The following is a 72,089-nucleotide window of genomic DNA, read 5'->3' as shown; positions in this document are numbered from 1 at the left end:
AAATTAATATTACCTCTGCATTGATTTCAACTGTATTACTACTACAATGTAACTGATTTTATGCTATATTAATTTTATAATTGGGTCTGAATCCACTTGGTTTGAGTTTAGCTCAGGAATCCAGTTGAGTCTTCATCTACCTGGCTTAAATTGAGCTCAGGAATCTAGCTGCGCTAGCTCAAAGGTAGGTTCGTTTAAAAGAAAGATTGTTATCTCTTGTGCAGATATCCTCTAGGATACTTCATGGACATCTGTTTGTTTCAGGGATGGTGAACCTGTGGTCCCAAGGCCACATGTGGCCCTCTAAGTTCTCTGTGGCCTTTTGATTAAGTCCAAACCTCACAGAACAAATCCCCTTAATGAAAGGATTTCTTCCATAAAACTTGGACTCAGTCAAAAGGTGGCACTCAAGGACCTAGAAGGCCATATGTGGCCTAGAGGCTGCAGGTTCCCCACACTTGGGTCCCCACAAAATTACCATCCCCAAAAGGTATGGCCTGTTCTTTCCTGTTTTTGTGTAGTTAAGGGAATTTTATCTGGAAGAGTAAGGAGACAGCAAGTCTACTATTTGGGATCCCTTAGCAAAGACTACAGGATACAGATGGGCCCCCATAAAATAATTAGCAATCCTTAATTGTCAGTGAGGGTCATGATTAGCCTTACCTGAATGGATGCCAGCACATCTGTCTCAGTATAGCCTATCCTAATGTTACTGCCCCAAGCCTACAACCTATCACTTTTTCTCTATGCCTACCAAGATCCCTTTTTTGATGTATGTTGTTAAAGAGGGCCTCCTTCTTCTCTGGAGGTCGCTGGCTTTGTTGAAATTGTCAGTGACCCACTTTGTTAACAGTTATATTGTTAATAAGCTGATTTTGCCCAGAGAATATACTTTAGATTACCTTTATTGCATTTTACCTGCTACATTTGTATATTCTGATTATTCTTTTTATTTCTTCTTATTTTGCTGTTTTTTTAACCTTGCTCATTTGTTATTTTATCGATTTGATTTTCTTCTCTCTTTTTAAAAATCAGATTAGCTAAGGGTTTATAAATTTTGTTAGTCCTTTGAAAAAAACAGTTTTTAGTTTTATTTACCATTTCTGTTTTTTGTTTCCAATTTATATATTTCTCCTCTTAATTTTTTAATATCTCCTCTTTCATGTTTATTTTAGTTTTTTATTTGTTGATTCTCTAATTTTTAATGTATATTCAATTCACTAATGTTCTCTTTCTATTTTGTTAATGATTATAAGGATATGATTTTTCATCTGAGGACTGTGATGTAGAAAAAGTTCAAGAGACATAGTTTCTGGATAACTAATCATTTTATTAATAGCTAGCATATAATTAATAAAAAGGTCAGTGACACTCAAATGCCAAAGATCCTTCATGCTTATAAGCCCTTGCAATAGTGGGTATTCCTGAGGGCGTCAATTGACTCCGATTGGTTAACAAGTAATGAAAGAATGAATATTATAATGAGAGGTAGGCTTATTCTCATGAGGGTCTGGGGAAGTGACTGATCTTTCAGTCTTGGATTAAGAGACTTATCTCTTATCAGATTACCCCTGCTTATGGCAATCTATGTAAAAGGGGGGGTCACCTCTGCTCAGACCCAGCTGAATGTAACATAGTGGACTGGAATTCACCTTAGATTGAATTCTTTGTACGGTTCTCTAGTGGAATGGGGTTTCCCACTCAGGATTGAAAGGCGTATACGCCAAAACTCATGTACCTGGGGATTTGGGTAATCTCATGCATCAGCAAGTCTCCTTCAGAAACTAGATGACCTATAGGTTTCTGAAAAAAATCTTGGTCCTGATTCAATAAATGATTATTAATATGAAAGAAATAGTAACTTTTCTCACCTGCTTTAGCTGCATTTAAGAAATTTGGAATATTTTGAAATGAAATATTATACATATTATTATATGTTTGTATATCGTTTCATGGTTATAATTTTTTAACATAGCTATTGTTTCTATGATTTGTTTTTTAGCCAACTTGTTACTTAAGATTTTGTTGTTAAGTCTCCATTTGGGTCTGTATCCTTTGTTGTGGTCCCTGAACCAATTTCTATTATTATTGCATACTGTAAAGGGTGTATTGATTATTTCTGCATTTTTGCATTTGTTTGTAATATCTTTTTTTTAATAATATGTATTTTATTTTCTTTTTTCTTTTTTTTTCTTTTTTTATTTATTTAACATATTTAGTTTTCAGCATTGATTTTCACAAGACTTTGAATTACAAATTTTCTCCCCATTTCTACCCTCCCCCCACTCCAAGATGGCATATATTCTGGTTGCCCTGTTCCCCAGTCAGCCCTCCCCTTTGTCGCCCCACTCCCCTCCCATCCCCTTTTCCCTTCCTTTCTTGTAGGGCAAGATAAAATTCTATGCCCCATTGCCTGTGTATCTTATTTTCTAGTTGCATGTAAAAACATTTTTTTTTGTTTTTGAACATCTGTTTTTAAAACTTTGAGTTCCAAATTCTCTCCCCTCTTCCCTTCCCACCCACCCTCCCTAAGAAGTCAAGCAATTCAACATAGGCCACATGTGTATCGTTATGTATAACCCTTCCACAATACTCATGTTGTGAAAGGCTAACTACATTTTGCTCCTTCCCAACCCATCCCTCTTTATTGAATTTTCTCCCTTGACCCTGTCCCCTTTCAAAAGTGTTTGTTTTTGACTACCTCCACCCCCATCAGCCCTCTCCTCCATCATCCCTCCCCCATTTTTTTTAATCTTCTTCCCTCTTCTTTCCTGTGGGGTAAGATTCCCAATTGGGTGTGTATGGTATTCCCTCCTTAGTCCAAATCTGATGAGAGCAATGTTCACTCATTCCCCCCTCACCTGCCCTCTCCCCTCCTCCCACAGAACTGCTTCCTCTTCCCACCTTTATTCGAGATAATCCACCCCATTCTATCTCTCCTTATCTGCCTCTCTAAGTATGTTCCTCTCTCATCCCTTAATTTTATTTTATTTCTTTTAGATATCTTCCCTTCATCTTCAACTCACCCTGTGTCCGCTCTCTCTCTCCATATATATATATATATATATGTATATATATATATATATATATGTATATATATGCACACACACACACACACACACACATATATATATATATACACATAGATATATACATGCATACACATTCACCCATATATATACATAAACATATATGTATGCACATTCCCTTCAGCTACCCTAATACTGAGGTCTCATGAATCATACTTGTCATCTTTCCATGTAGGAGTGTCAACAAAACAGTTCACCTTTAGTAAGTCCCTTGCAATTTCTTTTTCTTGTTCTTTTTCTTGATTACCTTTTCATGCTTCTCTTGATTCTTGTGTTTGAAAGTCAAATTTTCTATTCAGTTCTGGTCTTTTCACTGAGAAAGCTTGAAAGTCATCTATTTTATTGAAAATCCATATTTTGCCTTGGAGCATGATACTCAGTTTTGCTGGGTAGGTGATTCTAGGTTTTAATCCTAGCTCCATTGACCTCTGGAATATCGTATTCCAAGCCCTTCGATCTCTTAATGTAGAGGCTGCCAGATCTTGGGTTATTCTGATTGGGTTTCCACAATACTCAAATTGTTTCTTTCTGGCTGCTTGCAGTATTTTCTCCTTGATCTGGGAGCTCTGGAATTTGGCGACAATATTCCTGGGAGATTTCTTTTTGGGATCTATTTGAGGAGGTGATCGATGGATTCTTTCAATTTCTATTTTGCCCTGTGGCTCTAGAATATCAGGGCAGTTCTCCTTGATAATTTCTTGAAAGATGATATCTAGGCTCTTTTTTTGATCATGGCTTTCAGGTAGTCCAATAATTTTTAAATTATCTCTCCTGGATCTATTTTCCAGGTCAGTGGTTTTTCCAATGATATATTTCACATTGCCTTCCATTTTTTCATTCCTTTGGTTCTGCTTTAGAATATCTTGATTTCTCATAAAGTCACTAGCTTCCACTTGCTCCAATCTAATTTTTAAAGTAGTATTTTCTTCAGTGGTCTTTTGGACCTCCTTTTCCATTTGGCTAATTCTGCCTTTCAAGGCATTCTTCTGCTCATTTGCTCTTTGGAGCTCTTTTGCCATTTGAGTTAGTCTATTTTTTTAAGGTGTTGTTTTCTTCAGTGTATTTTTCAATATTTTTTTGGGTCTCCTTTAGCAAGTCATTGATTTGTTTTTCATGGTTTTCTCTCATCCTTCTCATTTCTCTTCCCAATTTTTCCTCTACCTCTCTAACTTGCTTTTCCAAATCCTTTTTGAGTTCTTCCATGGCCTGCGACCAGTTCATGTTTTTCTTGGAGGCTTTTGGTGTAGGCTCTTGCACTTTATTGACATCTTTAGGCTGTATGTTTTGGTCTTCTTTGTCACCAAAGAAAGAATCCAAAGTCTGAGACTGAATCTCGGTGCGTTTTCGCTGCCTGGCCATATTCCCAACCAACTAACTTGACCCTTGAGTTTTTCAGTGGGGTATGACTGCTTGTAGACTAGAGAGTTCTATGTTCCACGTTTGAGGGGGAGGTGCCGGCTCTGCCACACCAGCACTGCTCCTTCCCCAACCCCCAACCCGAACTGGGCTTAGATCTTCAGCAGGCTGTACTCCTGCTCTGATCCGCCACTTAATTCCTCCCACCAGGTGGGCCTGGGACCGGAAGCAACAACAGCCTTGGCTGCCCCACCTCCGCTGCCCCCGGGGCTAGAAGCCGAACCGCGAACTCCTTCCACTCCCGCAGCTTTTCCTACTAACCTTCTCAGCAGTCTTTGGTGTTTGTGGGTTGAGGAGTCTGGTAACTGCCGCAGCTCACTGATTCAGGGCGCTAGAGCCCCCTCCGCCGGGCTTCTGGTCTGGATGGTCCACGCTGCTCAGGCTGGGTTCTGCTCCACTCCGTTCCCAGCTCCCAGCTCCCAGCTCCCAGCTCTGTGTGGAATAGACCTCACCCAGAGACCATCCAGGCTGTCCTGGGCTGGAGCCCTGCTTCCCTCTGCTGTTCTGTGGGTTCTGCCATTCTAGAATTGGCTCAGAGCCATTTTTTATAGGTTTTTGGAGGGACTCGGTACGGAGCTCACACTAGTCCCTGCTTACCAGCCGCCATCTTGGCTCCGCCCCCTTGTTTGTAATATCTTTGGGACTTAGTATTTTGTCAGTTTTTGTAACAGTTTCATGTAGTATAGAGGAAAATGTATATTCTTTTGCTGTACCATTTAGAAGATGCCATAAGCCTTTTAATTTGAGTTTCTCCAAAGATTTGTTCACTTCCATATTTTCCCTTCAGTGTATCTTTCTGCTAGACATCTACTTCCTGTCACTATTGTGTTACTGTCTGTGTCTTCTTGAACTTCAGATAATGTGAATTTGGAAGCTAAGGCATTTGGAGCATATAAGTTTATTACAGATGTTTGTTGTCTATGGTTCCTTTTAGCATTATATAATTTCTTTGTTTATCCCTTTTTATTTTTTAAATGTTTACCTTTGCTTTGTCTGATAGCATCAAGGCAATTCCTGCTTTTTGGGATTTATTTAATGTGTAGTAAATTATTTTCCATCTCCTCAGTTTTATTTTGTGTTTGTCTCTATTTTTTATAAATATGTTTCTTATAAGCAACGGATTGTAATATTTTGTTTTCTTAACTAATCTATCCTCGTTTTCATTTTATTGAATTGTTTAATCCATTCATATTTAAACTTATGAGTTAGGTTTATATTTCCTCCATCTGTCTCTAAAAGTGAGTTTTTTTAGTTACACTTCCTGCCCTTCTTCTGTTAATACAGTATTATTCTCCTTCAATTACTGTAATCTTTTATTTAAGGTGGCTCTGTTCCCCTCACCACTGGCTCTTTTCCCCTCACCCCAATTCCCTCTTCTCATTTGTCATTCCTTTCCCTTTAAGACTTTGCTTGTTAGTTCTGCTCCCCTGCTCTTTTCTTCTTATCTATTCCCACCCCTTCTTTTTTTTCCTCCCAGTCAGGTAGATTCCCCCTTCCTCACCTCCCCTTCAGCTTGTACTGTTCATTAGTTTTTAAAGTTTCTTTTTTTTTGTTTCCCTTTTGAGATAAGATTTTTTTCATTCTCTTCTCTATCCATTTTTTCTTTTTGTCTACCCCATTCTCTGATTCATGGCCCCCATAATCTTGTTCTCTTTCTTTTCTCTGTATTCTTTATGCCATCAAAGATTCCAATGCTCTGCCTTCTAGGTGCTTTCTGCCACTGTCTCATAGGGCTTACTCCCTTTGCTATGATGTCTCATTCTTAGAACGATGTCAATTATTGCAGATGTCAGAGATGACACTGTCCAATGGTAAGTCACCTTACCTAAGTCCTCCCTCACTTCCTTCCCTCATTGATCTATTCTCTTTCTTATTGACTTTTTTTTCTACATTTGCCTGTAAATTTCTTCCCTAAGTTCATATTCTCCTACTCTTCCAGGTGCCAGTTACCCTCATGGGTTCCAACTCCCCTTCCCCCCAGGACAAGTAAACTTTTCAGGCACCAAAACCCCTAAGCCTTGTCCAGTGTAAAGTCCTCAACTCCCTTCACCATAGGAACGTTTATCAGTGGAAACCCCTTTCACTTCAAAAGTAAGGACTTTTTCCTTTCCTTTCCTTTTCAATCTTTCCCCGCTCCTCCTCACCTAATCTCCTGTAGATTCTTTTCTTTCTTACACCACAGAGATGAGCTTTCACTCATTGCTTCCCCTTGATTTGATCCAATGCATCATTCACTCCTTTCTATCTCCCTACTCCCCCCTCCTTTCATGTACTCTGCTTATTGGAATGTAGTCCCAGAAAAGAAGCATTTACCTGTAGATAGCACGTCACCAGGTTCTTTCCACGATGCCACCTGTCTGCCTCTTTACTGATGTCTCTCTGATCTCAGCCTTCACCCTTGTCTGCTTGTGTAAATTTAGAAAAAAGTCTTTTACTGGGCTTTCTGTTCTCACTCTATTCCTGTTGCTGTCTGCATTTATTTATTCTTCCTGTATTTCTGTCATTTGGGATATTCAAGATGAGATAATCTCTTCAATTCTGGCTTTCTTTCTAAAAATATTTTAAATTCTTCTTTATTACTAAGTATCTATCTTCTCTCCTTTATGGTTAGGCTTAGATTTGAAGGATAGGTAACCCTGGGCTGCATTCTGAGCTCTAGTGCCCTTTGGAACACATTATTCCATTCCCTTCTTTTTCTAGTGCAAAATAGTCTTACATTGTTGGAAAGTTCTTTTTTTTTTTTTTTTTGTATTTGAAGGTCCTTCACCTGATAGCTTGCAGAACTTGTTTCAGAATTCATTGTTAAATTTAAACACTATTAGAGTTTGCAGCCTTGGGGTTGTTTTCTAAAGGTGATCTATGAATTTGTTTAATTGGAATTTAATTTTCTGTGTTTAGAAGTTCTGGGCAGTTCTCTTCAATCATTTCTTTGTTATGGTGTTAAGATTTTAGGTTTGTTTTTTTTTTTTTTGTCCTGGCGTGGTCTTCTGAAGACCTATTATCTTAGATTGTCTCTATGCATCTTCTCTTCAAGAGGCAAAAACCTCATTCTTAGAAGCCTCCTCATCTAACTTTGTTTCATTTTCCTCCCACGTGTCTTCCTCCCAGGTGTCTGGGTCCCAAATAGGCCCCTCCTGTGCAAGAGTTGCATGCACCTTCCTCTTGTTAACTTTTCTCTTCTTTTTCTGAGCTAAACTCACAGTTGCCTTCTCTTCTAAAGGTAGTTCACACGCGGTAGCACAGAAAGCTTCTCATGCAAATCAACTAACTCCTTTTTCATCTGAACCTTTTCCTCCAGGAATTTGTCTCTGCTTTTACATATAATATGATAACTTGTTAACAAGGCCCATCCTCTTCTACAAACCCCTGTCATTTCTTTCTATTGGTATTCTTTGCACACGTCTTTCTAAATCTCTGGGTTCTCCCTTCTGTAGGCTCGGTTCCCAGTTTTCACAAAATCCTGTGCTCTTGGCCCATTCTCCTGCTAGTGAGGAATAAACAAATCCTCATCCCAGGATACCCATTTCCCCCCTAGAGCTTTCCTGTCTCCAAGTAGAGGTTTTATATTTTGTGATCCTGTTCGTGATGCCAAATATATGGCCAATGCGATACCCACACAGCTGCTATGAATATACTGGTGTATTTCCAGGTTTGAATCACAAAATATAACAGACTCTCTTGCTCAAAGATGAAACCAAGATATTTATTCAGACACTTGAAAGCCAAATCTATCATAGTAACAAAGAAATTTGTACACATTACCAGTGCAGGGAGCACTGCCATCCCCAAGCCTTCCCTCCATCAGGCCTTCCCACAAACAAGCTCCCTTAGGCAAGATGCCCTCTCTCACTTAGACTAGCTGCGCTCTCTCTCTCCCTCTCTCTCTCTCTCTCTCTCTCTCTCAGCTCTGCTTCACTCTTTCTTACTGCTCCACCCATGTGGCAAGCTCCTCCTACCACAGGCTCCATGTGACTCACTCAGGCATATGTGACTCAGGATTCCATGTGACTCAGGCTCAAAGCAGGTCACATAGGCCTATTAATGGATAGGAAAGAGCTTCCTATTCCATTACCAGTACACCTATTGATCTATTTCTTTATGTTCAAGATCTTTGAAATTTCTTCTTTCAGTCTTTTTTTCCTCATTTTCCCCTTATTGTTCACTTCTAACATCCTTTCTTCTGGTTGTGGTTTCCTTGGGGCCTAGATCTAAAAGTGTCTCAGCTTCCTCCAATCCTAAGCAATTCAGAGTTCACCAGCCTAGGTCTCTGCCCCAGATGACTTTGGATGATCAGAACTGGTCCCATTTGGATGCTGTGCTCCTCAGGCTTGGTGGAATGCTGCACAGCACACAGTTTTCTATTCAGGCAATATGTTTTATTTCCTCTGTTTCTTAGTTCTTTGGCTGAGCTCTGGCAGTTCCAAGCTCTGCAGTATTTGTGCTTCCAAGTTGAAGCCCCCAGTAAACCTTTGCTCCTAAAGGGCTGAGGCCAAGCTTCTGTTGAGGCCTTAGAAAACTTCCACAACCTGGAGCCAAGGTCTCTATTGCACTGGAAAGAGGGAGTGTAGGGTATAGGGGTATGTTTTGATGTAAGTCTGTGTTATATCTTTGGGTCTGCTAGTGTAGCTTCTCTGCCAGTATCCTCAAAGGTTGAAGAGGGATGCTGAGTGAGCTTGGGGTCAGTGAGCAAATTTCCTCATTTTCTGGGTTTGGCTTTTTTTTTTACCTTGTTTTGGATTCTTAGTGTTTTGGAACATAGAAATACATGAAGTTGCTTTATTTTTGGCACATAATTTCTGTTTTGGGGAGTTTTGAGAGGTTGTGGGGATTGGAGAAAATGTCTAGTCTCTCATCTTTGGGCTAATGTAACCTGGAACTCTAAAGCTTAGATCTTACTTGATTCATTTAAGGCTCAATGTACAAAATGAATCAGGTACAGGACAAGTATTTCTTTCCTTCACATACCAAAAAAAAAAAAATGCCAATGGACACAAAAGACTCATACTGCACATTTATAGAACAATGTAACACAGGATTTGGAAACTTAACTTAAAACTACTCACCTCTGAGGAGGCTGATATTGAAACTTCGTTGGAACATAAAGCAATTTCCAGATTGCTAATTAGACATTCTATATTTCACCTCAGATCTGCAGTGTTAAAATGACTCCTCCCTCATTCATGTCTCCTTGCAAAATGAGCCAGGTTTCGGCCAATCCACTTTTTGATGGTCCTCTTCTTCATGACCCCTGAAGTTGTTGTTGGGATCTTCTTCCCTTGCCACAAGTTAGCTCCACTTACTGAACCTAACGCTTCTTGAAAGCTCAAACTCATAAAACCACCTCCCTAGTCTGGACATGCTCCCTATGAGAACAATGTTCAGTTGCCTACTCTGGAGAGGAAAAATAAAGCAAAAAAGGAAGACAGGGGCCAGGGACAAGCTTGCCTAGTTCAGTCCACATTCCACCTGGGGATCTTTAGAGTGGGAGAAACAATATAAGCCATCTCTAAACCTCCTTCAATAAAAGTCTGGAGGCAGAATATACTACTTGCAACATGGGAGACTGAAAGCAAAGAGACTGAGTAGGAAGCTATCTTTGCTTTTAACTGACACAGCACCCTGTCATTGCTGCTGCTATCATGGGGCAGAGTGAGATCTAAGGACCATGCAGGATTTGTTATGTCAGACTTTTTGAGTCTTTTCAGACCCAGGTCACCAAATAGCTGGAAGCAGCCAAGGAGTTTGTCATCTCACCCAAATGCTAAGTCATACTTGTGGCCAGCTGGATGCAGGTAGTGACTATCCGTGTGTACTCTATACAACCCATATTACATACACATACACCCCACACCCACACATCCACACACCTACACCCTGCCCCCCCCCACTTTTTTGGGGGGGAGGGGAGGAAGAGTAAATGTTCCAGTTTTATATTTTCTTTCTAAGATTAACCTTTAAGATAAAGCCTTCCTGTATCATTAAGAGTGTCATTTTTTTAATATGATACATACTCTAAGGGAGTGTTCACTTCTTACACCCAATGGCACAAAAATGTTTATTTGCTGCTGCTAACTTTTGTTGTGCTAAAGATTATTTATAACCTTGATGAACAGATTACTACGAGCTCAGTTTCTTTGATTAGTGTAGCATATGCTCTGGGCTTATTCTATCAAATTTTCCCAGATCAAGGATTTTTCTCCCCTCAAAGTTCTAAGAGTAATCTTTACAGGCTATGGGGTGTGTGTGTGTGTGTGTGTGTGTGTGTGTGTGTGTGTGTGTTTAAATATTTTAGCTCCAAACAAGTTCACAAGCCCCCATCAGTGTGCTTCTTCCGCTGGTTATGTACTTGGTTATGTACAGCTCTACTTGGCTTGTCAAAAGAGTATCTAGTAAGAAAGCATAATAAGACACGTCAGCACCATTTCCGCATATGAATCCAGGGGGAAAGTGGGCTCAGGCTTGATGTGGCAAAGAGGGTAGCTACTGGAAGTTCTTTCCTGGAAGTCTTTTTTTCTTCCCATGGTACCTTCATGAATTTCTCCTTATCTATGGTGTAGCTTTACTGCTGGGTTCCTTAAAGAGGCTTTTCTAAATGGGTCTAGTTTGTCCTCTGTGCCCGATGGAAACGCTGCTCCCAGCTATTGCCATTTCCAGGGCACAGATGAGAAGTTCTGAAAGTCTTCCTCTGGTCAAGGGGGGAGGCAGGAGACAGAGTCCCTTTTCCTCCCTGGACCTCTCAAGAGATTCTCTCTCAGGGGCTTGGTGGCAGTTATTCTCTTTTGGCCCATGACTAGAATGCCTTGGTTCAAAACTAGCTTGTCATTTTATACAACCCCATCCCTGTTCACCTCAGAGTGTGAAAGTCTCCTTAGCCAATTCCAACACATTTTCTATCCAACTTCACTCCATTTCAACCAATGATTTTCACTTCTAAATTGATCAAGGATTACTCACAACCAATGTAATGTCCTCGATTGGACTGATTGACTGAATCAATCTAGAGGTGTCTAGGCCTTGATTACACTTCGTTCATACTTCTGATTTATTCAATTGAGAATTAGTAATTACTGAGTTGGCATATGGAACAAGTAGCTTAACATATAATCATGAATGTAAAATATTGACTTTTAAAGCTTTCCCTTCCCCTGTACTCAGTGTACTCAAATGAGAGAAAATCATATGAGTGGTCCATAAATGGAATTTTAAGAGCTTATGTAAATTCCTTTCCCCATCCCTTTATTTTGTGGGATGAGAATAATGGAAAAGATCTCTTTCAATGATTAAAGGTCAACATGTCAAACAACTGGGAGACAAGTTTAAAAGAAATGATAATCACCTTGCCAAAGCAACTTAATTAATGAATAATCTTCCCTTTTAACATCTTTTCAGCTGCTGTAATAATATAACACTGTTTTTGGCAACACAAACCAGTTTGTAGCACATTTAGAGTAACTATATTAACCAAAAAACCTGTTAGATTTTTTAAATAGACAAATTAAATTTGTTTTTGTTAGCCCGAAAAGGCAAATGTTTTGAAGCAATTCTTTAGACATAGGGGTGTGTGTGTGTGTGTGTATGTCTGTAGAAGGATTAGATTATACATAGTCAATGTCAAGGAGAATATTAAATCTGCCCAACAAGGAAAAAGACGACTGGTCTGGTGGAAAGTTTACACTGCAACAATTTCCAGAACTCACTGCGTTGTGTATTTATTAAGAATGCCTGTCAGTCCTCCCACTCTGCTGGTGATTGGCCTACACGCTTTTCTAGTCTTTTCTTTTCTCTTTTCTTCTATTTTGGGGAAAAGAAAAAGACAAGAAAAGGGCTCGGGTACAGTACGGATTACATGCGTTTCTTATGTGACAAATGTCAGTCGACCTCTTGTGCACAAGTGCGTGTTGCAGTGTGTGGCTCGGCCGTGGTGTGTGCACTATTTTCTGCTTTGCTCCGAGACAGGCACATAAAAGGAAAGGCGGCTGCTGCACGTCTCAGTCTTCTTTCCCTCAAATGCCCTTTGCTGCAGGTTTATGATTACAGTATGGGGCTCCTCCCCCACCGGTTTGGCCAGCGGCAGCGTCTGTGCAGGGCTTCGATCGCGGTTCACGTCTGGCTCTCAACCAAACCACCTCCTCCTTATTTGTCTGAAAGCAACCACATATCTAAGAGGACAGGATGGGAAGGGCTGCTCCTGGGGACTAGACGAGGGTGACGGACACGCGGCCGCTCCAATCGGCTGCTCCAGAGATGGTTTAAGCTGGGAAGCTCCAGCAAACGGGCGGCAGCAGCCGAGGAAGGGAACAAAAATCGAAGGGTGGGAAAGGAATTAGGCTAGGGGAAACAGGGAGCGGAGGAGGGGCTGTGGGGCTCGGCCCGGGGGGCGGCGGAGGGAGCCCGCGGCTGCGGGAGCCGCGCAGGGATTGCAGGCATTGGCGGAGCCGCCGAACTGGGGGGGACTTTGAGATTCAGTTTATTGCCGAGTAAGCAGTCTGGCTGCGCCGCGCCGGGGGCTGGGCGGGCGGAGGGGGCTGGCGCGGGGCCAGGCAGCCTCAGAATTAGCTCATTGTTCAACAGAATCAGCCCAGGCCACCCAAGCCCGGCCTGGGGGGGAGGAAGGGGAAGGGGAAAGAGACGGAGACAGAGTGACAGAAACAGACCCAAAGGCAGACAGACGTACGCGCACTCACACGCGCACACACACGCACACGCGCACGGGGAGGAGAGAAAGAAACAGTGGTAGAGACATACCCCCCTTTTTTTTCTAAGACTGATCCTCTTCTTGGAAGTGGGGTCGGGTCACAACCCCCCTCCCCTCCATCTCCCTCCCTCCTTCCTTCTTCTTCGCCCCCTCCCCCACTGCTTTTCTAGCGTGGTGCCCCTTTTCATCCACATTTGTGTTTCAGGTGTAGAGAGGACAGAAAGTGGACAGGGAGCAGGGGCTTTTGTCTGTAAGTATATGCAATTCAAATCTACAGCCTTAAGAGCTTTTCTCTGTGTTGGTTTCTTTCTTTTGCTCTTAGCAGGACTCTCCAGCCCTGCAGCATTCGTAGATTTTTCTATAAAATCTGAACAGCAGAAGTATACTTTTTTAAAAAAAAAAAATTCTGTCGTTTTGGTCCTGCTGCTTTAAGGCTGCAATTTAACTTGGGATTTTTCAAAAATGCACAAATAAAGGGGGAAGAATTGAATTGGGGCGGGGGGGAAGGGCTGGGTGTTTTTTTTTTTTCCGTGTCTTTTTTTTTTCCTTTCTGATTTTGATGGTGGTGATACTCGTAAAGCAGTAACAAAGAATGATTTTTAAAAATCCTTAAATGCACTTTGGGTATGTCCAGGCTCCAGGAATTTCCTTTTTTTTAAAATGATTTACACCCACCCTTTACCCATAGATTGGATTGCTTCCTAGGTTGCTTCCCAGGGTATTTTTAGAGCATTCATTCTTTCATCAGGTTTCTGCTTTTTCTTGTGCAGCCCTTAAACTTTGGAGGTGCTTAAAAAATGGGCTTGCTTTTTTCCCCACCCGTTGGCAAAAGTAGTAACTGGTCTGCATTTGCACATATACTGTACATAGGTGTATTCTGTGAATATGACACCTTTTCCGAGAACTTTTAGTGCCATTCACCCTCATTTTTACCACAACTAGTGCTAACAAAAGAATTGTATTGTTATGCAGTGTGATAAATTGAAGGGGAAGATAACTATTGCCTTTAAACGAGTGTGTATCTGGTTTAATCAAAAGGACATAATGGTGAATATTACTGATTTTTTTATTATGTAGGTTTTTTTTAATGGAAGGTTATGTAATGCAGTGCCATTTCCAAAAATATCCATTCTCAGGCATTATTACATGGTAGAAGGGTGATTCCTCTTTTGCTCTTTTGATTGCAAAAATGTATCCAGTAGAGACTGGAAACAATGAACAATATTCAGCCACCAGCAAATGATCTATTTTTTATTGTCTCATTTTTAAGTGGGTAAAAAAGTGAATTTAGTGTAACTTAAAGACTGCTAAGAATAGTCCAGGACTCTGAAAACCCAGGTGTTCGGAATTCCTTTGTCCTATATTTAAGCCTCTACACTGCTGAGGCACTTAAAAGTGTACTCCAATAACCCTGTGTGGCCAGAACAATTTGCATATATCTATTTATGAACACTAAAGGCTATATACAGCTTGTCTTTACCTATCCAAAAGCATTTTTTATTTGCTGCCAGTGTAGTGAGGTTATTTGTCTACTTTAAAAATATTTTGCAGATTGGCTTTCCTGGACTAAAGAGGAAAGGAGTGCAGTCCCAAGACTATTAAGATTCTCAAAATGGTAAGATTCTTAAAATGGTCATTACAACAGGAGTACCATAGTTTCCTGTCACATAAATATTAATATCCATTCACCCCACCTGGTCCTTTTCTTTCTTCTATTCCTGCCCCCTATCCTCATTGTCTTACACTTGGCAGGCTGACCTGATAACAGTTTATCTTTCATCATTCTGGGGATTTACCATATGGTAGTTGTGAATTATAATTAATTTTCATTCATTTTAAATAAAAACCTGAAATTCCTCTTCAAGGGGCAAGATTTATTTAACTGAATGACAGAAACTGTTTTGTTCATCAAGGAGGGAGACACATTGTGGCATGTGTATAGAGGGGACTTTGGTGCCAGAATTCAAACAAAGCAGTGTGTCACTTACTAGATAGCCTGTCCACAAAAATTAGGTCGATGGATGTAATTGGTGAAAAAGCTGCTGACCTTATGTTATTCTTGGGCATTAGCACTTAAGGGCAAAAAGCTATGTATGATTTCTCTGTTGTGCCTGTAGTCTAATTACTGAGAAGTGTTAGTGTCAATTTTTATGCTGATTAAATTGATTTATACCTTGTTATTTGTCAAGCATGCAGACCTCTAAAATATGTGTGGCTTTGGTAATGGCCATATAAGGTTTTTGATCCACAAGAGAATGGGCAATTTAGTCTCCAAATACTGATTAAAGAAATGTATAACAGTGCATTAAAAGTGCACTGTTTCTAAAGTGCAAAGTTTAGAAGTGTCATAAAACTTTTCAGTTAAAAACAGCATGTCCTGTCATGAGTTTTCATACTGTTTAAAACATGCCTTTACCTCTCAGAATATGTGATTTTCAAGTATAGTTCTTTATAGGGGTGGTATTTAATGAATCAGGACAGAGGTCAATATTTTTTTATGCTTTCTTTGAGAATAACCCAGGCTTAAACTTCCATAGAGAAAAAATGAATCTCAGGCAATTACATGAATTCATTATGAATTTTTATCTCAAGTAAGCTTTTCACTTAGTTTTTGCTCTCTGTTGTAGGGCCACTCAACATGTGATAAGAAAATATGGAACTTAAAAGATAAGGAATCCATTTAGTAATGAAATATTATATTCTGTTCCATAAAAATAAGGAATTTGAGTTGTTGAAGGAAAGGAACATAGAATAATCGTCTGTAATTATGATGTTTCTTTAATTCAGTCTAAGCTTTTAAGTATCTAACCTAAAATGGTATGAATTGTACCAAAAATTAATAACCCCCATAACTTTTAATTAACTCTAGACAGAGTTAAGTAACTCTCACAGACATACACCTGAGGCCTACCCTTTCCCTCTCTTGACTCAACAACCAAGGACCCAGCCACCTTGAGGTGCTCTGGATAATCTCTGCAGGTTCACTTACTGTCTTGTTTGAATTGCATTTTTTGGTCATGCATTTAAGAAAACAGGTCACCAACTTTTTCAGGCATGATATAACCGTTGATCCTGCCAGCAGATGGTCCTATAAAACCAGCAACAGCAAATATCAGATTTCAATAGTGGTTAATGGGATCTCTTTGTAGAAAGCTGTATACAGCAAATCCAAGAATAAAATTTGGAACTTTAGACACAGGCAAATGTGATTTATAATTACATGTTGTTAATCTCTTGCTTTTGTCAATTTTATATGGTAGCAGAACTGGAAATCACAGTTTGTTGTTTTTGGAAGGATTATTGTTTGTGAAAAGTCCACAACTTTTTGGTATTCTTTTCATTAAGATGTCAGTTCTTTTTTGACACTAGTCCATTGTCTGAAATAAAAACATTGTGTGTGATTCCAAGTAACTTTCTAATAATTCTTGTGTCTTGGGAGGTCTGGTTTCCAAAATTCTTTGCACAGTTCAGTATAAAAGATGAAATAAAATTTAAAAACATGATTTTTGGAATTACATTGCATCTTTTTGTTTTACTCCTTGACAAAAATTAAATTACACTATTTTTCTTAGTATTATTAATATAACTTTTCAGATCTTTGTGGCTAGATTGGGGAGAGGGTTGAAGATCTGGTCCACTTTTAAACAATTGCCAGCAAATCAGTGTGTGTGCATGGTTTGGGAAACTGACTCTGCTTTTTCTATTAAAGTTTGCTTTTCAGGTTGCATAATTTAAAAATATTGAAGAATATTTAATTTGAGTATATTAATCCTGCTTAATAAAGGGTTTTCTTAAATACACTTTTATAATTAGATCACTCTAGGGTAACAAATATTTTTCTGTACATAATGATACAATAGCCTCTTTTTTAAAGATTCCATACCAGGGTGCTTTTTATACCCAGAGGTTTTATTACAGTACTGTCAATGATAATTCATCTTTATAATAATGACACTGAGCTACTGCAGATTCTTAATCTATCTTCTGAGTCATCACAAAACATTATATTCTGTTCAGTATCTTCTTAGTGGTAAATGTCCCTTATTGTCTTCTACAGATTTGAAAATTGGTTATCCAAATGTGGTATGTGTGGAATAATTCTCAGCTTACTAGAATATTCATTGTACCCTGAATACCTTATTCTTTAACCATTCAAGATACACGTGAATTTACTGTATGTGATTTTTGTTATTTCAGTGTGTATATATTAGAGTAAGTGGAAAAGTAGACATTATAGTCTTAATTTTTTACATATTTTGTGTTTTTTTTTAATTTCAAGAGTTCCAGTATTTTATTTTGCAGCATTTGCTGCAAATTCTTTTATTTGTTCTGGGGAGTGCAAAAGTATCAGTAAGAAGAAAACAAAAATTCAACTATGAACCTATGTAAAAATATGAGAAAATAAAACATTGCCTTTAAACAGTGTTGTTTATTAAGTAAATCAAATTACTGATTTAGGGGGTCAGAGTATAATTTTCAATATGATTTACTCCAGCAATGGTAGACTTGCTTCAGAATGTATTTAGCTGTGGAGGCACAGTATGGGATCATTATGATTTGGTGAATAGACCTAGAGTTGGGAACAATTTATAGTTCTCCCTAAAGGCTAATGCTGAGCTCTTCAAATAAATGAGTTGATCCCATTGTACTGCTCATGCAGCTTTTCTTTCTGAACAGTCTATGAAATAGTACTCATAGTTTTACAAAGAGACTCAGTAATTTTTCTTTTGACATAAGGTTACCTTGTTAAAAAGAAAAAAGACAAGAATTTGAGCAGGAAGTGATTTGAGTGGTAGCCATGCTGCTGCATGTTGGGATATAAATTTGCAAGTTGCCATGAGACTTCTCATTGTGGAGTTAAGAAGGCAACTTTGGAAGGATATTACTCCCTGTGTATTTTAGCACAAAATGAAGGAGTGACTTTCACAATTGTCTGGAGAATTAGGGAGGCTGGGATAGTATGGGGGTTATATGCCTTAGCTCCACCTTCTTCTTCCTCAAACATATAGTAATTAACACACAAGCAGGTTCTTTGGACTTAATGATTAAGATTATAGCAGCCATGCTGATCAACATTCAAAGATGAGACATATAACTATGCCTCTCATTTCACAACAGATAGTTATTTCAACCTCAGCCGCCCAAATGTTTATGTATCCAGTTATATTAAATGTTCTAACGGAACTCTCTATTTTAAAAATTCTCTGATGAAGCCATTTAAAACTGAAGGGCACTTCAGTATTAGGGAATACTAATTCCCTAACTGATGTGTTTAATATAGGTTTTTACATAGAGAAAGGTAGCCCTGTACAGATATTAGAATGCATTCTATATGAAGAAAGACATTAATAACTTCCAAGGTGCTCTGCGTTTTACTCAGAATGATCATTGAATGGAAAGGTCACATAAGGCCATGTCTTTAAAGCTGAGGTAAAGTGGAAAGTTGAAATGATCATCTGAGTAATTGAGGTAAAAACTTGGTTTTGAATTATTTGAGTGATTCAGCTTTATGCAAGAGTGGTCATAAATGTTTTGTCTTAATCATCTGTAGAATTACCCCACTTCTTTTACATATTGCCTGGTAGTACTTTTACTAACACTGGTATATACAGGAAAAGTGTCTGGCCAAGCAGATTTCATTATAAAGATTGGACAGTAAAACCTATCTGAATATAATGGAGGGAGAAAACCTAATCTGTTTAAGCTTAGAAAATAGACTATGTATTGTTATTCATCACTGAGTAAGATATGTGGAAGATTTGAATTTTAAAGTGTTCTGTCTCTAATTTAAAGAAAGTAGGTTAATCGTAAGGTCCAGGACACATCTATACAAGTTACAATCTCTAAAAATATAACCCATGGTCTAAATTTAGCTCTAATGGCTATTTTTGTACTCACTTCTAGGAACAACTCCTTGCAGTTCTTTTTCCTTGGTGAGAGAGTCATACTGAGTAGGAACTCTAACTCTAATCAAGCATTATTAGCAGGCCTAATAGTTTGCAGACTTAAACATTAATATACCAAATATTAGTGAAGGGTACTTATCAGGAGGTTACCTAACAATATCTTAAGTATGAGGAACTAGAAAAATTAATAACAGCGACAGAGCTTTCTCTTTCTCTCTCTCTCTCTCTCTCTCTCTCTCTCTGTCTCTCTCCTATATATATACATATATGTATACGTACATACATATATAGTTAAGTATAAATGTGCTATTGTATTGTAAATTAGAGATTTTACATTGATTCTTAAAAATAATTTTGTTACCTATTTGATTTCTGTGAAATGTAGATAGCTTTCTCACAAATGAGCAAGTAGTTTGAAGTAAACTCAGATTCATTTTATATATTTAATTCATTATTTAATCTTAATATTCATTAGAAAAGTCTCATTGATGAGGAAGGTGGACCTTGATATTAGCTAGCCAGCTATCAGAAAAGAAGGCCACATTGGCTGTTTTTTTGACAGTCATGTGACAAGGCCTCTTGATATAACATCTCTGAGCTGCATGGTAAGTTGGTGGCACTCTGGATTTGGATAGCCAAGAGCACTCCTTGTTGACCATAGCTATCTCTGCACCTACACAGAGCTCAAGGAAATTGATCACTAAAGATATAATTCATTTGCAAATATTTTGAGTCACTGATTCTATGGCAATGACCCCAGGAACACAATATTGACATACTCCCAAATAGAAATTTACTGAATAATTCCAATTATAGAGAACAATTGTGCTCATTTCACATGCCAGCAAGGTTATGCTTAAGATTCTGCAAGCAAGGCTTCAATATGTGAACCAAGAATTACCAGAAGAGCAGGCTGGTTTTCACAGAGGCAGAGGAACTAGAGACCAAATTGCCAACATTGACTGGATTATGGAGAAAGCAAGGGAGTTCCAGAAAAAAAATCTACTTCTGTTTCATTGACTGTATTAAAGCCTTTGACTGTGTGGCTCACAACAAAATGTGATAAGTTCTCAAAGAGATGGGAATACAAGATCACCTTGTCTCCTGAGGAACCTGTATATAGGCCAAGAAACAATAGTTAGAACTTAACAAGGAGCAACTGATTGGTTTAAGATTGGAAAAGGAGTATGAAAAGGCTGTATATTATCACCTTATTTATTTAACTCATATGCTGAGTACATCATGTGAAATGCCCTATTAGATGAATCAAAAACTGGAATTAAGTTTGCTGAGAGAAATATCAGTAATCTCAGATATGCAGATGATACCACCCTGATGGCAGAAAGTAAAGAAGAATTAAGCCTTTTGATGAGGGTGAAAGAGGATCGTGTAAAAGCTATAAAAGCTTGAAGCATAACATAAAAAAAAAACTAAGATCATAGCAACTGGTCCCATTACTTCCTGGCAAATGGAGAAAAAAATGGAAGCAATGTTAAATTTTATGTTCTTGGGCTCAAAGATCGCGCCAGATGGCAACTGCAGCCATGAATTTGAAAGACATTTGCTTCTTGGAAGAGAAGCCAAGACAAATCTATACAAGATACCAAAAAGCAAAGACTTACCCTTGCTGATGAAGGTCCATATAGTCAAAACTGATGTTTCCAGTAGCAACATATGACTGTGACAGCTGGACTATAGGGAAAGCTGAGCATCACAGAATTGACACTTTCAAATTGTAGTGCTAGAGAACACTTTTGAGTGTCCCTTAGACAGCAACGAGATCAAATCAGTAAATACTTGAAGAAATTAATTCAGACTATACATTGGAAGGATACCAAAGCTGAAGCTGAAGCTTAAGTACTTTGGCCATATGATGAAAAGACAGGAGGAAAAGACCCTGATGTTTGGAAAGATTGAAGGCAAAAAGAGAAGGGGGTTACAGAGGAAGAGATGTATAGATATTGTCACAGAAGTAGTAATCATGAGTTTGGACGGACTTTGGGGGATGGGGAAGATAGAAGGGCCTGGCATGCTATGGTTCATGGGATCATGAAGAGTGGGATTTGATTGAACAATTGAACAAAAACACCCAAATAGAAAATTCGCCCAAGAAAGAATTTTCAGAGTAAGTTATGAGTGTCTGAGATTGTGGCCAAATGGTTTAAGACACAAAATGGGACCTTTATGCTTAAAACAGGGGAGCAATTAGTATAATTTTAATAAAAACCGATGGCCCTCCCTTTACTTCTTTGCTCTAGTCTCAGATGAAGAAGCAGACCTCCTTGACAAGGACAGTTTTTCTCATACACCCTTTATTCCCTCCGCTTCCATCTTCTTGAGAAAAATCACCCCTACTATATTCTTCACTCTTATTTTTAATATTTTTCTATCTACTGACTCCTCCTAGTTGCCTACATCTCTCACTTCTGAATCCTTAAAAAATGCTCACTTGATCCTGACATTGCAGCTATCATCTGATATCTCTACTTTGTTTCTTAACTAACATCAAAAAACCACCTATACTAGGCATTACTACTTCTTCAACCTTGACCCTCATTTAAACTCTTAGTAATTTTACTTCCCACCTTATAATTCAGCTTTAATTTCCCTCTGTAAAGTTACCAGTCATCTTTTAATTGTTAAATTTAATGACCTTTTCTCAGTTCTCAAATTTCTTGATCTCTCTGCGTTTGACACTTGATCACTTCTTCATGAATACCCTCTACAATCTAGGTTTTTGTGATACCGTTCCTTCATAGGACACATGAAGGAGATGGTGGTATCTTAAGCAGTAGTAGAGAAGTTTGTATGAAGGGTAGATTTAGGGAGAAACATAATGGATTTTGTTTTGGAAGTACTGAGTTTGAGATGCCTAAGGGACAGCTAGTTCACGATGTTTAAAAGACATGTGGAAATGCATGATTTTGACTCCGGCAGAGAGAATAAAACTGGATGTAAAGAACTAGGAATCGTTTGCGTAGAGACGATAGTTGAACACATGGGAGCTGATGAGTTCACCAAGTGATATAGTATAGGATAGATGGAAAGGAGAAAATGGCCCAGAACAGAACCTTGGGGGACACACAGAGTTAGTTGGCAAGTGATGGATTAAGAGCCATCATAGAATACTGAGGAGTGATCAGATAAGTAGAAAGGGAATCAAGAGAGAACAGTGTCACAAAAATCTCCCCAAGAAGAGAAAGTAACAAAAATGCTGTAGAAAGGTCAGGTAGGAGGGTTGAGAAAAGGCCACTGAATTTGGAAATTACGAGATCATTTGATAATTTTGTGAAGGGTAGTCTCAGTTGAATGATGTAAGTGGAAGCCAGATTGCAGAGGGTTTAGAAGAAAACTTTTTCAGGGAGGTTAGCTGAGGAAGTGAGAAGAGAGCTATTGAGGATGTTAGGATCAAGTGAATATTTTTCTTTTTTAAAGGACAGGCATTTTTGCAGATAGCACAGAAGGCAGAAGATAGAGATTTAAGATTAGAATGTGAGTAGGGAATATAGTGTGGGCCATTCTCTGGAGAAGATAGAAGGGGATAGGATCAGAGATACATGTAGAGAGGTTGGCCTTGTTAAGAAGGGCCCCATTTTCCTTTCTTCCATTTTCTGGCACCCTCTGAAGCACGACATCCTCCTCATGAAAATGCTTTGTAAAGCATTTATATAATTACAAATATTACCCTTTTTCAGTATTGCCTACACTTTGACTCATAACCCACAATTTACTGGTCATGGTAAAGGTGTTGGAGTCATCCTCCTTTGCCTTTTCCAGAGCCTCCCTCTGGTACTATCACTCAACAGCATCTCCTTTGAAGTTCATTCAATCCAAATTTATTTTTTGTAGATCCTGGTGGCTGTTTATCTACTGACCCCCAGGATGTTCTCTCTCCTTTCTCATTAACTGCCTGGTTCACAGTCTTCCTTTCCTTGTTGCCTCTTTCTAAGTGACTTCAAGATCCATATTGACATTCCTTCAGATACTCATTTGACAGTTTCTCAATTTAATAAATTCCTATTTTCTCCACCACCACTCCTTCACATAGACATTGTCATACCTTTGATATTCACCATCAGTTACAACTGTTCTATTTCCATATGCATAAACTTCAAAATCCCTTTATCTGATCTTAACTTTTTTTAGGCTACGCATTCGCATTTTGAAGTTTACAGAGCACTTTACAAATGTTTTATCCTCACAACTGTTCTGTTGGCTATGGACTATTATGATCTCTATTTTTACAGATGAGGAAATTGAGTCAGAGAAGTTAAGTGACTTGCCAAGGTCACACTGCTAGTTTCTGAGATGGGATTTAAATTTGGTTCTTCCTGATTGTGGGTTTAATGCTCCATCTATTGCTCCACCAGACTATATAATTTTCTTTATTATTCCCTCTCTCCCTATTTCTTGTAACCCCTAACACTTTTCTTTGTCCTCGTCATGACTTCCATTCCTTATACCTCTCAGTTCTTCCCTAGGCTATCACTTCTGCATTGGTTATACTTTTTTAAAAATATTCAACTTTATTTTTTATTTGAAATGTTCTCCCCTCCATTTCCCCTTTCCTCCACATTGACAAAGAAAGAAAAACAAACCCCGTTACAAATATGTGTAGTCATGCAAAATAATTTTCTGCTTTAGTCATGTTCTCTCCATCCTCTCCCCTCCGAAAAAAGCAAGAAAGAGAAGAAAATGTACTTCAATCTACACTCCTGAGTCCACCATCTCTCTATCTAGATAGCGTATTTTATCATGATCCTTTGGAATTGTGATTGTCATTGTGTTGATGAGAGTTATTAAGTATTTCAAAGTTGATTATCAATATTGCTGTTATTGTATAAATTTTTCTCCTGGTTCAGTTCACTTCTCTTTGCATCAGCTTATATAAGTTTTTCCAGGTTTTTCTGAGAGCATCCTGCTTGTCATTTCTTACAGTGCAATAGTATTCCATTACAATCATATACCACAACTTGTTTAGCCATTCCCCCAATTGATGGGCATCCCCTCAGTTTCCAATTCTTTGCTACTACTAAAAGAGCTGCTATAAATATTTTTGTCCTTTTCCTTTAAAAAAATCCCTTTGGGATACAGACCTAGTAGTAGTATTGCTGGGTTGAAGGACACACATGGTTTTATAGCCCTTTGGGCATAGATCCAAATTGCTGTCTTAAAATGGTTGAAATCAGTTCACAACTCCACCAACAGTGCATTAGTGTCTCAATTTTCCACATCTCCTTCAATATTTCTCATTTTCCTTTTTTGTCATATTAGCCAATCTCATAGGTGTGGGGTGGTACCTCCGAATTTTATTTTTCATTTCTCTAATCAATAGTGATTTAGAGCATTTTTTTATATCACTAGAGATAGCTTTAATTTCTTCGTTGGAAAACTTCCTATTCATATCTTTTGAGCCTTTATCAATTGGGGATGATATAAACATTTCTTATAAATTTATTCTTATTAATTTGACTTAGTTCTCTATATATTTGAGAAATGAGACCATTGTCAGAGAAATTTGGGGTAAAAAATTTTTCATAGTTATGATTACTGTGTTTTTCCCTCCATCCTACTTTCCCCCCTATTTATCTCATCCTGTCTTCTTTCACCCTGTCCCTCTTCAAAAGTGTTTTGCTTCTCACCACCACCTTCACTAATCTGCCTTTCCTTCTGTCAGTCCCCTCTCCCTCTTCTTATCCCATTCCACTCCTACTTTCTGTAGGGTAGAATAGATTTCTGTACCCAACTAAGTGTGTATGTTATTCCTTCTTTGAGCCAGTTCTGATGAGAATAAGGTTCAGGTGTTGTTTGCCATCCCCGCATCTTCCCCTACACTGTTCAAGTCCTTTCCCTCATCTTTTAAGTGAGATGATTACCCTTTTTTGCCTTCGCCCTTCTCCCAGTGCATCCTGTTTTCTTACCTATTAATTTTATTTTGGGGGAAATCAACCCATCCTAATCAACTCACATCCATGCCTTCTGTCTATGTATAGTCCTTCTAACTGCCCTAATAGTGATAATGTTCTTAGGAGTTACAAGTATCATCTTCTCATGTAGGAATATAAAGTTTAACCTTATTGAATCTAATCATTTCTCTTTCCTGTTTTCCTTTTTATGCTTCTCTTCAGTCTTGTATTCGAAAGTCACATTTTCTATTTAGCTCTGGACCTTTCATCAGGAATACTTGAAAGCTCTATATTTCACTAAATATTTATTTTTTTCCCCTGAATAGTTATGCTTAGTTTTGCTGGGTAGGTTATTCTTGGTTGTAATCCTACCTCCTTTGCCTTCCAGAATATCATTCCAAGGCCTCTGATCCTTTCATGTAGAAGCTGCTAAATCTTGTGTTATCCTGACTGTGACTTCATGATGTAGGAATTATTTCTTTCTGGCTGCTTGCAATATTTTCTCCTTGACCTTGGAGCTCTGGAGTTTGGCTATAATATTCCTGGGGGTTTTCATTTTGGCATCTCTTCCAAGAGGTAATTGGCAGATTCTTTCAATTTCTGTTTTGTCCTCTGGATTCTAAAATGTCAGGGCAGTTTTTCCTTGATAATTTCTTGAAAAATGATGTCTAGGCTCTTTTTTTGATCATGGCTTTCAGGTAGACCAGTAATTCTTAAATTATCTTTCCTTGTTCCATTTTCCAGGTCAGTTATTTTCCAACGAGATCTTTAACATTTTTTTCCTATTTTTAAAATTTTTATGACTTTGTTTTACCTCTTTCTTAATGTCTCATGGTGTCATTATCTTCCATTTGCCCAATTCTAATATTTAAGCAATGATTTTCTTCAGTGAGCCTTTGTACCTCCTTTTCCATTTGACCAATTCTACTTTTTAAGTTTTTTCTTCAGTGAATTTTTATACCTCTGCTTCCATTTGACCAATTTTGCTTTTTAAAGGGTTTTTCAATGAATTTTTGTATATCTTCTTCCATTTAGCCAATTCTGCTTTGTAATAAGTTCTTCTCTTCAGTAGATGTTTGTGCCTTTTAAAAAACAAACAGACATTTGTCCTGTTCTGTTTTTTAAGATGTTATTTGCTTTGGTATTTTTTTTTTGTGCTTACTGAGCTGTTGGCTTTTTTTCGTGATTTTCTTACATAACTCTCATTTCTTTTCCCAATTTTTCCTCTACTTCTCTTACTTGATTTTTAAAATTCTTTTTGAACTCTTCCAGAGATTCTTTTTAGGGTCGAGACCAATTCACATTTTTCTTTGAGGCCTTGGATGTGTAAGTTTTGACTTTGTTGTCTTCTTCTGGGTTTTTGTTTTGAGATTACTTGTCACCATAGTAACTTTTAATGGTCAGGTTCTTTTTTTGTTGTTGTTTGCTCATTTTTCCAGCCTATTTCTTGAATTTTATCTTTATATTAAAGTTGGGCTCTGCTACCAGGGTGGAGGAGGCACTATCCTAAGCTTCAGGTTTTTTATACTGCTGTTTTGAGAGCTCATTCTGGAGATCTGTAAATTTTAAGTTTTTCCAAATTTGTATGATCTGAGGAGAGGTATATTTACTATTCTCTTGACCTGTGCAGCAACGTTGTATACTCTTTTCCTCCCTGAAACTGTGCTCAGGGTCTTTGTTCTCCTGAGGCTGCAAGCTCTGGTGTGCTCATGTTCTTCCTCACCCTGGGACTGTGACCTAGGACTGCCACTCAGATCTATGTATGGGCAGTATAACAGAGTCCTGTACCAAATGTGAACAAAGAGACCCTTGTAATTTCCTTCTGACCAGTTGTCTGACCCTCTCGCCCTCTATGGGCTGAGAGCTCTGGAAGCTGTAGTTTCTGATTCAGTTGCCCCCAATGCCTGCTGCTGGCTTGATAGGGCATTGCCTGCCCTGGATTGGGCTCCATTCTCAATCTAGTGTGACATACCTTTCCTGCCAACCTTCTGGGTTGTCTTGAGCTTGAAATTTGTTTTACCCTATCCTTTTGTGGGTTTTGCAGTTCCAGAATTTGTTTGGAAGTATTATTTTTAAGTTGTTTGGACAGTAATTTGTGATAGCTTGGGCAAATCCCTGTCTTTTCTCCACCATCTTTGCAAAACTTTTAAAATTTTACCTAATCAAAATTATCCATTATCTCTCCTGTGAACCCCTTGATTCCTTGTTTGATAATGAGATCTTTCCCTTTGTATAAATCTGATAGGTAATTTCTTCCACGCCCATCTATTTGCTTATGTTATCTCTTTTTATGTCTAAATTAAGAACTCATTTTGAGCTTGTATTGGTACACAATTTCAGATGTTGTTTTGTTGGCTCATTTTTATCAGATTACTTTCTAGTTTTTCCAGTAGTTTTTATCAAATACTAAAATTTTCCCCAACAGCTGGAATCTTTGATTTACCACATATTCTGTTACCTATATTTATTTGATTCTGTTGTATACCTAATCCATTCTACTGGTCAGCGTCTCTATTTCTTAGTCGGTACCAAATTGTTTTGACAATTATGGCTTTGTAATTTTGTTTGAAATCTCATGTTGCCAGGCCCCTTTCCTTCCCATTTCTTTCACTGATTCCTTTGATATTCTTGAACTTTTGTTCCTCCAGATGAATTTTGTTATTTTTTTTCTATCTCTAGAAAGTAATTCTTTAGTAGTTTGATTGGTATGACACTGAATAAGTAAATTAATTTAGGTAGGATTTTTTTTATGTTGTCTTGGCCTACCCATGAACAATGAACATTTCTCTAAGTTATTAATATGTGTCCTTCTTTATGGGAAGAGAATTATGTAATTATGTTCATATAATTCCCATGCATGTGTTGGCAGGTAATCTTCCAAATATTTTATGCCATCTGTAATATTTTAAATGGAATTTCTCTTTCTATGTCTCCTGGCTGATTAGTTAGTTTTGTGGGGTTTTTTTTTTGTAATATACAAAAATGCTGAAGATTTGTGGGATTTTATATCCTGCAACTTTGTTCTCTGACCCACTAGTTCTTTAGAAGTAAATGTTATTTAGTTGTCAGTTACTTTTTAATTTTAATGCCCTTTAATAATAACATAATTTAAAATTATGGGTTATATGTATGTAACTTTTATTGCATTGTGATCTGTATGTGATATGCTTATTTTTGCTTTTTTTACACTTTTTCTGAAGTCTTAATGCCCAAAGATAGTCTTTTTTTTTTTTGTAAAATGCTATGTATAGCTAAGACATATATAAATTTCTTTCTAGTCCCTTGAAGTAATTGCTAGAGATCTATTATCTCTGTTTTTTCTTAAGTTCTCTTCAAGTCCTGGACATCTTTATTTCATTTATTTATTCATTTATTGAGAATTCAGGCCTGCACAACATACAGCCTCCGGACCTCTTGCAGCCCACCAAAGTGGCCCTCAGGCTAGATATTGTACAGGCCTGTTTTATGTTCTCTACATTTTTCATGGGCTGCCTAAAGTCCTTTGGTAGGTGAAAGCAGCCCCATGTTGTACAGACCTGCCCTGAGGGAACTTCACATAGTCAGTCTTGCTGAGGGATTTACATTTTCACAGGTCACCCAAAATCCTTTGACAGGCTGCAAGCAGCGTGCAATGTGCAGTCCTGATCTGGATCTAAAGGCATATGTTAAGTATACATGATTATAATTTTTACTATTTCTCCCTCTAATTTTAGGAACCTTCAAAGAATTTAGATACTGTGCTTTAGTGATATTAATTTGGTACTATTGTGCTTTTGAGCATAATGTAATTTTGCTGCTTATCTCTTTGAATTATGTCCATATTTATTGCAATTTTATATGAAATCATGATTTTTTTCATTTTCATCTCAAGCCTAATAAACTTTGCTCCAGCCCATCATTTGAACTCCATGTGAATCTTTGTATTTAAAAGTGTGCTTCTGTCTTCCAATTTATTGGTGAAGTAATCCCACTCATGTTCACAGTTATGATTGTGTTTTCCTCTATTTCTTCCTCTTGTCCTTTTTCCTTTTCCCTGCACTCTCTTCACAAATAAGAAGATGGCAAATTAGAGGGAGTTTGTCTGACATTTGAGATTTTATAAGTGAAACTTCATCTTTCTCTGTTATAGCTCATCTTCCTTTTACCTACCTCTGATCCCAGGTTTTTACTTTTTTTCCTTTAATTTGAATTTCCCTTTCACATTCTTTCCTGAAACATTCGAATATATTTTGCTTACGTCTGTTCCTTTACTTGACCTGTCCTGCCTCTCCCTAACAACCCCTTTGTCTCTTTCCCTTCCTATTACCCTTTTGAGTGAAATGTATTTCTACACCAATGTGTGTGTGCGTGTGTGTGTGTGTGTGTGTGTGTGTGTGTGTGTGTGTATGTGTGTATGTTGAGGTATGGGTGGGAGAAGTACAGCTATATTCAATCCTTCATCTGGTTCAGACGAAAGTGAAGTTCATGAGATGCTCATTCCCCTCGCTCCTTCTCTATGACTATACTGTTCATATTATCTACCTTTATGCAATTGTGATTTCCTTCTCTGTTCTTCCTCTTTATTCCTACAAATAGTCCCCTCTCCTAGTTTTTCATGTGTTCTCCTAAGAGTCCAAATCCACTCATAGACCCTCTGTCATATCTGTCTCTATAACTCTTAAAGATATTAAGGTTCTAAGAAGACCTTTGTTTCTTATTCCTATTTACTGAATAGATTATCTTTGTATGCCTTTATTTGCTTTTTCAGGGCAGCTAATTGTCCAGTGGATACAGTACTGGGCCTGGAGTCAGGAAGACCTGAATTCAAATCTGGCCTCAGATACTTACTAATTGTGTGACCTCATGCAAGTCAGTTAACCTTTATTTGCCTTAATCCTCTAGAAAAGGAAATGGCAAACCACTCCAGTATCTTTGCCAATAAAACCACATGGACAGTATGGTCCATGGGATCACAAAGAGTTGGACACAACTGAACCACAACTGTAATGAGATATTAGTCTTTACTTAATTTCTATCAGAATACATTCCAGTTTTTCCTTTCAGTTCTTCTCAAATAGAGCATCCTTTCCACAGTAGCTGAGGAGTTTGTGTTTATCAAATACTGTGTTATTATATTTATTTTCTTCTTTATGTTGTATACTTATACATAATATGTTCTCCTTATTGATTGTACTTCTGTTTTTTAGCTAGTACTGAATAGTTTTGATTTTTACTATATTATAATATATTTTGAGATCTGGTACATAGATGCCACTTCTTTCTCACTTTTCTTTTGTGTCTCTGAGATACTTGAGTTTTATTCTTCAGATTAATTTTGTTATTTTTTTTAGCTCTATAAATAATCCTTTGGCAGTTTGACTGGTATGGCAATGGATAGGTCAGCTAATTTATGGTGTTTTTTTTTTGGAGGGGGGAAGGCAGGACAACTGGGGTTAAGTGACTTGCCCAAGGTCACACAGCTAGTAAAGGTGTCAAGTGTCTGGTGCTAGATTTGAACTCAGGTCCTCCTGACTCCAGAACTGGTGCTCTACTCACTGTACCACCTAGATGCCTCTCAGGTCAGTTAATTTAGATGATACTGTTATTTTTATTATATTGACATGGCGTACCTATGAAGAGTTATTTCTGTAAAGAATGGTCTATAGTTACATTCATATAGCTCCTGAGGGTGTCTTGGTAGATAAATTTTCATATATTTTAGATGTTCTCTAATTATTTTGAATGGAAATTTGCCTTTCTGTATTTTCCTGTAGCGTTGGTTCCATACAGAAATGCTAATGGCATTTGTATATCTATTTAATATCCTGCAGTTTTCCTGTTGTTATTATTTCACTTGATTTTAGTCAACTACAAGTAAACTAACATTTTATCCGCATCATTGCTTATTTTTATTCCTTTGATTTCTTTTCCTTGTTACTGCTGTAAGTAACATTCCTAGCACTATGTTAAGTAGGAGTGGGGACCGTGGGCATCTTTCCTTTACCCCTGATTTTACTGGAAAGGTCTCTAACTTTTCTGCATTGCATACAATACTGACTCTTGGTTTTAGATAGATACTGCTTATCATATTATGGAAAAGTTTATTTATTCATATGCATTTTAGTGTTTTTAGCAGAAATGGGCATTGGATTTTTCAAGTCTCTTTGACATGTTAATATGATCATATTTTAAAAATTTTTTTAACGTTGTTAGTAGTAATCCATACGGTGATTGAGGAGGGGATGTTTCAGAGAAGCTAAGTGCTACTATGTCCTTGTTTCTTTGTTAGGGCTAAGTAAACCTTTTGTTAATTGTTGAGTCATTTGGAAGTGCTTTATCTTGTCCCAGCATTGAATCTGTACTAAGAGTGCATTAAGCTTACCTCTAATGCTAGCATTTCAAAAATTGTATAAAATAATTGTGGGGAGAATAAATGTCCTTTCTTTATTCTTATATTTACTGGGAAAATTTCTAGTGACTCCCAATAATATATAGTACTTGCTTTTGGTTTTTGATGAATATTTTAAAAAATATATTAAAAATGTCCCCTTTTGCCTGTAGTTTTTAGAATTTCTAGAAAAAAGGAGTGTGAAGCTTTGTCAAAGGCTTTTTCTGCATCTATTGAGAAAATCATGTGGTTATGTTGATTGTTTTCCTAATGTTGAACTATCCTTACCTCCCTGGTGTAAATCTAATTTGTTTATAATGACTTCTTGGATGAATTGTTATTGTCTGTTTCATAGGATTTTATTTAAAATTTTTGAATTGATACTATTTAAGGTGGAGTTCTGTAGTTCTCTGTTGCTGCTTTATCTTACGCTGTCTTGGTTATTAGGACTATATTTGTCTCATAAAAAGAGTCTGATACTTTATTAAATTTTGAAGATAATTTGTATAGTATTGATACCAATAATTCTTTAAAAGCTTGTGAGTCCATCAGGACAAGGAGGATTTTCTCCGTGCTTTGATAGTTCCTTTATAGCTAATTCCACGAAGCTTTCAAAAATTGGATTATTTAAAATTGGTTTTCTATTAGTTGGGTATTTTATGCTTTTGAAAATATTCTTTTATGTTCTCAGTTTTCTTAGAATATAACTGTACAAATAGGTTCTGATAATTTTAAAAAAAATTATGGACTTGTTTTGCCTTCACTTTGTTTTACTTGCCAATTTGTTGATTTGATTTTTTTGCTTTCTTTTTAATTTGGTTGGCTAACATGTTACAATTATGTTAGTCTTTTCAAAGAACCAGCTTTTTAAAATTGATTGTTTCTTTAGGCTTTTTGGTTTCTAGTTTATCTAGTTCTCTGATTTTCAATCTTTCCCCTTCTGTGAAGTTCTTATTTTGAGTATATTGTTTGGCTTTCTAATTTTTAAAAATAAATATTGTTTGTCTCTTTTTTCTATATTGTTAATATATTTTTAGGGATATAATTTTGGTTCTGAATACTGCTTTATTTGCATCTCAGAAATATTAGCTTTTTCTTTTATCATATTTTTCTTTTGCATAATTATTTTTTCCATATTTTGTTCCTTATTTTTATTTCATTTGTTCATTATTTAGCATTTCGTTGTTTTCTTCATTTGGGACTGTCTTTTTTGCTTGTGCTCCAAGAACTGATTCCTTTTTTTAAATTGTGTTAGGACTTGTAAAGAACATGTTTACTTTTTTTGCAAGTATTTTTATTATATTTATTAATTATTATCCATAACATGCATATTATTATTTAAATTTATTATCATGTATTTATTTATTATTAGCATATGGTCAATTTTTATAAAAGTTCCATGTGTTTTTGAAAAATATTTCTATTTTTTAGCACTCCCATTTAGAGGACCCCATAAATCTTTTAGTTATAATTTCTCCAGTAAAATTTTGCTTTCATCTTTGTTAGTTTTCCTCAAAATTGAGAGGTTCATTGAACTTTACTATTATTATTGTATTAGTGTTTGTGAATGCTTGTCTTTTTAAATAATACTAATTAATTTTTAACATTCTTTTGTTTTTTAATTTTGAGTTCCAGATTCCCCCTCTCCCAACTCTTCCCTACAAACAATATGATATCAGTTATACATGTGAAATCATGCAAACCATATTTCCATATTAGCCACATTGCAAAACAAAGCAAAAAAACGAAAGCAAGAAAACGTACTTCGCACAGTTTGTACTTTTTTAAACAATAATGAATTTAAATTTTTATTTACTTTCATATTAAGCAGCAATCTCCAACATCTAGATTATTTGAGTTATTTAATTCACAAATTCTCATTGGAAAAAAAAAAGGCATGCAGGTACTTGTTTTTTGGACCCAAACTACCTCTTTGTAAAGGCTGGAAAGACCAGAACCAGTTTCTAGAGAAGGGAGAGGACACTTTCCAAACTCACTCCCTTGTACACACGAGAACACTAGTCTGGGATGATTCTCCTCCAAACCCAGTCAATCCCATTCTTGAGAGCTGGGACCTGGACTTTTCCCACCTAACCTATCCTCCTAGCCACTCGAGTTACCACCTCAGTTCAGCATTGGATTTTGTGGAAAGGCTGTCATATTCTGGGGTGTGAGTTTTCTATCAAGAAACTCTGAAGAAAGTGCTTTTGTTGTCTAGCAAAACCATGGAGACTGGGAAGCTGATCAGTTTGCACTCAGTACTTCAGTTTGCACTCATCATTTTCCCTCGGGAGGTGGATAGCATTTATTCATCATAAATCCTTTGGGATTGTCTTAGATCATTGTATTAATGAGTGTAGCCAAGTGTTTCACAGCGGATCATCATTACAGTATTGCTGTTACTGTGTACAATGATCTTCTGGTTTTTCTTATTTCACTTTGCATCAGCACATACAGATCTTGCCATGTTTTTTTTTAATTGAATTTTTTTCTGAAACCACTGCCATCATCATTTCTTACAGCACAACAGTATTCCATTGTAGTCATATGCCACAACTTTCTCTGCCATTCCCCAGTTCTATCAATTTCCAAATATTTGCCACCACAAAATAAATTGGGTATAATTTTTTTTACATGTAAGCCCTTTTTCTTTTTCTTTGATATCTTTGTGATACAGATCTACTAATGGTATTGCTGGGTCAAAGAGTATGCACAGTTTATAGCCCTTTGGGCATAGTTTCTGATTGTTCTCCAGAATGGTTGGACCAGTTCACTACTCCACCAGCAGTTCACTAAGGCACCTATTTTCCTTCATCATGCCTTCTATAATCTGTCATTTCTAATAGGTATTAATTGGTATCTCAGAATTGTTTCAGTTTGCTCTTCTCTAATCCATAGTGATTTAGAGTATTTTTATATGACTTTAGATAGCTTTGATTTCTTCTGAAAACTACCTGGTCATGTGCTTTGACCATTTATCAATTAGAGAATGGCTCTTGTTTTTATGAATTTCACTCAGTTCCCTATATATTCGAGGAATGAGGCCTTTATGAGAGCAAATTGCTATAAAAATTTTCGATATTATTCGTGGTACCTTTTTTTAGCAAAATGTAGTTTTCCTGGTTATCGCTTTTAATTAGGGCTGCTTTTGCTTTTGCTTGTCTTAGATCACGATTGCTAACCCTGCCTTTTTTACTTCAGTAGAAGATTCTTCTCCAGCCCTTTATTTTAACTCTGTGTGTCTTACTGTTTCAAGGGTTTCTCTTGTAAACAACGTATTGTTGCATTCTAATCCGTTCTGCTATCCACTTCCATTTTATGGGTTAGCTCTTCCCATTTCCATTCCCAATTATTGTTACTATGTATTTTCCTCCATTCTATTTTCTTCTGTTTACCTTTCTTCTCTCTTTTTATTCTTTCCTCCCTTAAAAATCTGTTTTGCTTCTGACCACTGCCTCCTTTAATCTGCTTTCCCTTTTATCATCCCCTTCTCCCATTTTTCTTATCCCTTTCCCTTCCTATTTGTCAGTTGTGTAAGAGAGATTTCTGTACCTCTTTTTGAGCCAATTCCAGTAAGAGTGAGGTTCAAGCATTGCCATCTAACCCCCACTCTCCGCTTGTTTCCCCCCTACACTTTAAAGTATTTCTTTGACACTCACTTTACATGAGAAAAATTTCCCTATTCTGTCTCTCCCTTCCCCCTTCTCCCAATGCATCCCTCTTATTCGTTCATTTTTTTTTTTGGTGATCATCCCAATATAATTCAACTTATACCTATGCACTCTGTCTATGCAGTCTCCTTCTAATAATGATAAAGTTTTTTAGGAATTACATGTATCATCTTCCCATATAGGAATGTAAGCAGTTTTACTTTACTGAGTCCCATATGATTACTCTTTCATGTTTACCTTTTTATGCTTCTCTTCTTCTGTTTGAATGACAGATTTTCTATTCAGCTGTGGTCTTTTCATCAAGAATCCTTAGAAGTCCACTATGTAATTAAATAACCATTTTTTTTTCTCCTGAAGGATGATACTTAGTTTTGCTGGGTAGTTTATTGTTGGTTGTAATCCTAGCTCCTTGCCTAGCCTTCACTCCTTTATTGTGGAAGCTTCTGAATCTTTTGTGATCCTGACTGTGGCCCTGCAATATTTGAATTGTTTCTTTCTGGTTGCTTGTAGTATTTTCTCCTTGATTTGGGAGCTCTGGAATTTGGCTATAATATTCCTGGGAGTTTTCATTTTATAATCTCCTTCAGGAGGTGATTGTTGGATTCTTTCAATTTCTATTTTACCCTCATCTAAGATATCAGGACAGTTTTCCTGGATAACTTCTTGAAATATGATGTCTAAGCTATTTCTTTGATCACGGCTTTTAGGTCATTCCAATAATTCTTAAATTACCACTCCTTGATTTATTTTCTAGGTCATTCATTTTTCCTGTGTGATATTTCACATTTTAAAAATTCTTTTGACTTAGTTTTATTGTTCTTTGAAGGTTCATGGAGTCATTAGCTTCCACTTGCCCAATTTTAATTTTTAAGGAATAATTTTCTTCAGTGAGCTTTTGCACCTCTTTTTCCATTTGGTAAATTCTCTTGTTTAGGGAGTTTTTTTTCTTCGGTGAACTTTTGTAACTCCTTTTCTTCCCCTCAACCCATGTCCCTTTTGCCACGGCTTTGCCTAGTTTTGGAATTTTACTTTTAAAACTTTTCATTCTTTCATTTTATCTAGTTACCTAATTTTTCCCCTTGTTTCCTCTTAGTTAAGTTGTTGAGTAAAACTCTCCATTCTCTTCTCCCTTTTAACTTCTTTTATTTGCTAATTTTTTTCTATTTCTGCACAATTTTCTAAAAAAGATTGCCTTCCCTCATTTGTTTGATTAATTCTTTGCCATTTCTGTCTGTTCTTAACTTTTATTCTTTAGTTCATGGTCTTTTGGCTTATTTTTTCCTTCTTTAGTTTTTTTTTTATTCCTCATGGAATTAAATCTTCCAAGATACCTAGTTTGAGTTCCCTCTTCTAAACTGTTCCCATGTGATTGCCTTGTATATCTTACCTCCTCCTCCTGCTTTTCTCTTGTGCCTCACTCTTAGGAGTATCCATTTCTGCTGGAGATAGGGAGGCTAGAAATATTACTCCCTGGTGGAAATTTTTCTGTGTCCCTGATTGTGTGCTTCATTACTGTCCTAGCCCTCCCATCATTCCCCACCCCCATTTGCTATGAAGTCTCTTCTCTGGGTCCATGGCCTTTTACCCTTGTGGATGTCACAGGTCCCCTGACCCCTCCCATGCCCACCGTGATTTCTCATCATCTGAGGCTGGAATGCTGCCCCTGAATTTGCAAGACTATCTCTGAGGAAGTGATTTCTCTAACCACCAAAATCCCTGGAAATTATAACCAATCTTAAATCTCCATCTCTTTTTATAGAATATCTCTCTCCCTTCATGGGAGTTTTCTTTAGTGGGACCCCCTCCCACTACTGAATCATGATTTTCCCCTTTCTTTCCCTCTGCTCCAATCCTTCCCTTTGCCATCTCACCCAGCTAGTCTCTCAGGATTCCACTTCTTCCTGGAGACTACAGGAGTTTTTTTCCCTTCATTTTTTTTACATTTGAATTGATATGATACAGCTTATATTCTCCTCTATCTTTTTGCTTCCTTTTCATGTGATCCTACAGTCAACAGCTTAATTCCACCAAAAGTATTGATTAACCTGTGGGGTTTTGTGAAGTTTAGTCGATGGTCTTTCTGGCTCTTCCTTCTACCATTGCTACTTTTATTTAAGTTTTGTTTTCACTTTTTCGTGTGTGTGTGTGTGTGTGTGTGTGTGTACATACATACATATCTTTTTGTATATCATGAAAATTTTTCTCAGTATCCTCCCTTTACCCCCTCTACCAACCCATATATCAAATCATATTTTGGGGGGTAGGGGGAAGAGCCAAGAATTTGGGGTTAAGTGACTTGCCCAAGGTCATACAGCTACTATGTGTCAAGTATTTGAGGTCACATTTGAACTCAGGTCCTCCTGACTCCAGGGCCAGTGCTCTATTCACTGTGCCACCTAGCTGCCCCCAAATCATATTTTTTAAAGAGTAAAAAGAAGAAAAAACAGCAAGACTAATTAATATATCAAACATATGAAGATATGTCCAATGTGCCACACTCTTGGTCCTCTCGCCTCTGCAAAGGGGTCAGAGAGGAGTATCTGACTGGGAAAAAACCCCCAAAATCTCTTTTGTGAAATGTTGGAAAATGTGTTATCTAAAAAGCTGTCATAAGTAAATCCAATGCTTTAGACAGTCTTTGAGAAAATGCCCTAGAACATGGCATTTCACAAGATGTACTCAGCATATAAGTTAAATAAGTAAGGTGACAATATGCAGTCTTATACAGTATTGCAGACAATATGCAGTATTTCTTTTCCAATCCTAAACCAACCATTATTTCCGTTTCGTTTCTAACATGCAGGTTCCTCAGGTGACAAGTATCTGGTACTCCCATCTCTTTGAGGACCTGTCCTATTTTGTTGTGATCCACACAGTGAAAGGCTTTAGTGTAGTCAATGAAGTGGAAGTAGATGTTTTTTTCTGGAACTCCCTTGTGAATGTTGGAAGCTTTGTCTCTAGTTCCTCTGCCTCTTTGAAAGCTAGACTGCTCTTCTGGTAATTCTTGGTTCACATATTGCTGAAGCCTTGCTTGCAGAATCTTAAGCATAACTTTGCTGGTGTGTGAAATGAGTTGTTTTGTTCAGACTGCCAAGACCAGTGACTCTAAAGGCATTTTTTTAATTGGGAAATGTGTGGGTTAAACTAGCTTTTGATTTAGAACCAGTATGCTTTTATTCTTTTTTGGGACAATGTGTATAATGCCTGTTGCAAGGAGCCACAAAGAGGCCTGTATCACTGGATCTCAGAGTACATTGGTTGGATAGGGATGATGGAGGGGAAGTGTAAGATATATGAGGACTGGAAAGGGAGGAAGGGGCCAGGTTATAGAGATTTTATATTTAATCCTGAAGGTAATCAGTGAGCCAGTGGAATTGATCTAATGGAGCGGGGAGGTGATATGGTCTGACTTGGTCTCTGAGAAGATCAATTTAGCAGCTAAATGGAGGATGGACAAGGATAGATCTGGGGAAGGATGACCAACCAGCAGGCTATTGCAGTAGTTCAGATGTGAAGTAATGGGGAACTAAGCCAGGGTGGCTTAAGTGATCATTGGGGGTGGACTCTCTAAATTTGCGCATCTCACGTTTCTTTTGAGCTACTTCAATTCCGCTTTGCTCATAGAGCATGGCACCTTCTCTGATGAGGGCATGCCACGCTGGATGGTCTTGTGCCAGTGTCTCCCATGTTATACAATCAATTCCAGAATTCTTAAAAGAGACCTTGAGAGTGTCTTTGTATCGCTTCTTCTGACTACCATGTGAGCACTTGCCCCATGTGAGTTCTCCATAAAATAGTCTTTTAGGCAAGTGTACATTTGGCATTCAAACAACATGGCCAGTTCATCGTAGTTGTGCTCTCTGCAGTAGAGTCTGAATGCTTGACAGTTTAGTTCCAGAAAGGACCTCAGTGTCAGAATCTTCCTGAGACAATTCAAATGGAAGCAATTCAGTTTCCTGGCATGGAGCTGGTAGACTGTCCAGGTTTCACAGGCATACAACAATGAGGTCAGCACAATGGCTCTGTAGAGAAGTGGGTAAGTTTGTTTACCTTGGCAATATGCTTTCTAGGGATGTACACATTGATAATGAGGTTGATGCACACATAGCTCAGTGTTTGGGAGACTCCGGAGAAAAGTATAGCAGAGAAGAGGTGTTAGACAGACTACCATCTAATCACCACAATGATAAACAAAACCTCCAAAAGAATGAAAATGAAATACACTACCAACTTCATTCCAAAAAAGTGATGAACTTAAGATGGAGAAAGATTCATACTTTTCTTGACATGGTTAATCTCATAATTTGTTTTATAGCTATTCAGTGAGGCCTTTATATGCACCCAAACATATGTATAGAATATGTACATATATAATATTTAAAATTTGTAATATTTTAAAATATGTATTCAATTCTGGCCTCAGACACTAGCTGTGTGATCCTGGGCAAGTCACTTCACCCTGTTGATCTCAGTTTCCTCATTTATAAAATGAGCTGGAGAAGGCATTGACAAACTACTCTAGTATCTTTGCCAAGAAAACTCCAAAATGGAGTTACAAAGTCAGACACAACTGAAAAACTACTGCACAACAAACTATACAAAACACATATACAGTACTAATTACGTGTAATATATATGCTCATAATGGGGTTGTAGATGGCAGGGACGGATGAAAAGAAATGAAAAATAAACCAAAAGCTATTTATTCTATGATATACCATATTTATTCAAATGTGATATATTACTGTGCAATAGTGTTGCTTTGAATTAAAACACAGACACTGAACTACACTTCCAGGTAGGAATGATAGAAACATGCTGCATCATTTTTATATATGTATATATTTTTACATATGTATTTTTTATATTTATATATTTTATATTCATATATATATATATATTTGTGTATTGTGTATATACAAAAACACACATTGAAAAATGTCCTTCCTTAATGGAGTAGTAGTGCTATCGGTATTGCTGTTATCAGGAAATAATGAGAAGCGTTTATGATATTAAATGAACATGATTTAATGTAGACAACGTTTTTGCCAAGATGCATGCTTTGTAATAAAATCAAAAATAATTCTGCGATATCTGGCAGTGTTCACTTCATCATCATCATTAATCATTCAATAGGGAATCATGCCAAAGAAACTGTATTTACATCAGTCACATCATTATTTGATTTATGGCATTAAGGTACAGTGCTGTCACTTGTTGGAGCAACATTTGCAATGGGAAAAATAGATTTCTGTTTAAAGATCCCTGTTTTATGATGCGTTTATTTGGTCAGCCCTATGCAACACAGAGATAAAACACTAGCGATTATCTGGTGAATCTGAGTAATGAAAACAGATAATCTAGATTTGGCCCCTTAATTATTTTTAAATGTACCTACCCTTGATTACTTTGTGTTAGTCTCTATTTGACCATCAGTTTGTCAATTTGTAGCATTATAGACATTTTACTAATACTACACAGTTTTCTTTCTCTTATGTTTTTCCTCAGAAGTATCCTACAGACCTACAACTAGGCAAAAACATTTATTTCAGGTAGAAAAATTTCTTCCTGATATTCATACCATCATAATTGTTTAATTACAAGCTTAATCTTCAAGTATTTCTGTAGCAACCTATCAGTGCCAAGCATTTATTTAGCACCTGCTGTGCAGAGCACTAAAATGGATGATAGCTATTTCTGAAAAATTACAGGAAGAACGTGATTCAGCCTTTTTGGTATAGTTAATCCAGAAATGCTTTTCTCCAAGGTGGAAGGGAAAGAACAGACAGTGCGGCAATATCAAAACAAAAAAGAGAATTTGTCTTAAAATGTATTGTTAGCATTGTACGGTGGGACAAAATTGTGCTCTATATGAATATTCATACACTATATAGTCTCTTTTGCATTTATGGATGGTTATAAAGAAATGCAGTTTAGCTGGATGAAACATTAGTAGAATGGGGATTCTATTATCTCTTATTAAAACTCAGCTGTACCATGTTAGAGCATCCTTAAGTACCCAATTCTTAAATAGAAATGTTTACTTTTTAATGAAAGAAGCAATTCAGATCTATACATGAGGCCTACAAAACACACGGACTCACAGAACTAGGAAAGCAATTATATATTTAATCAACAGTTTAGGGAAAACAACTTTGCAAGACTTTAGAACTCTGATCAACACAATTATAAACCATATTCCAAAAGAATGAAGATGAAACATTATTCGCCTCCACTAGAAAGATAATGAATTCAATGAAAATCCAGAAAGTTGCACGTATTTTTGGACATGAGCAATCTGGGCATTTGTGGGTTTTTTTAACTAAGGGCTTGATTTTTCATTTTTACTCCATCAATGAAGGAGGCGGAGTTAGTGGGCAGGAGAGAAATAAGCAGATCTTGTATGATCTTGACTGGCTCCTTGGTGCATGAATTCTTGCTTTCTGGCTTCCTGCAGTATTTTTTTTCTTTGAATTGGAAGCTTAATTTTGGGTTGTTTTTTTTTTCAGAAGGTGAACTGTGTCCATGGTAATATAAAGCTCCTGGAGGTTAATTCCTGTCTAGACTCACTCCCCAGTGCCTGAAGACCTTTGTCTGTTCCTCTGTCTTGACCAGGGCTACAAAATTGACTCACTGTTACTTTTTCCACTTTAGTTTTCCTGAAAAGGATTGTTCTGCTGCTTTTCTATGTCTTTATGAAGTGGTTGTGAGATAGGGCGTTGGGGCATATTGCTTCCTTTTATTCTGACATCTTGTCAGGTCTCCAAAACAAAATACCTGGAAATAATTATCAAATAGATAAAAGATAAACATGTACATATGTGTGTATATATATATATATATGTATATGTGTACACAATAGGTATACATATATCTATATACATACATATATTTCGCGCACACAGACACACACACACACACACACAAACACACACACACAGATTCAGGGAGACATCAGGTTAAAACCTCTGCTTTCTAAGGTAAGGTACCTTATAGCACTCTAAAGAAATATGTTTTTAATTGTTTTTTTAAAATTTCTCCATAATTATGTAAAGTGAATTTAGAGTACTACTAACAGATAGCTTATTAAATGTGTAATTCACATAGAACTTTTCATTGCTTTTTATGTTATTTTTGACATGTACTGATAAATTCTGTGTATGTGTTGGTATATAAAAATGTAGGAAAACATTTGTCGCAACCTTCATAGTGGTTGTTCAGGCATTTCATTCAATTCTGACTCTTCATGACCCCATTTAGGGTTTTCATGGCAAAGATACTGGAGTGGTTTGCCATTTTCTTCTGCAGCTCATTTTACAGATGAGGAAACTGAGGCTAACAGGGTTAAGTGACCTGCCCAGGATCACACAGCTTGTAAGTGTCTGAGACTGGATTTAACTCAGGTCCTCCAGATTCCAGGCCAGATGCTCTATAGACTGCACCGCTCTATACACTGCACCACCTGGGTGCTCCTAACCTTCATGGGCTTGTGCATAGTAACAAAAGGAGAGAGAGAGACAGAGAAAGAGAGAGAGAGAGAGAGAGAGAGAGAGAGAGAGAGAGAGAGAGAGAGAGAGAGAGAGAGAGAGAGAGAGAGAGAGAATTTTTGTTTTTAGCTAAAAATACAATTCATTTTCACATATTTAGAATATGTGATAACTTTGAGCTGTAAAGCCCTTGATTTCATTGAATAGGTTAGCATTTATAGTTGTATGATAATCAGGTGAAGAAGGTTCCCTAGGGACAATAGAATGGAATGGTTCTTTGCAGTTGCTTATTATTGGTGTTGCAGTCTCCCTCTCTCCCTTTTCTCTCTCTTTAATCTCCCTTATCCTCCTTTCCCTTATTATTTTTTTTTTGTTTTTTGTTTTTTGTTTTTGGCAGGGCAATTGGGGTTAAGTGACTTGCCCAAGGTCACACAGCTAGTATGTGTGTCAAGTGTCTGAGGCCGAATTTGAACTCAGGTTCTCCTGACTCCAGGGCCGGTGCTCTATTCACTACGCCATCTAGCTGCCCCTCCTTTCCCTTATTATTAGTAGCTCATTATTCATAACAGTTAGCTTTGAAGGCCTTCTGTGTTTTCAATGAAATATTTACTTGCTGCTACAAAGTATTATAAAATGTAATTCACCGTTTAAATGTTTCTCCATTTCTCTCCTGAGAGAGTTGAGGTACTACTTGAGATTTCTGAATGACAGAATGCTCCTATGGCATTTTGCTTGTCTTATACAGCTGAGCATTGCCTCTTCCTGTGTCATTTTATCTTGGGTCTCATTCACATGGTAAAACACTAGAGGTTATCTTCCTTTTAAACATTCCAAGCTTAAATCCTGGTCTCCACAAGGAAAGTACTGCTGCATCATCCTTCAGAACCATCCACCCTTTGATTTAATGCTGCTGTAAGAAAATGATCCTTGTAACCCATTTAGAGTTTAAGTTTACATTTCTGGTATGACCAGCAACATCTGGGAGTCGACTACCCTTAAATTATAGCGCTGACAGCCAAAAAGTGTGTGTGTTTGTACCCATTGGTTTTCCTTGTGTGTTAACAAGTAGATTTCACTACCCACCTGCCAAGTTGAGTAGTAAATTCTAGTTTTACAAATGCAAACATACATTGTTGCACTGGTGGTAGTGGTTATTCAGTCGTTTGGTCATGTGTGACTCCTTGTGAATCCATGGAGCGTAGCATGCCAATCCTTTCTGTCCTCCGTTATCTCCTGAAGTTTGTCCAACTTCATGTTTATTGTTTTCATGACGCTATCTATCCATCTCATCCTTTGCCAGGCTCTTTTTCTGTTGCCTTCAATCTTTCTCAAAATCAAGGTTTTTTTTCCATTGAGTCCTGCCTTTTCATTATGTGGCCAAAGTATATAAGCTTCAGTTTTAGTATTTGACCTTCCGCTGAATAGTCTGAATTAATTTCTTTTAGTATTGACTGATTTGATTTCCTTGCTGTCCAAGAGACTCTCAAAAATGTTCTCCAGCAGCATGCTTCTAAAGTGTCAATTCTGCAGCACTCAGCTTTCCTTATATGTGTACACATACACATTACAGTTCTCCCAGTCATGCGTTGCTACTTTGTCCATAGCTTTGACTGTATAGACCATTGTCATCAAGCTGATATCTCTGTTTTTTAGTGTGCTGTCCAGATTTGCCATAGCTTTCCTTTCAGGGAGCAAGTGTCTTTTAATTTCAGGGCTGAAGTTGCCATCTGCAGTGATCTTTGAGACCAGGAATATAAAATCTGACACTGCTTCCATTTCTTCTACCTCTCTTTGCCAGGAAGTAATGGAACCACTTGCCATGATCTTAGTTTTTTTTTTTTTTGATGTTAAGCTTCAAGTCAACTTTTACACTCTCTTATTTCATCCTCATCAAGAGGCTTCTTAATTCCTTTCTGCCATCAGAGTAATATCATCTGCATATCTGAGGTTGTTGATACTTCTCTCAGCAACCTTAATTCCAGCTTTTAATTCATCCAGCTTGGCATTTCACATGGTGTACTCAGCATATAAGTTAAATAAGTAAGGTGACAATATGCAGTCTTGTGGTACTCCTGTACCTAGAAGGGCCTAAGAAACACCAAAATTTTTTAAATGACATTTACTTGATTTCAGTTTAAAGTGTTCATGTGAGTAAGATAATTGAATCAATATTTATGACCATATTATTTCTTATGCATATATTTGAAGATCCAAAGTCATGAGAATAGAAATAAGCAGATGCAATCATTTTGTAAATTGTTGCTTGTACTTATGTTAAGTATATATTCAGTCATTTTTTAATCCTCTAGAGCTAAGGTATTTGTGAGTGCTTGTTTTTGTTTTAAGCTTTCAAATCAGTTTACTTTAGATTCTGTTTTGTTTTTGTAGTCCATTCCTACTTTTAAACAGGAGAGTCAAGAAATTACTCCTTGCTAAAATTTAACCTAAGAAAATAATGTAAGCCATGGAGTAATTTCTCAGCAGAGGATGAGAGTGTGAACTGTGGGAAATATACCTGGTTACAAGTATACTTGGTTAGGACCATTTAAGGCAAAAAGTTTATATAGTAAATGTGAAGGCATGTGATGAGTCTCTAGACTCACTTTACCTCTCCATTCCATTAGTTTTGAGAAAATATTTGTAGACTAGTATAGTTTAGGGTTATAAGTAGTGGGTAATTTGATGTTTGACATCATAGAATATAAGATGTGGAAGGGGCCAAGTGCTGGAGACAAGAGAGAAGACAATGATTCATAGCTTCCTTTATAGTAAGACCCCTTGGCAAATAGGGAACAGACTTTATAGAATAGAATAGGATGAAAAAATGGTTGCAGTTATTCTAGCGATCAAACTAACTTAACCTCTACTTGAGAAAGCAAAAATATCAGCCGTATCTATGCATCAACCTCTCAAGTGTGTTGTGGTGAAGTATTAGGATTTTTAAAAATGAGACATCCTGAATTAGATCTTAAAGGGAAAAATATGCTCTTCCTACAAGTAAGTAAACTTAATCTACGTAACTTAGCTCTGAAGGATGGTTTTCAACTTAGGAATTTTTTCCCAAAAGATTTCACAGTTTCTCCTAATAACCTTTTATATTTAGCAATTCTTATTGCCAAGAAATTCTTTCATATATCTAACTAGAATCTATTGCTGAAATTTAAGCTTTTTCCCCCTGTCCTTAGTGAATGTAAAGAATAGCTGATTAGCAACATTCTTATAAGAATCCTTTGTATATTTAGAAAAGAGAATTATTCATTCAATCCATTTCATGTGTCCATGTCCCTCACTTCTTATTCCAGATTCAATTAGGTATTCTTGAGGTCGTTCTTGGCCATTGCTGCCTTCCTACCCACCCTCAGACCACTCAGGACTTTTCCTTCATTGCTTTTTATTGTCGTGAGAAAATTATCTTTTTGGTGATCACATAAATGTATCAAGAATTCATAATCAAAGAGAAAAAAGTAGAAAGAAGTATTTTCCCTTTGCACTTGTGTCAGTATACTACTTTGGGCTTGGTCCTATTTAATGGCGGGAATTTTGTCCAAAAAGCAGCCCTTCAGTCTTCTTTTTCCCTACCAGAATACAAACAAATTTGCTTACCTTTCAGGTAATTTCGGTTGTTTCATTTACTTTGTTGTTTAATTTATTTTGATCTCATGAATTTTGAGTTTTTTGCGAAGGCTTTAGTTGTACATGACTTTAAAAAGTGGACTTTCTCAGAGTTTGAATTTGCTTAATGGTAATGAAGCACCATCATTAAGTTACCTGAAAGTTATATTGGTTGATAGGACATATTTTAATAGACATTACATCCATTGAGCTGGAGGTGCTAAGTTCCTATGGGTCCTTTATAAACTAAATAGTAACCCAGGTGTCTGAAGGAATTAATGGGACTTGGACATTGAATGAGATATTACTAGCAGGGAACTGTCTACTCAGGGGAATTTTAGGTGATATGTGGTCTTAGAGTATATCTTTTTAATAAAATTGTGTCCATACTTGTTCTTCTACAGATCCGTCACCCAAAACTAACAGTTTGGGTTGGTCAGGACACATTTCCAGCCAAGCAAGAAGATGGAACATTTCCCAAGGTAATAAAGCTCTAGCTGCCATTTTCCACATGCTTTTCCCAAAAATTAGAATTACATTTTAATAATTAAATTACTTTTAATTCTCATAGCTTTTGTAATTCACTATAAAATTTTAATATTCAAATGGATCTGTGATCTTATTGATTTAGGGTTTCCAACAGAGGTCACAAACTATCCATGCCTACCCATCCTACATATCTCTTGTTCATGGCCTCCTCTAAGTTCCTGTATTTCTCCTGGCTGGTCACTTGTCATCCCTTGCCCTCATCATTTGACACACCCATTTTTTCTTCCTATAATACATGTACCTAATGACATCTGTTACTCCTTTTCTCTTTCAAAGCTCCTGAGTTTTTATATGTTGCAGCTTATTTATACCTAACATATGACTCTCCATTTCCCTCTATGCAGTGATCCTTTGGAGACATATTCCATACGAACAAAAATTTTATCCCCCATTTGCACTTCATAAATTTGATACTCTTATGCTTTGAGTAATAGCATATATTAAAAGGTAATGAGAAACTGAAATTTTGAAGCTCTTAAATAAAATTCATGTGTTATCTTGACCATTGGTGGGAATGCTATAAAGTAGTTTCATGCATTGGGCTGGGAGTGGTGAACTAGATAATATCGAGTCATATAAATTTGGATCTTGGAACTTGCTTCTTTAGGAGGAAGAGATCATCTAATAATTCGGACCTCAATTTCCTTCTCTTAGATGAAGGAGTTGGGTTAGATGTCCTCCAAGGCACCTTTAAACTTTAATCTTCTTTAATCTATGATCCTGTGTTCTTCTTCATTGTCAGCTACCTGGTCTACTAATGACCGTGTTCTAGCAGTAGTATTAGCTGGTAAATAAAATGGAAAGTGGAAAAAAAAGAAAGTGGAAAAAGATTTTTTTATGTGTTGCTACTTCTACCTGGCTGAGTATAGGATAATTACAGTAATGTTGTCCTAGTTGAATTTCTCTCTCTCTCTCTCTCTCTCTCTCTCTCTCTCTCTCTTTCTCTCTCTCTCCCTTCCCCCTCCCTCTCCCTCTCTCCCTCCCTCCCTCCCTGTCCCCCCCCCTCATCATACATACTTAGATCTCATTTTCAACTTCTGAACACATGCTCAGAATTTATACTGATTTGTCCCATAAACAGCAAACAAAAAAAGGAATAGTCAGGAAGGTTAGAATATTCCACTCTTCTTTGTAGATTCTTAGGCATTATTCTAGTTTTTAAAAAAATTATCCAGACCTATTGCCCAGCCCTGATTTTCATAACTGCTGTACTTCACGACTGATTCTAAAAAGAACTGCGTCAAAAGTTTGGTTTTTCTCCGAAGCCTTCAGAGGAAGAGATGTTATAAAGATCATAGCTAACATTTATATAGTAATAAGTGCTTTCATTTTTATAGTCCTTCATAGTTTGCAAAGTTAATCCAAGTGTAGCAAAGACTCTAGAATTTTCTCCCCCCCCCCATTCAGACCCTGGTTAGAACCTGGTTAGGACTACCCTTAGAAGGGTAGTCCTGAGGGGATGGGGATGGTTTTCCAAAGCTCACTCAAAAGCCTACACTAGTGTATTAACTCTAGTGATTATCAGCTTTTATGAATTTGTCAGTGAGACAGTTAACTTTTCGAAAGGGATATTGTTATGTTGGTGTGGTAGGAACAGTTAGTATAAAGTATCTGCGCATCTCCCCTCGCCCCCCACCTCCTGGCTCCCCTGAAAAGTCTGTGACATACTCCACCACCAGTACGTCCAGGGTAAAGTGAGATCCAGCTTACAAAGCATGGCACAGCAGTAAATCACAGCTCCTTGTTTCTGGAAGCCTCATTCTCTCATTAGTTAAGTTCCCTCTAGTTATAGCTTTCTGCTGGGTTCATTGTAGAGTCTTGAGGCTGCCTTTCCTCAGTGAGTCTGATTTGTCCAGCTGCGGTCATACATTCTGCTTCCGGTCACTGCTGTCCCAGGGACAGTGCTAGGACACCAGTAAGTTCGAGTTCTCTGACCCTCCAAGTTCAGAAAGCTCTCCTCTAGTCAAAGGGGAGCAAAGAGACCAAAGCTCAGCTCCTTCCTCTCAGAACAGTTCCTTTTCAGGGGCTTGGCTTGAAATGTTTCTTCCCTCTCTGCTGCTAGACCCTGGAATGCTTAGATTTTGAACTGGCTTGCTGTTTTATAGAAGACCTATGGAGGCATGACCTAGTCTTCTTAACTAAAATATACTTCTGGCTTTCAGAGATTTCTCATACCTAGTCTGGTGTCCTTGATTGATTGATTCCAGAGTTGTTCTCATCTCATTAAGCTAGTTTTCTTTAAGTGGACTAGGCTGATTAGATGGTTGATTCAATGGACCCCCGTCCTTAAACATCTTAACAGAAATTTTCTTAAGAAACTACTACAATGTGTAAGGCATGAGAAGCAATATGGCAAAGGAGTAGCTTTGGAGTGAGGAAGTTTTGGGGTTCAAATCCTATCTTGACATATTGGCTATGTGACCATAACCAAGTCACTGAACTCAATCTGCTGGGCAATAGTTTGAGACTATAATTCATAGGTGATTTGCAGATCTACGCTGGTGGAAGGAGTAGGTCTGGACGATAGATAGATTAGATAGAGAGATAGAGACAGATAGATAGATACATAGATAGATAGATGGATGGAGGAGTAGATGGCTCTGTTCTATTTACTGGTGATAGAAAAAAAAGATGAAAATGACTCAGTCCCTGCCTTCAAGGACATTGTGTTGGAGTAGGGGGATAATGTATACAGATTAATATGATCAGAGTCTCAGAAGTGAAAAGGGCAAAGGGAGAAATCTAAACAAAGTGCCCTAGGAAAATTTGAGAGGGAGATAACATTTTTGGTTGAGGGGAACAGGGAAAACTTCATGGAAGGGGTGGCATCTGAGTTAAACCTTGAAGGAAGGGATGGGAATCATCAGATGGAGCTCTGGAAGAAATACATTTTCAGGCGTGTGAGATGAGCTAATAACTACAGAGAGGTGGTGGAGGGCAGGACAACATCAGGGAAATGGACAATATTCCAGTTTGGCTAGATTAGAACATAAGAGTGTTTGTAAGGGACTTGTTTGAATAAGGTTAATAAAGTGGAAACAGGTTGTAGAGGGCCTTAAATGTTAGGTTCAGGAGTTTGTATTTTTTTCTGTATACAATAAGGAGTTACGCGATCCAAACTTTGATGAAGATTTAATGGGGATATGTTGGAAGAAAAAAATAGTTTTGTCTAGGGTTGGTGTTTCTGAATTCATTAGACACCTAACCAACTTTCTGCTTCATTCTGCGTGTCCTATATCTTGCATTATGAGGAAGGGGAGTACTCCATGAAAAGAAGTAGATGATTATTAAGAATGGGGTCCAGAAAAATTCTGTAAATGTTATTTCCAGGATTTTAGGAAAATATTAATTACTTTTGTAGGTTATTGGTCTGACCCCCAAAAAGACAGATTTGTGTTCTTCCAGCCATGTGAAAGATTTAATTATTTAGTGAAATATCTTTGATTTTCCTCCTTGCCCATCCTAGGCTGAAATTCACAGGTTCTGCTGTCTCACTAGCCAGAAATTGAAGTGTTTCTCATACTATAAACCATGCAAACAGGGCGGCTGAAAAAGAAAGTTGTTTTTAAAAGGAGGCACAGTAAGTTGCTTTATCTTATGATCACATGACAGAATGTCAAGATTGGAATTATTTTCACAGCTGAAAAGAACTGCCCAATATACTATAGTTGGGAATTTGCTTAGATCAGCAAAAGTGTCTGTGTGTTTTCATTTTAAGTTTCTGGTTTGTTGCTCTGTAGTCTAATGAAACCAACCAAAGTACAAATCGGTAAAAGGTAAGAGGACTTGGAGTTTATACTGTACTTTTCATTGAATTTGTGGAAATTCTGTTTATTGGAACTTCTCACATACACTCCCAAGAATGAATATGATTATAACTAGAATTTACATATGAAGAAACCAGAGAATTTACCAAACACATCAAACAGATAGAACTGATATTTAATATGGGACATGTGGTAGGAATAGTGATTTTTTTATTAGTTCAATTATATGCTAAATTTGGTTCATTATGATCCTGCTCTATTATTGTTTGTTAGGTTTTAGCATCTATACTTTGTTATTTATCAAAGAGACAATATGAGTCAGAGGGAAGAACAGGATGTCTGAGTTCTGAGCCCTCTGGCTAAAACTAGAGGAGGGGCAGGGGGAAATATTAATAGTAACAGCAACTGACATTTATATAGCTCTTTAAAGTTTCAAAGCACTTCACAAAATGTGACCTCCTTTGAGCCTTACAAAAATCCTTTAGAGTAGGCACAATAAGCATTATTCCATCCATTTTAAAAGTGGGAAAGCTGAGCCTCAAAGGCATGAGATGACTTGCTTCAGGATCATAGAGCTAGTAAGTCAGTAAGTAGCTGGGGTGGGATTATAATCCAGGCCCAACATACACTAAATAGAGAATCATGATGTTTCTCAGGGAAGATAATAGAAGCTAAGGCAGACAGACAGACAGAGAGATAGACAGACAGACAGATAGATAGATAGACAGATGAATAAAACAGATAAATGAATAAATAGCCCAAGAGCAGATATCCTAGAAAACTGTGGATCAGACCTATATTTCCCAACAGTATTAATTCATAAGGCTAATCTTCTAGTTTAATCTAGCCAAGGTTACCCTGCATGTCAGATGAAAAGCTCAGAAAAGAATATTTTAAAAAATAATTGCAACATTGCAAGTTCAAAACTGTCATGGGATAGTGGGGAGCAAATTGATAACTATTAAAGAAATGTTGCTAACTTTGTGTGTGTGTGTCTGTGTATTCACTTTTCAGGAAAATGCCCCTGTTCCCCAGGAAGTTAATCGAAAAAAGCAAGATGAGATTGCAGCTGCATCCCTGATTCTACTCAGTGGCGATGGACACTGCTCCACAAGAATCAGTTACCTCTACACTTTTTAATCATAATTCCTCCATTTGTATTACATATGATGTATGGGTAATGATGAAGTCATAGTGTCATATATGGAAATTGTTTCTGTGTAAATCATCAAGTATAAGAAGAAACTATGGGACTCTGAGCCTTCCTTTAGAGAATTACAGTGGACAATTATGTGTCATAAAATCAGTTTTTGATCATTCTGACTTCAGTGAAAACTCAGAATTTCACACTGTGAATCCACGTTTACAAACATTACAGGTGGGCCTTCAGGCCTGGTTCTCCTACAACATTGTCTTCCACTATTCACACTCTTACTGTTCATATGCAACTGGTCAATTTTTACTTTCCACTCACATAGCTCCCAACTGCTCCTTGCAGAGGCTGAGAGTCCCCATTTTTTTTTCATTTAGATGTAACAAGCCTAGTAGTTTATGTTCATCAATTGTCTGTATATCTCTATATTTTATCCATGTACTCTTTTGATGTATAGAAGTAGTTTGAAACTCATTGTTTCCTTGTGGTAAGTGATTGAGATGCTGCCACAGGATTTGAGACACTGATGAATGGTGCTATTTTGGACTTTAAACATGCTCCTTGGCAAGGTAGCTCTGATGGAGTTATTTTTTTTTTCCATGTCCTAAGAAGGTGTTGGTACTTTGTTTTCTTGAATGTTGTTCTTTAGACTGGACTGACATGTTTTCTTGTGTCTTCAGTGTGGCTTTCTTATTCAATGTTGTAGGGTGAGTGAATACTCCTAAAGCTCGTGAAGCACTGACATTACAGCAGAGTGTGCTCACAATATGCAGTTGTAGCGGGAGCAACCACAAAATGTAATTTACTTATAAATCTCCTCTCTGTACCCTTGCCTGCCTAACTTAGAGAAAAGAGAAGCAATAATTTTACAAGAGTTTTTATGAAACTCTTTTTTAAAATTAGTCTGTTTGGAAGACATTTGGAAAAGGGGACAAGTTTTTAAATGAACTCTTTAAAATCCATAAGAATGTAACAATTACTGCTTTCTTAAAAAATTAAAACGGAACATTTCATTTTTTTAAATGGCAGAGCAGGTATTGGCAATCTTATCAAGATGCAGATTTTACATTTTTGTTCTTGTTCCCAGTGAAACTGATAAAAAGTAAACCAGACAATACCATCTACTCATGAAATGTTGTGTTAGCCACGGTCTGAAAGCCCACCTTAATTTTTTTATATAACTCTGTCTTTTTAGCTCTTCCTTTGACAGGGCAGGCCTTGTTCTGAACTGTTTAGCTTCTGACCGTTAAATACCACTGCATGCACTTCGTCTCCTTCTCTGCCTTTTCACAGTATCCTCGTCCCTCCTTCCCACTCTCATTCTATCCCCTTTCTTGTGCATTTCCCCAACCCTCTTTTTGTTAGTTTAGGTTATGCCAGCTGTGCTGTATATAGAGCAAGAAACCGTATTTAGCAGTTGTGGCACTTACGAATTGTTGCAGTTGTGTATTGCTGAAAATGCGGGCTTTTGTAATAATGTGATCTTTAATAATGCACTACAAGTATCCATTGTATTTTAGCTATTTTAGTAGGGTTTGTTCAATAAATATGAGAACTGTAAGGGTAACTAAGTTGACTTTGCTCATCTTTGAGGAGACCTGACACTGAATGCTGTATCTTGGTATATCCGTGCTACTTCATATGTGCCAGATCAGGTTATGGGCATAAAAATACCAAACAACTAATCTCAAAGATATTGAATAAAGTTTCCTCTTTTTCATTTCCTTTTTACTTTCTTTGTTGTTGTTGTTGAATATCTATATGGGTTGGAAAAAGAAATCTAAAGATTTAATTTGCTTTGGATAATTACACATAGGATCAACCCTATTCAAAGACCCTACAGAGCTGCCCATTTCTGATTCCTTTGTCCCTTTGGTTTCATGTACTCTTTCTCCCCATTCTCCTCTAGCTCTAGTCCACCTGGATTCCTGATGCCCTTATGCTCTTTCCTTCCCTCTCTTTTATGAAAATAAGCATCCCAGAACCTGAAAGATAACAGCTCTATTTTTGTACTGATACATTTTGTTTTTATATCTTAATTTCCCAATATATTCCTTTCCTTTCCCCTCCCCTTCCAACAATGAAAAAGAAATTGAAAACAAATTTCAATAAAACCAATACATCAACTAAGTCCACCAGTACATGATTTCCTACCCCTGTAGTCTCCCACTTGTTCAGAGAGAGGAGAGAGGTGCCTTTTCATGTATCACCTTTGGGGCCAAGCTTCTCATTATAAGTATGGAGGTTTAGGTCTCAGTATTTTTTGTTATCATTCTTTTCCTTTACATTGTGGTGGTCATGTACGTTCTTTTCATGGTTCTGCTTTACATCTATTCACATATGTCTTCCTGTGTCTCTCTGTATTCTTGATACTCGTCATTTCTTATGACTTAAGTACCTTGTGAGTGATGGGTCATATTCCAGTATATTCATTTACCATCATTTGCTTAGCTGTCCCACAATCGATTGTGCATCTGCTTTGTTTCTAGTTATCTGTTTCCACAGAAAGTGCTGCTGTACATGTTTTGGTGTATGTTGGACCTTTATCTCTAGCAATGACCTATATAGAATTTACACTTTGCAGTTTCAGCATTTTAAAAATAACAATCTTTTGAGGTGGGTAGTATAAATATTGTTATTCCCGCATGATAGATGAGAAAACAGGCTCAAAAAGGTTAGGTTACTTGTTCAGAATCATACAGTTGGCAAACATCAGAGCTGAGACTCAAAACCAATTGTCCTTTTGGAATCAGCATTGTTCTCCATGGATGAGGGCATCTCAAGTGTTCATAGCAGGCAAAGGAAGAGCGTGGGGGTGTTTGGGACTTTCTGAAACCTCTAAATGTCTCTGAAAGTACAGGAGCTGGCAGTTGCCTGTATTCTCTTAGATCATGAGAAACAGTAGAAATGAATGGATCTGACTGAAATAGCATGTTGGTCACTTTCCTGTTATGGGTATGATGAGGCATCCACAGATTGTCCTAAAATACTGTTTTACTAGTGAAATAGATCACAGGCTCTCAAGCGTAGGAAAGGATCTCAGAAGCCATCTAGATAAGTCTGTACCTCACTAGGAATCCATTTTGTAATAGATAAGTGGTTGTCTAGTTTTTGCTTGATGATCTTTAGTGTGAGGGAATTCACTACTTCTTGAGGTATCCCATTCCTCTTTTGGATAGTTCTATTAGGAAATTCTTTTCATTGAAATGCTTTTCTTCCTTCCACCCATTTCTTTTAATTCTATCTCCTCAGGCCAATTAAAGTAATCCAATCCCTTTTATACATGATAGCCCTTCATATACTTTTGAAGACAGCATCATGGCCCTCACTTGTCTTATCTCTAGGCTAAACATTCATAGTTCCTTATATCGATTCCTGTGTGGCATGGACTCTTCTCCACCATCCTGGTCACCTTCCTCAGGTTGCATTCCAGTTTGTCAGTGTTCTTCCTCAAATGTGGTGCCCAGACTGAATGAACAAATGAAAAAAGCATTTGTTGAGTACTTCCTATATGCAAATCACTGTACTAAGTCATGAGCATGCAAATAGAAAAGATAGTCTTCGTGTTCCAGTACTGGCGGAGACAACACATATGGAAAGTTTCAGCTGTCACTCAAATGGAAAAATCCCATGACCCTTATGGTGCAGCAACAAAATAAATGGTAATGCTTGTTTATTATCATTTTCATTGACAAAAATCACATCAGTTTCTGACATTGAATCCTTTGACAATGCATACGACTTTGGGGACAAGACAAGAATTCTTCTTTCCAGGCACCGAGCAACTGTGGCACCTGTATAAGGAGTTGACAAGCTAAGGTGTTGCTTCTAGGAATGATGGCTTTGGGCATCATGATGGAAGCATTGCTACTTCCATGGCTTCTGGGGTCAGGGTCCTAGGGTCCTAGTCTTATCCCCAGCAGGCTCTTAGAGGGTATGGTAGTTGAGGTGGTGACAGTAGTTTGACTTATCTAACACATGCTGCTTCATCTCTCTACCTCAGGATGCCTTGCTACTTCCACTAGACTGGCCTACCTGCCCTCTGGTTGGCAGGTGTTTGTCAATTGGTGGGGTTGACTGGCTCTTCACAAGAGTTACTTCCTAAAATTCTGGCTGTGAGAGCCAGCCTGGAAGCCCTGGTAGTCTGGGGGACTCTCCCCAGGCTTTTGTGCTTGTCTGCCTATTGGTGGTGGTTGATGTACAGTTGTTGCTGGTGGTGGTCAAGAAGGTGGATCACTTCTCCACAGTTATATCTCCTCTCAGTGAGGACTGTGAAGACTGGGATAAACTGAACACAAACACTTGTGTCGGATGACAGGATTATCACCACCCTTCATTTGAATATCATATCTCTCAGTGCAGCCTAAGACTGCTTGGCTGCCATGACTTGTTTCTTCCATTGAAGCTTTTACTTGTTTGTTGCGCTGAGGGAGTTAAAAATTATAAAGCTTTTTGTCCAAATCTGGACAGTATTTAACATCTGAGGAGTTCACAAAATATACCTCACACCTGAACTTCCCATCTGCCGTAGTTTAGTGTCTACTTTACCCTCAACCTTAAAATCTTTGTCAGAGAAGAAACAGGTTCATTTTATTGCCATCCAGGCCAGGTTGGATTTATAGTGCTTTACAGCTCACAAAACACTTCTCACAGCACGTTCATTTTACATGTAGCAGTGGCGTGACATGGGGCTATGCTAAGTGAATAGAGTTTTGGAGATGTCACTTTGACTCCAAACGCATAAATGGATCAGTTACACATTCCTTGGTTGCCTTCCCCTACCAGAGAAATGGTTTTCCTTTGAAACCATTCCCCAGGAAACCATGGGGAAAAAACATATTGTGAAGGCTTCCTTTTCATTAGTCATAGCCCCACCCACCATCCAGCCAGATCGCCAAGCTCACTCCTAGAGAAAGCTCTCAGTTTCTGAGTCCCCAGCCAGAGAACAGTTCTGTCAAATACCATAATTGTAAAACTGATTTTACATTGTAAAAATTATTTCTCTGCTTATTTGAGCATGGCTAAATATAAGTCAGCAATGCTATGGTTAACTATGTTTATGATACTTCAATGACAAAGTAAACAGAAAAATAAGCACATTTAAAAAACATTTTAGGAAGTGGGCACTAAACCTCTTGGGGTCTACATGGAGGTGGAGGGCAGTTATTCTATTCAATGATGCAGAATCCATTTTGATACATTTACTGCAAGAGCTTCATTCCTTGAATCTGGTGCTGGGGATCTCAGAGATGACCCTGCTTCCCCTATGGCTTTCACTTTCCCAGTCTCTAGTTTGTCAGAGCAACTGCCTGTTCTTACTTTTCCACATTGCTCTTGTGCTGGCACTTGGCTTCAGCTGCCCACTATCCCTAAGACATGTCAACAATTAAGGAGCTTCTGTTCCTCTACCCTTGGTAAGATGTTCAAACTTGAAACAACTGGTTGTAAGGAAAATCTTTCTTATATAGGAGAGACAGTGTCATGTAGTAAAGAACCGAACCCTGAGTCAGAATGACTTGGATTCAAGTCTTTCTGCCATATCCCATGTGGCCATGGGCAAGTTATTTTAATTTTTTAGTGCTCCAGGTAACTATAAGATTAGTAAATGGTGGAGCAATTGATATTCATTGGCAAATAGAATTTCTTCATTTCAGAGTTTCCTGTTTTTTAATCAATGAAATCATGGGTCTGAACAGTAGCCAAAAAATGTTAACAGTGCTATACCTTAAAATCATTTTCCCAGTAATTTTTGCCATCTAGGTGTCCATTATCTATTTTGAATACTACGTGATTTACTATCTATAAAATATAAAGCAAGGAGGGACCTTAGAGGTGATCTAGCCTATATTTTACAGATTGGTAAACCAAGGCCCAGAGAGGTGAAGCAACTTGTTTTGGGTGATTTATTGCAAAAGCAACCTTGAGCAATATCTAATTTAATTCCCTCAATTGGCAGACATCTCATATAAGTGGCTTGGTTCCTATTTAACTCGTCATTGGCCACAGGCTTTCCACAAACAGAAAATCTGCAGTTCTATCTTGGAATCTTTATTGAAAGATTAATGGTTTAGAGTTTTCAGGACTACTTACCTTAAACAAAAATTATACTTCAGTTATCTATGATTTCATCAGAATGGGTGGTCCCTCTACAGATATAGACTGCAAAGCCTTCGTACCTTATTACATGGTTTACTGAGTTGTTATGGCAAGAAGAACCAAAATAGAACCCGGCCCCCCCAAATCACCAACTGTTCACCAACCTCAAGACTGACAAGAACAACTATATTAATTTGAAGGTGGCAAGGCAAGATGGTTCTGTGGCACAGTTTAAGATTTGGAGGCACATATCACTCAGGAAACTAATGAAAGTCTAGTGTAAATGACAGAGTTTGTCAAAGAGAAAGATCAGATGCCAATTTGATAGGCAGCCAATCAATGAAACAGATATCCCTGCACAGTTGGAAATGGAGGATGAATATACATTTGATGCATTCTATAAGCAGACCGGAGGTGTTTACTAAGTTTAGAGAACCTATTCCTAGCACTTACCTTGGCTTCCTCTTTATTGAGCATAAAGTCCTCAGGGAGGAAACTTGACTAAATATGTTGAGAAACTTGCTAGCATCCTGAAATCAAATATCAATGGGAAGAGCACATTTAAAGCAGATAACATCCACTTAATATCTATCTTAATGTTCACTTTATGACCTGTAAAATATACCTTAATAGGTTTGGAATAGCACAGGGTGCATTACCCTAAAGCAAGTTGCAGAAAGATTTACCTTTCTTTGTCAAAAAAGAAAAGGGTGATACATATTCTCAGAACACATGATGAAACCTAGAGAAAAACTTTTGAAACAAGTAAGAATCGTTTCACCAAGCAAAGACTAACAAGAGATATATACCATTGGGTTTTTCAAATGTAATCAAAAGTGGTTTACCTACAAATAGAGCCCATTAAACAACCACTATCCAAAAGTGAAACCAAAATGTAAACAGATACTATCCACAAAAAACCCAGACAAAAATAAATGGATGAAGAAGCACCAAACAAATCTCTGAATCATACAGATTTGTTTGTGGAAATGGAGGCGCTTATGAAGGCAATTTGCAACCTAGTCACCGTCACCAAAAATTTCAAAAGGGCTAAAGAAGTGTAGGCTTTGTGACCAAGGCAGGTAATGCAAGGAAACGGTAGAAACTGCAATGCATCAAGTTTCACAAATTTATAATCTTCTAAATATCTAACAATATGTGACCTAATGACTAGAAATATATATTAGAAGCTCGCCATCTTTTGTGGACTGTTCGATGACAAACCCCCATACGATTAGTGCAACCTCAGGAATTTTTGAAGAACTCAACCAACGAACTATACTATACTGGGAGAATTTTCATAGAATTATTACCCAAAGTTGCCACGATACAGCAATGATCCATAAAAGTTGAAGAACAACAGTTTAAAAAGATGTTGCTAGACTATTGTACTCATAATCTCTAAACAATATGGAATAAATATAGAGACCTGGCAGAGGAATCTAAATCATGTGAGAACAAGATGAAGTAAATATCGTCTCTGTTGCTCTGCTACTGAAGTTGTGATAAGAATGCTTTCAGTGAGCCTACAGAGGATACTCTTATTCGGCTATTAAACACACTTGTTTTATTCACTTCTGCTATTTCATAAAACATAAAGAATAAAAGTAGAATAGCTGCTTGTCCTAGGATGGAGTCTGAACTCCATCAGATAAGATGAGAAAAATGAAATAATGTCGGTTCACTTTTATGTAGTGCTTTAAGATTTACAGAGTTCTTTACCTTGAGCAGGAAGTACTTCTCTCTTGCCTCCCTGGCTTGTTTAGAGAGGCAGTAAGGGTAAAGGGGTAACAAGTAGGTTTGGGAGGATTGGGCATAAGGGGAAGAAAGCCAGTGGGAATAGGGCTACCTTAAAAAAGATTAAAGTAACGAAAGAGACATAGTTCTGTGTTTGCAGCCAAAGCGAATGAGGGTTACGGTGGGGGAAGTCACGTCATCAAAACAAAACAAAACAATATTAGAGACAAATGGAGTAAAATACAAACCCAATTCTCACAACTTTAAATGTGAATGAATCAAGCAATGTAATAAAATAAAACAGTGACAGATTGAGTAGGAAAGTGTATCACTACAATCTATAGTTTACAAAACAAGGGCATACATAAAATAAAGCTGAGGGTGTGGAAAAAACATTTCCTGTGCAGCAGTTGAGTCCTTAAAAGCAGGAGTTGTAATCTATTATCTGATAAAGCTAAAAACAAACATTCAGAAATAAAAAGGAATAAACAGGGAAATGATATTATGCCGAAAGAAGCCATCACCATTATTAAACACCTATGCTCCAAGTGCCTTAGTATTCAAATTCATAAAAGAAATATTGATTGAGCTATGAGAATACATAGATAGTAATGCAATAGGGGTAAAAGACTTCAACATCTCTATCTCTCAATTTTAGATGAATTTAGTGGAAAGATAAAATGAAAAACATAGAACTGAATAAATTGGGACTAAATGGGACTGCAAAAGAAGTATGTATTTCTCAGCACTTTCACACTTGGAACTTATAAAAACACTAATCATATATCAGAGCATAGAAATATTGCCAACAAATGTAAAAAGGCAGATATAGCAAATACAACCTTTGTAGATCATAATAAAATCAAAATAGTCATTAGTTCAAGGACCACAAACTAAAGACAAAGACTCAAATGGAAACTTAATGATGAAATTCTAAATACTTAAGGGATCAAGGAACAAAACATAGCAACAATAATTATGGAAAAGAATATGATGAAGATGAAAGAAATGATGAAACAAAATACCAAAATTTCTAGAGTGCAACTAAAGCAGTCCTCGGGAGGAAAATCATACCCCTACAAATATAATTAACAAAATAGAAAAAGAGAGAATTAATGCACTTGATATACATCTAAAAAATTGGAAAGCCAACACATAAACCTAAAATAAGCACAAAATAGGAGATATTAAAAACTAGAGGAAAAATAGATAAATTGAAAAACCAACTCCATAAGAATGGTTAATATAATTAAAAACTGATTCATTGAGAAGACTGGTAAAATTGATAAACTAATTGTGGATCTGATGAAAAAGAAGAGGGCAAGGTACACTCTCATTTATACTAAGAAAAAACCCACAAAGCATAGTTATAGAGTTATCATATAATCAATAAAATAGCAAATAAGCAAGGGGAAATCACAACAAATTCAGAACAAATAAAAAGAATAATCAGAGCCTGTGCACAGGGACAGGTATATGCTTAGAAAATTTAGAATGCAAAAGAAATAGAGGAATACTTTCAAAAACAAAATACTCATGTTATTAGAAGACTAGATGGAGATCTTAAATATCCCAATCTCAGAAAAGGAAATAGGATTAACAATAAACAAATTACCAAAGAAAAATCTCTTATGGGATTCACAGGAGAATTCTATCAAACTTTTAGTGAAAAATTACACATTACAATTCACAAATTAGTCCCTAAGATTGGGAAATAATGTTTCTTCCCGGAATCCTTTTTTGAGACAAATATAGTCTTCATATCAAAACTAGAGAAGTATAAAACGCAGAAAGAAAACTATAGGCCAAGATCATTAACAAATATTGAGCCCAAAATTTTATATAAAATCCTGTCAAACAAACTACAGTGATTTATCCATGAAATAAATTATTATGACCAAGGGGGATTTATACCCATGGATACAAGGATGGTTACATTAGGTAAAAGTGTAAACATAATTATCTTAAAAACCAAAACATCTAAAACCATATGATTATCTCAATAGATAGAAAAAGAAATCCTTTGACAAAGTACTTCATTCATTTATGCTTAGAACCCTACAGAGTAAAGGCATAGAGGGACCTTTTAAAAAAGCATCTACTTAAAATTTTTAAAAAACAGACCCCTTCCCAATAAAAATAAGAGTAAAGGAAAGATGTTCACTCTCCCCATTATTGATTTATATAGTTCTGGAAATGTTAGCAATAACAATGGCAAGAGGAAGAAATTAAAGATATAAAGACACAGAAGAAGAGGGGGGAAAACTATCCCTTTGTGCTAATGATATAATGGTTTGCTTGGAAAATCCTGGGGAACTAGCAATGACACTAATTGACACAATAGCTTCAATAAAGTTGCGAGTTACAAAATAAACCCTCAAAAGTCAATTACATTTTTATATAATAATAAAAATCCAAGAAGTAGTAACAGAAAGGGAAATCCCATTCCAAATAGCTACAAAGTGAAAAAAAACACCTTGGGATTAGTCTACCAAAGAACACAAAGACTTGTATAAATTACAATTAGAATCAACTACAAAATATTCCTCAAACAGATAAAGAACCTGGATAGTTGGTAGAATATTCAGTATTCATGGCTGGGCCATGCCCATATGCTAAAAATAACAATTCTACCAAAATTAATTTATACTTTTAATGCCATACCAAAGTATAAACATAATACTTTATTGAATCTGATGAAACAATACAAAACTCATTTGGAAAAACAAAATATCTAAAACATCAAGAGGGAGTATGAAAAGAGGTTATGATGAAGGGGAAATAGCACTTTCAGACCTCACACTATATTATAAAGCAGAAATATTTTTTAAATCTGTTTTTGGTTAAAAATAGACCTATGGATTAGTGGGACAGACTAGACAAGGGAGAATCAGAAACAATTGAGGTCAGTAAGCCATTTTTTTAGAAAGTGTAAACCATAAATTGCCTAGCAAAGAACTCTTTATTTGATAAAAACTAATAGGAAAACTGGAAAGTAATATGGCAGAAACTAGATTTATACCAAGACCTTCCTTACACCATTTTCCATAATACATTCTAAATGGACATGCAATCTTAACAATAAAGATCATCTCATAAAACAAAATTAGAAGAGAAACAGATCATATACCTCTCACAGCTGTGGGTAGGAGATGTATTCTTAACCAAACAAGGGATAGAAGCAATTATAATATAATATAAAATAGATAACTTTGATTACATAAAACTGCCCAGACAAAATAATGTGCCTAAGGTAAGAAGGGAAGTTGATGAACGGAAAAATTTTTATATCAAATTTCTCTGAGTGTTTAGTACTGAGCTGTATAAACAATTAACAGATATATTTGAGTCTACCAGCCATTCCACTAAGATAAGTATCTATTAGTAGATATATCATATCCTTACAAAGTGATAAGCATCCTTATCATTTTATAAGGATATAAACTAAGACAATTGAAAAGTTCTCAAAAGAAGAAATATTCACATATAACCATATAAAAGAATGTTCCAAATCACCAATAATAAGTAATGATTATAAGAGAAATTAAAACAAAAACAACCTTGAGGTTTTGCCTCACACGCTGTACATTGGCAGATGACCAAAAAAATCAATAATCAATGTTGAAAGGGTTGTGGGATGATAAGCACACTAATATGTTGTGGATACATCTATCAACTGGTACAACCATTTGGGAAAACAATTTGAAATTATGGAAATAAAGTGACCAAAATGTCTATGTCCTTTGACTCAGAGACTCTATTACTACTATACCTGAAGGAAGTCATTGATAAGAAGAAAGTCTCCATATGCACCAATATGTTTATAGTAACACTTTTTGTAATAGCACAGAATTGGAAACAAAAGCAGATGGCTTTTAAGGCAGTTAGGGAATAGATAAACCAATAGATAAGTAATATAGATAAATTAGTAGATAAATTGTGGTACATGGATCTAATGGAATATTATCATGCTGTAAGAAATTATGAACATGATGAATACAGAGAATCATGGAGAGATTTACATGAACTGAGGCAGAGGGAAGTAGAGGCATGAAAATAATATACACAATGACTATAATATAAATGGAAAATTAAAACAGCAACACATAAAAACATCAAAAGTGAAAATAGCAAAATTATAAAGATCAAGCATCACTTAAATGAAATGGTATGAGAGAACACCTTCAATGCATCCTTTTGTGTAAGTGAGAGATCCATAGATGTTTCACATTGCTCATACTTCACACTTTTCAATATATTGATCCATTGTGTTGTTTTTTTTCCTCTTTTTTTCTTTGTCTTTTATAAAAGAAAAATAAAGGAAAAGCATGGTGACAGGAAATTGAGTGTTTCATGTTAGGAAGAGCAAAATGGCCAAGTTGCTAGGCTAGGTTGTAGACTCTGTGGGAAAGTAAGTAAGACTGGAAAGGGAGACTGGGGCCAGGTTCTGGTACTGGCTAGCTAATGACATGTTTAAGAGTAGACTGCTATTCAAAAAAGCCCTATCTGTTTTTGTTACTTCCTCTTTTTTCCCCTTTCAGTGACTCCTTATTCCTTCCATCTGGTTGGAAATAATGCTAAATATAGGAGTTTCAAAAGGCCGGGAGAATGAGCTATAAGAATAGAGGAGTCAGAGTCTGAGGCAGGTTTCCCAGCAAAGTACAGCATTGGTGCCCCAAGAAACAAGGAGCAACCGTTTAGAGGGACCTTTGTGACCCCATCCTAGTATTAGCTAAAATGAGAGAGGGAGAAAAAGGGAACAAGCATTTATTAAACACCTACTATGTGCCAGGTTCTGTGTAGGTGCTGTACAAATATTGCTCATATGGCAGTCATGCTGCATCTGGACATAACCTTGGTGAGAACAATACTATATAGGAACTGAACTAGGCTCAGTCTACTCCCTTTGAGACCAAGGTGGCCTAGGTGACAATTTGCTCTAAGGTATGAATATATGCTCGGGAGAGGGGGAATTGAGATGTATATTCTGCCTCTGTCTTTAAAGTAAAGGTTGATATTGAGCAGTTAAATGGAATTGAGTTCACCATCTCCTTAACAATGGGGGAACATAACTGGTGGAGCCTTAAGTCAATGGCAGAAGAGATGAGAAATAGTCTAACTCTTCAGGGTTACCTTCAGATAACATGAGGGACAGATATAGGAGACCTGGTCCTGAGATAAGGAGTAGGACATCATGTTACATATAGGGATTCAAAAGTATATATTTAAAATAGAGAATTAGTATTTTTGACAATTCTGAGACACTAGATGCTTTCCAATAAAAGAATGGGTAAAGAAGCCCACTTTCTCAACTATTATTTGAGAGAGATTTAGAAATACTAATTATCCCAATAACAGAAAAAAAAGCAAAGGCATAAACAAAGGTATAGGTGTTGGCAAAGAGGAGATAAAACTCCCAATTTGCAGGTGGCACAATGGTATAACTAGGAAATACCAGAAAATCAGTAAAGGAAATAATTGACATACTTAACAGCTACATTCAGGATATAGGATATAAAATAGATTCACAAAATCATTAGCATTTCGATACATGAGAATAGTCAAGGGAGCCCATGAATCACTTCCCATAAACCTGGACACATTCCTTGGCTGCTTTCTTTATCTGATCTGTATTGTGCGTTCTGAATCCTTTCTAAAGGACATCTATTTTGCTGGGATGATGTAGCAGCTCTGATGATATTCATGAAGCAGGGCTGGGATGGGGAGGGTTTTGTCAAAGGTGAGTCCTGAGGAGCTATTTACCTAGGGTCTGTAAGATGTTCTATAGTGAATCTTCACCTCTCTTTTAGGCTTATGTGTTTTCTCCTCTGGTCTTCCAGCAAAGAGAAGGGAAGAGATCTCGCTTTTCTTCCCTCCCAGTAACAATGGGAACAAGGATTTGAGAATATATATTTGCCTTTGTCAGCCTGAATTCTTGGCTACTGGTTTTTTTTCTTTTTTCACTCTGAGCACAGGCCAACTACCACTGATCTTGAGAAATAGACATTCTCACCACTGATGGTAAACTTATGAGTAAAAAAGGGTAAGAGTTTGAACTGGCAATAGCTTCTTAGAAGGAAGCAATTAGTGTCATAGGCTGCTTCTTGGAGAACAAGACCCCAGACAGGATACCGAGGCACTAAAGAACCCTGCCTGGACCTTGGGAGTCATTTGGACATCACATATACAAGCGTAATGTGAAATGTTTGCTCAGCATTTCTGTAAAGTGTTTTTACTTTCTGTGGAGAAAATAAGGAATGCTATGGGGTATAGTTTTATGTTTTTCTGTATTTGTTAAATTGCACTTTTGAGTCATCTGTGTCTTAAGCATTTTTGGCAGTGGAAGAAATAAGCCATTGTCCTGTATCTAATATTCACTCTGTATATTGAGTACCATTTCCATAATGAACTCTTGTACCCACATTTTGGGGAAATTAGAAAGAAAGGATATCTAAGCTTTGTTTTAGAGACTTCCCAAGAGTTACTCTGGGTTTGGTACATGATGAGCAGAGAGTTAAGGAAAGTCTAATCTTTCTTTTCTTTGAAGACAAAAAGAATAAACTTGGATCTATGAGAGTCAAAACAAAAAAAACAGGAAAAAACATAAAATACCTCCTTGGAAAAACAACTGACCAGGAAAATAGATACAGGAGAGATAATTTAAGAATTATTGGACTACCTGAGAGCCATGATCAAATAAAAAGCATACACATCCTCTTTCAAGAAATTATCAAGGAAAACTGCCTTGATATCCTAGAACTAAAGGGTAAAATAGTTATTAAAAGAATCCACCAATCACCTCCTGAAAGAGATCTCAAAATGAGCACTCCAAGAAATATTGTAGCCAAATTCAAGAATTAGCAGGTCAAAGAGAAAACACCACAAGAAGCCAGAAAGAAACTATTCAAATATGAAGAAGCCACAGTCAGGATTTCACAGGACTTAGCATTTTCTACATTAAAGGATCAGAGGGTTTGGATTATGATATTGTGGAAGGCAAAGGAACTTGGATTACCACCGAGAATCAACTACCCAGCGAAACTGAGCATAATCTTTCAGGGGAAAAGATGGACCTGCAATGAAATAGGGGACTTTCAAACTTTTGTGATGAAAAGACCAAAGCTGAACAGAAAATCCGATCTTCAACTACAGGACTCAAGAGAAGCATAAGAAGGTGAACAAGAAAGAAAAAAAAACACATTATTCAATGAGGTTAAACTGTTTACATCCATATTTGGGAAGATGATACTTGTAACTCTTGAGAATTGTATCTGTATTAGGGTAGTTAGAAGGAGTATACATAGACAGAGAGTGTGAATGTAATTGACTTTTATGTGACAATATAAAAACAAGAGGTGAAAATAAGGATTATACTGGGAGGATAGGAAAGGGGTAGCATAATAGGGTATGCCTGAAGAGATGTAGAAGACCTATTACATTAGAGGAAAAGAAGGGAGAGGATGAGCATTGTTTGAACCTTACTGTCATTGGATCTGTCTCAAAGAAGGATTAACTTATGCACTCAGTTGTGAATAGAAATTTATCTTGCCGTATAGAGAAGTAGAATGGAAAGGGGGAAAGAAAAGGGAGGAGAGTGGATAGAAATGAGGGTAGAAGGGAGGGGACAAGTAGGAGGGGAAAGGGGAAAGAAAAGAGAGGGGGTGGCTCATAAAAGGGAGGCCTGATTGAGGGAGGGGTACTCAGAAACAAAACACTGGTGAAGAGGGAAAGGGTAAAAGGTGAGACAAAAGTATAAAGAGGGTGAAAAATAGGATGGAGGGAAATGCACAGTTAGTAATCATAACTGTGAATGTGAATGGAATGAACCCTCCCATAAAACAGAAGCAGATAGCAGAGTAGATTAAAAACCAAAATCCTACAATATGTTGTTTACAAGAAACACATCTGAAGCAGAGAGATACATACAAAGCAAAGGTAAAAGGCTGGAGCAGAATATATTATACTTCAGTTGAAGTTAAAAAAAACAGCACTGGCAATCGATCTTAGACAAAGCAAAAGCAAAAAGAGATCTAACTGAAAGAGATAAAGACTGAAACTACATCTAGCTAAAAGGCACCATAGATAATGAAGTAATATCAATACTATAAATGTATGCACCAAGTGGTATTAGCATCCAAATTCTTAGAGGACAAGTTAAGTGAATTATAGGAAAAAGTAGACAGCAAAACTATACTAGTCAGGGATGTCAAGCTCCCCTTCTCAGAACTAGATAAATCTAACCAAAAAATAAACAAGAAAGAGATTAAGGAGGTTAATAGAATTTTAGAAAAGTTAAATATGATAGACCTTTGGGGAAAATTGAATAGGGGAAGAAAGGAATATACATTTTTCTCAGTGGTACATGGTGCCTACACAAAAACTGACCATGTGTTAGGGCACAAAAACCTCATAGTCAAATGCAAAAAGGTAGAAATATTAAATGCATCCTTTTCAGATCACAAGCAATAAAAATTACATGTAATAAATGGCCATGGAAAGATAGTCTTAAAATTAATTGGAAACTAAATAATCTAATCCTAAAGAATGAGTGGATCGAGCAACAAATCATAGAAACAATCAATAATTTCATCAAAGAGAATGACAATAATGAGACAACATACCAAAATTTATGAGATGCAGCCAAAGCAGTTCTTAAGGGACATTTTATAACTCTAAATGCTCACACGAATATAACACAAAAAAGCAGATCAATGAATTGGGCATGCAACTAAAAAAGTGAGAAAAAGAACAAGTTAAAAATCCCCAATCAAATACCAAATTAGAAATTCTGAAAATCAAAGGAGAAATTAATAAAATTGAAATTAAGAAAACTATTAAACTAATAAATAAAAATAAGAGCTGGTTTTATGAAAAAACCAATAAGATGGATAAATATTTGGTTAATTTGATTAAAAAGGGAAAGCAAAAAGTCAAATTACCAGTATCAAAATGAAAAGGGTGAATTCACCACCAGTGAAGAGAAAATTAAAGCAATAATTAGGAGCTATTTTGCCTAACTGTATGGTAATAAATCTGACAATGTAAGTGAGATGGATGAATATTTGCAAAAATATAAATTGTTCAGATTAACAGAAGAGGAAACAAAATACCTACATAACCTCATTTTGGAAAAAGAAATTGAACAAACCATCAATGAACCCCCTAAGAAAAAATCTCCAGGGCCAGATGGATTTACAAGTGAATTCTAACAAACATTTAAACAATTAATTCCAATATTATATAAACTATTTTGAAAAAATAGGCAAAGAAAGAGTCCTACCAAATTCCTTTTATGACACAAATATGGTGCTGATACCTAAATCAGGAAGATCCAAAACAGAGAAAGAAAATTATAGACCAATTTCCCTAATAAATATTGATGCAAAAATTTAAAATAAAATATTAACAAAGAGATTAAAGCAATTTATCAGTAGGATAATACACTATGACCAGGGTGGGAATTATATAAAAAATGCAGGTCTGGTTCAATTTTAGGAAAACTATCAGCATAGTTGGATATAGCAATAACAAAACTAACAGAAATCATATGATTATTTCAATAGATGCAGAAAAGGCTGTTGACAAAATGCAGCACCCATTCCTATTAAAAACACTAGAGAGCATAGGAATAAATGGAGCTTTCCTTAAAATGATAAGATATGTCTATCTAAAACCATAAGCAAGCATTATCTGTAATGTGGATAAACTAGAAGCTTTCCCAATGAGCTCAGGGGTAAAAGAAAGATGTCCATTACCACCACTATATTCAATATTGTACTAGAAATGCTAGTTTTAGGAATAAGAGAAGAAAAAGAAATTGAAGGAATTGGAATAGGCAATGAGGAAACCAAACTCTTTGCAGATAATATGATGTTATACTTAGAGAAGCCTAGAGAATCAACTAAAAAACTATTTGAAAAAATTAATAACTTTAGCAGAGTTGCAGGTTATAAAATAAACCCACATAAATCATCAACATTTCTATATATTATTAATAAATAGCAAGTAGCAAGAGATAAAAAGAAAATTCTATTTAAAATAACTGTAGACAGTATAAAATATTGGGGAGTCTACTTGCCAAAACAAATCCAAGAATTATATGAACACAATAATAAAGTCACACTATTAAAGTAAGATCCAAACAATTAGAAAAATATCAGTTGCTCAAATTGCCAAACTAATATAATAAAAATGAAAATTCTACCTAAATTAATTTATTTTATTTATTCAGTGCCATACCAATAAAACTACCAAAAAAATTATTTTATAGAGCTGGAAAAAATAATAACAAAAGTCATCTGGAAGAACAAAAGGTCAAGAATATCAAGGGAATTAAAAGAAAAAATTAAATGGAAAAAAAATGCAAAGTGTCCTAGCCACACCACATTTAAAACTATGTGATAATGTGGTTTGGATAAGAAATAGAGTGGTAGATCCATGGAATAAGTTAGGCATGCAAGACACAGTAGTAAATGACCATGGTACTCTACTATTTGATAAACTCAAAGACTCCACCTTCTGGGATAAGAACTCACTATTTGACAAAAACTGCTGGGAAATCTGGAAAATAGTATGGGAGAAATTAGGCATAGACTAACATTTTACATTGTATACCAAGATAAGGTCAAAATGGGTACATGATTTAGATATAAAGGGTGATAACCATAAGAAAATCAAGAAAGCAAGGAATAATTTACCTGTCAGATCTTTAGGGAATAGAAGAATTTATGACCAAACAAGAGATGGAGAACATTATGAAATGCAAAATGGATAATTTTGATTACATTGAATTAAAAAGGTTTTGCACAAAATCAATGCAACCAAGATTAGACAGAAATCAGAAAGCTGGGAAACAATTTTTACAGCAAGTGTTTCTGATAAAGATCTCATTTCTAAAATATACAGGGAACTGAGCCAAATATATAGGAATACAAGTCATTCCCCAATAGATAAATGGCCAAAAGATATGAACAGGCAGTTTTCAGATGAAGAAATCAAAGCTATCTACAGTAACATGAAAAAATGCTCTAAATCACTATTGATTAGAGAAATGCAAATTAAAAAACTCTGAGGTACTACCTCACACTGATCAGATTGACTAAGATGACAAAAAAGGAAAATGATACATGTTGGAAAGGATGTGAGAAAATTGGGGCAATAATGCATTGTTGATGGATTTGTGAACCGATCCAACCATTCTGGAGAGCAATTTGGAACTATGCCCAAAGGGCAACCAAACTATGTATACCCTTTGATCCAACAATACCACTACTAGGCTTGTGTCCCAAAGAGATCATAAAAAAGGGAAAAAGACCCACACGTACAAAAATATTTATAGCAGGTCTTTTTGTGGTAGTAAAGAGTTGGAAATTAAGGGGATGCCCATCAATTGTGTAATGGCTGAACAAGTTGTGGTGTAAGAATGTAATGGAATACTATTGTGGTATAAGAAATGATGAGCTGGCGGATTTCAGAAAAACCTAGAAATACTTGTACGAATTGATACAAAGTGAAATAAGCAGAACCAGGAGAACATTTCACACAGTAACAGTAACATTGTATGATGATCAACTATGATAAACTTAGCTCTTCTCAGCAATACAATGATCCAAGACAACTCCAAAGGATTCATGATGGAAAATGTTATGCACATACACAGAAAGAACTATGGAGTCTGAATGCAGATTGAAGGATGGTATTTTCACTTTTTTTGTTTTTTGTTTCTCATGGTTTTTCCCTTTTGTTCTGATTCTTCTTTTACCACACGACCAATGGGGAAATATGTTTAACATGATTGTACATGTATATCCTATATCAAATCACTTGCTGTCTTGGGGGGGGGGGAGGGAGGAAAATTTGGAACTCAAAATCTTATAAAATGAATGTTGAAATCTAACTTTACATGTACTTGCAGAAATGAAATACTATTAAGTGGTAAAAAAAATTTTAAAAAGAACTCCAAAATAAAGAAGTAAATAAAAATTCACTGAAGAAAATAACTCTTTAAAAAGTAGAATTGGCCAAATAGAAAAGGAAGTACAAAAGTACAATGAAGAAAATCATTTCTTAAAAATTAGATTTGGGCAAGTGGAAGCTAATGACTTTATGAGACAAGCCTTAAAACAAAATCAAAAGAATGAAAAAATAGAAGAAAAAATGTGAAATATCATATTGGAAAAACAACTGACCTGGAAAATAGATCCAGGAGAGATAATTTAAGAATTATTGGTTACCTGAAAGCCAGGATCAAGAAAAGAGATTGGACATTACATTTTAAAAAATTATCAAGGAAAACTACCTGGCTAATCCTAGAGCCAGAGGGTAGGATAGAAATGGAAAGATTCCGCTGATTACCTCCTGAAAGAGATTCCAAAACGACAACTCCCAGGAATATCATAGCCAAATTCCAAAGCTCCCAGGTCAAGGAGAAAATACTGCAAGCTGCCAGAATGAAACAATTCAAATATTGTGGATCCACAGTCAGGATTACACAGGATTTAGTAGCCTCTACATTAAAGAATCAGAGAACTGAGAATATGATATTCCAGAAGGCAAAAGAGCTAAAATTATAACCAAGGATCATCTAGCCAGCAAAACTGAATATAGTCCTTCAGGGGAAGAATGGATATTCAATGAAA

The 72,089-nt window shown here is 36.7% G+C and overlaps 1 long non-coding RNA gene across 2 annotated transcripts; it reads left to right on the top strand.

The window, feature by feature from the left end:
* Window positions 1–13,141: 13,141 nt before the first annotated feature.
* Window positions 13,142–53,342, top strand: LOC118834904. Of its 2 annotated transcripts, XR_005009358.1 has the most exons (5): window positions 13,142–13,238; window positions 13,406–13,450; window positions 14,752–14,815; window positions 46,554–46,631; window positions 51,480–53,342. It is a non-coding gene; the product is annotated as an uncharacterized LOC118834904 (long non-coding RNA). The 2 variants fall into 2 exon arrangements; XR_005009357.1 differs by having other exon boundaries at window positions 13,168–13,450.
* The last annotated feature ends 18,747 nt before the right edge of the window (window positions 53,343–72,089 follow it).

This window comes from Trichosurus vulpecula, chromosome 1 (genome assembly GCF_011100635.1).
Source record: "Trichosurus vulpecula isolate mTriVul1 chromosome 1, mTriVul1.pri, whole genome shotgun sequence".
NCBI lineage: Eukaryota > Metazoa > Chordata > Mammalia > Diprotodontia > Phalangeridae > Trichosurus > Trichosurus vulpecula.
Note: the sequence above shows the minus strand (reverse complement) of the source record. Positions and strands in the feature narration are given on the sequence as shown.